Raw genomic sequence first — 72,089 nt, 5'->3', positions numbered from 1 at the left:
CGCCAAATCACAACAACAGTCGCCTCAAGACTATGATTATGGTGCTATAATTACAGTGGAGTGTTGAATGCTGCACACTTTGATTACAGAGACTCAAAAAATAAAGATTGACTCTATGTCAGATATTGGATTATTTGAACACATACTGGGAGACATTAAGCTGGAAAAAAAAAACCCCCAAAAAAACAAATCAGGATTCCACAGACCTGCTGAGATATGTGAGCCCAACAGCTCTTTGCTTTTCACAAGACAACGGAAAGGTTTGAAATGGCTGGTTTAATCTACAGCATTATAAAATGTTGTATTGTTCACTGTGTAAAAACTTCCTATGATTACCACAAGCTGTAAAAACGCAGTGTAGTAAAAAGAACAATGTTACACTCTGAAATAATTTGGAAGTATAATTCAAGAAAAGTGTACTCAAGCACTGTAACCTCCTAAATGTTCTTAATTACTGTCAGGAAAAACATTTGAAATCTCTCACAGTAGTCCATCCCAGACTGTACACATAAACTCCAAAGTAATCAAGAGTTTATTGAGAAATAGGTCCCCTGCCAATATTGGCAGTTATGTACAAATCACTGATAAAAATAAAGATTCAAAGATCCTGAGGAAACACTAAAACAGAATTCCTATGGAATAAAATCACCTTCAGATATAAAGTAAGTGAGGTGCATGGGGATGTAGACGGAGTATGACAGCTACTAACCTTGTGCCTTCCTCTGATCTTGTGCTTCCCCAACTTCCCATCGGCGTAGGTGACCAGTTTGTCCATCTTCGACAGCAGGTAGCCGATGTTCTCGCAGCCTGGCTCGTTTCCTTCCACCCAAACGATCTGGTCTCCACGAATACTCCTAGTGTTGTCCAGGCCTCTGCTGGCCAGCTTGCCGTCCTGCATCTTCCCGGAGTGGTGCAGCTCTTGGACCTCTTGCAGAACCCGGTCTCCAATTTTGCTCCCGAGGAAGTTGTCAATGATGCACATGCCATAGGAGTTCATGCTGGGGATGATGTAGTGGAGCACCAGTCTGTGACTGCTGCGGTACCTCCGGTCTTTGGATCTGGGATGGGCGCTCCAGGGAAGAGCATAGGGTACGATCCCGGCCCTATTTTTCCCAGCCCCAGCCCTGGCTATATCTCTGACTGTTTTCCCGACTTCACTCACAGCTTCAATTCCAGCTTCAACCCCAGTCCCATTTTCTTGGATCTGACCTTTCATGTCTGCAACTGTAACACTGTTGCTGCTGGTCCCAAATGTAACGCCATCTCCAGTATCGAACCCTGTATCAAATCCAGCTTTGACACCAGTCCCAACTTGGGGCTCTACCTTGGCCCCCACAAAAGTGTCTCCAGGTCCAGTGTCAGCACTGCTAAACCTCCAGGGGAGCAGCTGATCTGCATGTCTGTGGTCATTATCATCATCATTGACAAGTTTGTGGGAGTCAGTTTTAATTTCTTCCTTATTCACAACCTTGGATAGAGGACTCATGTCTGCATGCGTTCCCATCCGACTTGTTTAGCTGCTCTACACTCTGCTGACTGTTTTATAGGAAAGCACAAAGCCCCCAGGAAAGAACAGGAAGACAGAAAATGAGCAAGCTGGTTTCCAAAATAAGAGTGAGAGTAAAGGCCACCTTAATAGCTACACAAACAGCCATTACAAAAATATATCAAAAAGTTGAAAAAAAAAAGTATCACAAGAATATATGCTGGAAAGGACTTTCCTTCACTATCCAAAAACCATCCAAAATCATTTGTCGACAATGCTTTTATTTTGAAAGTTTTGGTCAGAAGTTTTTGTTGCATTGTACTTTAATGGGTTAGGATAGTTTTTGAAAGTCTAATAATAATAATAATAATAATAATAATAATAATAATAATAATAATAATAATAATAATGTTTTAGGTTGTTCCACCGTCTACCGTGACCTTTTTGGCAGGATAGCCTGTCTATCGAAGTTGTACTTTTAAACTTATTCAGTAAAATATAGGCGGACTGTTCCTCCAAAACATACACAGAATGTCTTAAAACAGCTATCTGACGCGCATTTCTGCCAGCACCGCGCTGTTTGGCCGACTCCAGACCGTTTGTATCTGCCAAACTGAGAGTAAAGTCGTATTTTTTACGTTGTCATTAAAAAAATAAAAACAACATTTTCTCGGAAACAGCTGTCGGGGTAGTGTGCCTGCTGGTTTTTCCCCCAGTCAAAAAGCCGTGTGAATCCCGTTACTGCTCCCAAAAAAGTCGCAGTGGAATAATCTGCTGTCACCTCGGAACGTACGTGACTTGCGGCAGATTCTAGTACAGAGGCTGCCTCGGATGACCGAAGCACGCACTGAGAGTCGAGCGAAGCGTGCACGTTAGCTGAGACATCCCGAGAGTGCAGGAAGGGGCTGAAACATCACTGCTGCTATATAAAGACGCAGAGCTAAACTTTAAAGAAGTGACCATCAGATTAATAATATCGGTTTGCTAATAAAAGCAACACGTATGCCGATTTTCTGGTGACTGTATCTTACAGCCGTCGAACTGTACAATACCCCTATTTAAACGTGCATTGGTTAAGTTAGTTATCTTTTTAAGCACATTTAAGTAGAGAGAACCAAGAGATTTTGAGTAATTATCAAAAAGGAAGAAGAAACCTCTAGGTTCATTTATTTAATGATAAATAAATGATTAATGATAATTTAATCCTCTTTCTCAGAGGAAGGCGTATAGATACGTAAACACGGCATAATACTATTTAGCTCTAGAAGGATCTAAACTTTAGAGATCGCTATAAGTAGACATTAAGGTCAGGGGAGAAGATAAGGTGTGGTCAGGGGTGGCCAAGGTCACCACAGCAACTCTATTCAACCCACATATAAAATGTAAAAGTTTACCTTCATGAAATGAATGTTTTTGTTTGTTTGTTTAAAATTACAGACATTGATTTTTTTTAACAAAAGGATGTTAGAAAATTATGTTGTCAGTAAAGGTTCTAGAAGAAGAATGTAAGTCAAAATGAGGTTTCATATGCTACACTCATCTTTATGGTGGAATAACCATGGAAATTTGAGCCAAAATGCACTTTTTGAATAATCCAGGGCATCAGCGTTTGTTTCTGCTCCTCTTCAACATGATCATTGAATTGGTGCCATTTTGCTATTGAAACTATGTAATGATACTGATGCTCAGAGTATGTTTTAGAAGAAAATTATGTTGAACGACAAGATTCCGGCCTTGGGTTGTGACATGTGGAGATGGTGTAAAAATGATTTTTCTGCAGTTTTTAACAGAGCTTAAGATCTGTTTTTCAACCATGAAAATATAAGACACGAGTGACCCGTAAGAATCTGCATGGCAGGCATAACAACAGCTCTTCAAATTCCCTAAATAAGTGAAGGTGCTGTAGTGCTTCCCATATTATGTCCTTTAGGCTACACTGGATGATTCTTTATGAAAGGAAAGGAGGTAATGCTCTCCTAATAAACCGTCAGACAATAAAATTTCATGCCATAAATTGCTGATTTGGTCTAAACCAAACTTTCAGATACAGGCTGTATTAAACCCTTCACTGGACTCTGAACGTCACACTTTTGTGATCCAATCTACATTTTGTCAAGTTATTGCTTTATATGAATATTTATAGTAAATTAAATTAAACATAAATAAATAAAATCTATAAATTAACATTTTAATAGTAACATGATTTCTTTGCAAGTGGTTATATGACCCTCATGAGAAAACATGGTGAGAATTTGTGGAGGGAATCATCTAAGACGTTCTTTTTGTAGTCCCTTTTAAGGACATTGTAGTTTCACCTTAAGAGACCCACATTAAAGATCAAGGAGCCAGTGTAAGGGCAATTGGAATCTCTTCACATAAATCCTTATAAATGCTCCTTAACATATGTTCTTGATCACATGATGTTAATCATGGCAATTGCTTTGGACTATTCCATTACAGCCATTTCATTGATAATGATAACTGTGTGTACATATGTTGGGTTTAAAACTTTAAATTACATTTTTTTAAAAAACCTAAGACCAAATTAACTGAACAAAACCTGAACAGACAAACTATCAAATTCTTAGCTCCTGGAGACACAGGGTGTTTGGTTTGTTGTGGTTCATCATGGTTCTGGTCACACAGTAACATGTGTTAACAAGCATCTGCAGAATGCAAATCTACAGTACTGGACAAAATGACTAGTTTCACCTCATTTCTTTATTTTTTGCTAGGAAAATGGAAGAAGTCAAAGATGGAAATACAGCAGCATATAAGCAAAAATAGAATTGTTACAGTTCTAATGAGCTTGAATGTTAATTTTTGGTATTGCCACCTCTACTCTTTAATAAAGCAATATTTCTTTTAGGCAAGCTTTCTTGTAATTTCCTTAGGTAGTTTCAAGAATAGTTCTCCAGATTTTTTTAAGGACTATCCAAAGTTCTTCTTTGGGTGCTGGCTGCCTTTTATTTCTTGCTCTTTCAACCCCACGCTATTTTAATAATGTTTGGGCTCTGGGGAGGCCAATCCATGACTGACAGTCAGTGATGGGAATAACGGCGTTACTTTTTTCAGTAGCGCGTAATCTAACTAATTACTATTTCTATTGTTACAACGCTGTTACCGTTACTAACAAGAAAATGCGGTGCGTTCACGTTACTATTTTTCAACAAACAGTGTTGAAGCTGTCTTCAGCTTATCCCTTCTTATATCAGTTGCACGGAAGTAGCTGTAAGTAATCTGGGCGCTACAGCTTTAATCAGAATCAGAATCAGAAAGGGTTTTATTGTCAAATGTTGAGCAGGTTTACAACATTAGGAAATTGCTGCGGTGCTTCAGTGCAAACATACTGTCATAAATTACGCTTAAATAGACATGAAAAAATAAGAATAAGAATTAAAAGTGCTACGTAGAAAGATATATACATGAGTGCAGGTGGTGATCAGTGCCAAACATGGAATGATGCAGTGAACACAGCGTAGGGTCATGTGTTAGTGGTGGGAACAGTCATACAGTTATTGTTCATGTGTCCAACAGCAGAGGGGAAGAAACTGTTCTTATGGCGAGAGGTTCTGGTGCGAATGGACCGGAGCCTCCTGCCTGAGGGGAGCAGGTCAAACAGACTGTGTCCAGGGTGAGAAGGGTCAGCTGAGATCCGAGCTGCACGCCGCAATGTCCTGGAGGTGTACAGGTCCTGCAGAGATGGGAGTCTACAGCCAATCACCTTCTCAGCAGAGTGCACAACACGCTGCAGTCTCTGTTTGTCCCTGATAGTGGCTCCAGCGTACCACACGGTGATGGAGGGGGTGAGGATGGACTCGATGATTGCAGTGTAGAATTGCATCATCGTCCGTGTTGGCAGGTTGAATTTCTTCAGCTGCCTCAGGAAGTACATCCTCTGCTGGGCTTTCTTAATGACGGAGGTGATGGTGGGCTCCCACTTCAGGTCCTGGGTGATGGTGGTACCCAGGAAGCGGAATGAGTCCACAGAGGTGATGGGGGTGTCAGACAGGATGATGGGGGGGAGTGGGGCTGTGTGCTTCCTGAAGTCCACAATAATCTCCACTGTCTTCTGGGCATTCAGCACCAGGTTGTTGTGGCTGCACCAGGACACCAGACGTTCAACCTCCCTCCTGTAGGCAGACTCATCCCCGTCCGAGATGAGTCCAATAACGGTGGTGTCGTCTGCAAACTTGATTAGCTTGACAGACTGGTGGGTGGAGGTGCAGCAGTTAGTATACAGGGAGAAGAGCAGAGGAGAAAGAACACAGCCCTGATGGTCCGGGAGTCCGAGACATTCTTTCCCAGCCTCACATGCTGCTTCCTGTCCGACAGGAAGTCAGTGATCCACCGGCAGATGGGATCAGGCACATTCATCTGGGAAAGCTTGTCTCGGAGATGGTCTGGAAGGATGGTGTTGAATGCAGAGCTGAAGTCCACAAACAGGATCCTGGCGTAGGTTCCTGGGGAGTCCAGATGCTGCAGGATGAAGTGTAGGGCCATGTTGATTGCGTCATCTACAGACCTGTTGGCTCTGTATGCAAACTGCAGGGGGTCCAGGAGGGGGGCCGTGAGGGTCTTGAAGATAGGAGAGAACCAGGCGCTCAAAAGACTTCATGACCACAGATGTCAGAGCCACGGGTCGGTAGTCATTTAGTCCAGTGATCCTAGGTTTCTTGGGGACAGGGATTATGGTAGAGGATTTGAAGCAGGCAGGCACATGACATGCCTGCAGTGAGGAGTTGAAAATGCCAGAAAACACTGGGGCCAGCTCGTTTGCACAGTGTCTGAGGGTGGCAGGAGACACACCGTCTGGGCCGGGAGCTTTTCGAGCATTCAGACTCTTAAACTGCTTCCTCACACCTGCTTCATGAATATGAAGAGTTGTGGTGGGAGGAGGTGGTGTGAAATCCTCCTTTGTGTGGGGTGAGGAGGGGGGTGTTGTAGGTGAAGTGTTTGAAGGTGGTGATGGCTCTGTGGAGGGGGGAGAGGTGGGGGAATGAGTGTCCAAAGTGCCTCTATTGTTGGGGCCGTTGGAGGTGTGAAGGCTGCCTGATGGCTGTCAAAACGGCAGTAAAAGTCGTTAAGGGTGTTGGCCAAGAGCAAGTCATCAGTGGAGTGGGGGGTTTTAGGCTTGTAGTTGGTGATATTCCTAAAACTTTTCCACACAGAGGCCGAGTCATTCTCTGAGATCTGCTGCTGCATCTTCTCAGAGTGCTGATGTTTAGCAATGTCCACTTCTTTAGTGAACCTGTACTTGGCCTCTCTGTAGCAGTCCCTGTCTCCGCTTCTGAACGCCTTTCTCTTTTCCAGCCACAGCTTCTTGAGTTTAGGAGTAAACCAGGGTTTGTCGTTGTTATAACTCACCCTGGTGCGTGATGGCACAATGCTGTCCTCACAGAAGTGGAGGTGACAGTGTCCGTAAACTCATCCAAGCTGTTAGAAGCAGCCTTCATTGTGTCCCCGTCTGTAGACTCCAAACACGTGCGAAGCTCCTCCACAGCCTCGTTGCTCCACAGTTTTTTGGTCCTCACGACAGGTTTGGAGAGCTTCAGCCTCTGTCTGTACGCGGGGATTAGGTGGATCATGACGTGGTCAGAAAGTCCGAGTGAAGCGCGGGGCACCGCGCGATAGGCCCCGCTGATCGTGCTGTAACAGTGGTCTAATGTCCTCTCCTCTCTGGTCGGGCATTTAATATACTGCTTGTATTTGGGAAGCTCATGGCTCAGATTGGCTTTATTAAAGTCCCCAAGAGCAATAATGAGAGAGTCCGGGAATGTCCGCTCCATGTGCAGTATCTGCTAAGCAGCTGCGCGCACTCCCGCGGACGGCAATCACTTTCTGGTAGGTGATCACTTTTTGGCACAACACCTGGAGCTGGGGGGGCAAAACAATGACATGAGTGCTGCTGTTTGGCTGAGGAAGAATATAGTAGTCATGGTAAATGACTACTATATTCTTCCTCAGCCAAACAGCAGCACTCATGTCATTGTTTTGCCAATCACATGACCACTTCAAGATGACAAAGCAACAAGGTGACATATACCAGTTTTTAAATTGTGTTGATAGGCCACGTGAAACCAGAGTCATGATAAACAATACATACGTGTGTTTTTTCCTGAATAGTTTTGTCACGTTTACTGTCTAAGGACAGCGCAGCGAGCACTCTCTGCTTATGACCAAAAAACCCCCAAAACCCCGCCCTTTCGTGTTGGTGGAAAAATGCACCGTGTCGACCAATCAAAAAATGATATGGCAACATGATATTTGGTTGTTTAGGAAGACGGGGAAGTTATAGGAGTGACGGCGAGAGAGAGAGAGAGCGAGTTTTGAGATGTGAGAGATTTGTGACGTGTTTGGAGTATGTAGTTAATGTGTTGTCTTGTGTAGTTAGTGTGTAGTGTTGTGGATAGTTTTGTTTTGTGTGTCAGAACAATGAGCTGACTGCTGTCTCCAGGTAGAAACAGGAGTGATACACCTGCTGCTGTCAGACCTGCAGGTATCAGGCTGTGATGTTCTCCTTTATAGTGGACAGAAATTTTTGGAGTGGCACAAATAATTTGTGTGGCATCTTATTGAATGCAGAACAGCTGATTGTTACCTAGTTTGAAATGGTTATTAAAAAAGGGTAAAAGGTAAATGGCTGCAAATAACTTGCAACATAGGATTTTAAAATTGACAACTTATATTTGCATTTAAAGTTATGAAATATAAGTAAAAAATATAACTTTTTCTACTCAGATATTATGTTTTTTGTCTGATTTTAGATCAATTGTGTTAATACAGTATGTCAAAATGAAAACATAACTGTAAATTCAGACATATGAGGTTGACCTCATTGGGTCGCAAAGTAACACAATAGTTACTTTTCAATTAATTACTTTTAGAATCTTGTAACTCAGTTACTAACTCAGTTACTTTTTTGAAGAAGTAACTAGTAACTATAATTAATTACTTTTTCAAAGTAACTTGCCCAACACTACTGTGTATTTGCTTTTATCCAGATAGATGCATTGGCAACTGTATTTGTTGCTTTTTTCATGTTGAAAAAAGACATAAGTGACAGCAACAAATACAGTAACAAATACAGATGTTATTGCTTGATAAATCAAAATCTGACACTAAATTGCAAACTGACTGTTTTTTATGGAGCATCTTTATACTAAATTGACCACTCAAAGCACTTGCCCAATCACATACACATTCATTTAGCACTTCTGTGTTCATAGTTCCATCAGTTTTGATCTCAAATACCACTGGCTGAATTGCAGCCCCATGCAATGACAGAGCCTCTACCGTGTTTTACAGATGGCTTTAGACTCTCACTGTTGTATGTCTCGCTTGGCTTCAGTAAACAGTAGATGGATCAACTCAAGGAAAAATGATGAATCTGTCCATTTTTGTGTCAGGTCTGTGCTGGATTTTTTTCTAATTTCTTAGTGACATGACTTGAAGATACTGTTCATAGTTTTAAGGGCTGCCACAGTCTTTCACTTGTCCAGTTTCCTCTGTTTTTTTAAGGACACATGGCACACCATGCTGAGCTATAGATAAGATTTCAGCCAATAACTCTTTGGGAATCACCTTATTGTACCTCATAGTACAAAAATACTATTTTATGCCTTTAAAACTGTATTATTGGGACTTTTCGTGCTGATTCAGTGAAAGAAATGATAACAAACATATGTTTTTGTAATGGGCTGCTAGTAAAGAAAGTGAGGTGCCTGTTATACAAAAGTTGAAATACTTTCTAAATAAAACAGACTGCTGGCAATACTAAAAACAATTGGACTAGACTGCCCCTTTGAGTTATTTTAGTTGCTTCTATTTCAAACATTTTTATTTGTTTTAAATATTATTAGCTGACTATAAATATCAATAGCATTAAAAGTCTTTCAGTATCACTATGTTGTGTTGGCAGCGCTCTACAGCAGACACTCAGTGACCCTGCAGGGTGGATTCAAGGTTGAAGAAAATAACCCGTGTATCTGATAACCAAGTACTTAATAAGGAATCAGAGGGTGCAGACGTGTCACGTCGTGCCTCGCTGTCGCTGCTCGCTCCCCGGAGCTCCATTTCTGAGGAATGTCTGCATACGTGATTCTCCACACAGCAGTCAGCTTCCTGTTGCCAGATGAAACAGGGACGGTGTTAAAGAAGCTGTGCCAGCTCTACCAAAGGCTTGCCCTTAATCAGCACAGTGACGCCCATTAATGACCACACCCCCTATGAGTCAGTGTTTGCTGCAAACTGGTTGTAGTGTAAATATTTTTTTCTCTCTTCAGACAAACACAAAAGTCAGAAATAACAGTGACTCTTGAGAGCAGAGGGTCAAAGGTCACCTGAAGGGGAATGTCATTTTGGTAAGTTCAGCTTGTTTCCATTACATGTAATCAGCTTGGATGATGGCCCTGCAACTTATAGTGTCAGTAGAGAGGGCGTAAACGTTTTAATATAATTTAACATCATCAACATTCAATTCAATTCAATTTTATTTATATAGCGCCAAATCACAACAAAAGTCGCCTCAAGGCGCTTCATAGGTACAGAGAAAAACCCAACAATCATATGACCCCCTATGAGCAAGCACTTTGGCGACAGTGGGAAGGAAAAACTCCCTTTCAACAGGAAGAAACCTCCAGCAGAACCAGGCTCAGGGAGGGGCGGCCATCTGCTGCGACCGGTTGGGGTGAGAGAACATATCACCAACATAATGTCTTTGAAAAAAGAACTACAAATTCTATTCAGCACAATATGTTATTTGCTCTCCAACAGTTTCCACAAAACACACGAATGTTTTTATGCATTTTTATATTTTTTATTTAAACTGTATTGTGAAAGGGCTTCCGTTAGGTCTAATAAACATGTAAAGGTTCTTTTAGCACCTAGTTTGGGTTTTACGCAAAATTTATTTGAACCTATATCCAAACTGATAAATCAGCCTTGCCTGCTGGTATCTTAAATGAGCTTAAATTCAGTTTTATTTATATTGCACCAAATGACAACAATACTCGCCTCAGGATGCTTTATACTGTAAGGCAAAGACCCTACCATAGTACAGAGAAAATCCCAACAATCAAATGACCCCTTATGAGCAAGCACTTGGCAACAGTGAAAAGAAAAAACTCCCTCTTAACAGGAAGAAAACTCTTGTAGCATCAAGCTCAGGGAGGGGCAGCCATCTGCCGTGTGCCATTTGGGGTGAGGGGCTGGAGACAGGACAAAAGACACACCATGGAAGAGAGCCAGAGAAATGTTTCAAATGGTTTTTATATTGGAAAAAAAACTAACTAATAATTGATCTTCTTGAAATGAATAATCCCCCTAGTAGAATATAATATGTTCCTACCTCTGAAGATGGCAGTATATAAAGAAATTGTTTAGACCACCGCCATTTAATCACACAACTACAAAGAAGAAAGTGTTGCCAACAACCACAGACAGTATAAAAGATGGACAGAGATACTGTAATGTCACCACATTATTTCTGAAGTCCTGCTTTGAAGTGTTTCCGCCATCTTGGTTGCAAAAACTGGATGTGACAAGAAGGTCTTACTGTGTGACTGCATGCTCATTGGCTAACAGCTTTTCCAATCACAAGTCACTACCCAATGGATGATGCCCCTTTTGGCCCAAGAATGATTGACAGTGACTATAAGTCAGTAAGGTTTGTACAGAGGTCAACAGAGACATGCTGGTTTTCCTTAGACTTCTATAGGACTGGAAATCCTTTTGCAACTACAACTAAACACAACAAATCACTCTAAGAGTTTAAACTGCCACAACCATCACCATCATCAGGTTAGTGCCATTATTCTTGGTTAAGCAAAGTATACTCTTTATAATTGGAAGATTTGACCATTCAGGGCTCAAAAAGGGCGTACAACACAGTCAAGCTTTGTTTAGGTTTGCACGTGTGGGGGGAAAAAAAGCACTGTGTTGCTTCTTGTTCATTATTTAGCATAAAAATGAACATCTATTAAGAGCACTAAAACACAAAGCAAATTAAAGTAGGTGTAGCCTTTAAAAGTTAACATCTGATGACATATAAGAGACAATAAAGGTATATTTGTGGGCAAATCAGATTGTTTTTGTGTTTCATATAACGGCGGTTCAAACTCCAGTGAGCACCCTCTTGTGCGTACGTGAGAATAGCTTCATCGTCTGAGTTAACCAGTAACCAGACCTCTGTTTCCTTTCTGATCTGCAGCCAGAGAGCAAAGGAAGGAATGATTCCTTGGCAGAGTGCGTACATGTTGTAATTTGAGAGTGTTTTTGAAGCCTGGCAGCGACACAGAGGAGATTTCGACTGAAGCTCCTGATGGCTGATAATCAGGAGATATCAATTTGTGATGATTTTCAAGACCACAAAAATCCACTCTAATTCATCTGTTTTTCCTGGAGGCTTCTGAAACTGAGGTTAGAATGTCATGGGACATGACAGGCTTTTTCTTTTTTTTACTGAGGTTTATACAAGTTCCTGGTTACAGGGCAAGGCTAAAATAACGCCTGACAGTCTACTGCAAGCCATTACATTATGATGCTTCATAACAAATCCTACAACATTGTACTGTCTGACAGGATTAGATTCAGATATATGCAGAAAATATGCAGTTTAATCCACAAAGGAGTGACTGAAGGAGTTTCACAACCTTTATCCACAAGGCTTCTCCAGTTGCGACTGACTGATAGGAATTTCTGTAGATTAGCAGAGCTCCTATACTTTCTATTAGAAATTGGCTGCCATTCAGGAAGGGGGCAACAGATGGTACCTTCTATGAATAGGAGACAATGGTAGAAAAGCCGAAAAAAGTTTTTACTTTTTGTGTCTGTAGCTATAATATGTACAAACAAACAAAACAGAATTTCTGTCCTTTTGGCTTTTCTTACAGAAAAGCTGGTATAGCCATAAAATGCTAGCTGATGTATGCTGACGGGTTTACATTAAGCAACAGCACATGCATAGTTGTGGTGGTTGTAGGTGTGACTGTACATGAAGTCCCCATGTCACAGCAGAAGTCCAGAGTGGTGCATATTAACAGTATATTAGACACGAATGTTAAATGTGTCGTGGAAAGCATGAATTAAACTGTCTTGACTGTAGACAACATTAATATTAAGTGTGTTCCAAGACACAACATGTTGTACCATAATTTCCGCAAAGCGCACACATGTGTCTCAACATACATTTTGAAACTATTCTTGCAAGTTTTACAGCTCAACCTCCGCCATGGCCATTCACAATACACCAAAGTGTATCAAAATGATAGATTTTTGTTATTTTACACATTTACTTCTTACAATTTAAGCCCAGTTGTGCCGACAGATTTATTTCATTTACTACAGCAGTATTTCTTTATGATGTAGAAAAACAGACGTACTGTTGAAATTGTGCTTCTTTGTCTTATATTAGGAAATCTTAGTGATTAAATGTGTAGTTAAGTTTCTTTATACCGACAGGTTTCACAGGTCCGGCCCACATAAGATCAAAGTGAGCTGTATATGGCCTGCCATGTAAAATGAGTTTGGCATCCTTGCACTACGCAACAAGCATCAAAGTTGGGTTTGAGTTAAATAACCTTGTGTTTGTATCGTTCTGTTCTGTCTGGTGTTGTACTGTTACTTGCAGTTTTATTTGGAATGTTGCACTTTATGTAGTCCTGTGTTGATTGTCTATGTAGCACCATGGTCTTGGATCAACACTGTTTCCTTTCACTTTGTACTGTACCACTGCAGATGGTTAAAATGACGATAAAGCCAGCTGACTTGACTTGAATTGAAATAAAGAGAAAACCAGCAAGCCAAGCGAGCTAAATGAAGCAGTCAGATGATGGACATCCTCCAGTAGCTAAACAAAGAGATGGGAATGACAAAGGTGAAGGTGAACAATGTATTGGTAAAAAACCAACAGCAGGCTGGGAGCTGGAAAGATGAAAAGCTCATTAATTTGTTCAATTCAATTCAATTTCTTTATTGTCCCACAAGGGGAAATTAATTTAGCAGCAGGATAAAAGTAAACAGAAGAATACTTTAAAATAATAATGACAATAATAGTGATAGAAAGTCCAAGGACAGTTATTTGCCATTGAGGAGACAAGATGCAGTGAGGATAAAAGAGACCTGGGCCCGTATCCCTAAAGAATCTTTGTGCAAAAAGTGGCTCCTAGCAGCCAAATTCTAAGAAAATTCTCAGAGTCATGACGTTTTCTTAGAATTTCCCCTAAAAGTGACACGACAATCCCAGTTAATATAAAAGCTATTCCTCAAGATTCCTAACGCTTAAAAGGGCTCCTAAGGCGAGATCTGCTAAGAGCAGGGAAGAGGACTTTTAGTGGCTTAGGAGTTCCCCTAAGCAGCTGCACAAAATGGCCAACAGAAGAGGCAGGAGAGATGTCCTGCAAACACTGGATGACAGGGAATTATTGAGATGCTACAGATTGGATCGTGCAGGAATCATGTTTGTGGTGGATCTCCTTAGAGATGCAATTACTTCACCAACTCGACGCCACAACACTATTACACCGGAGACGAAAGTAATCACAACCCTGAGGTATTTGGCATCCGGGAAAATGCAACAATGCAGCAGTGATGACTTGGGTCTGCAATCACAGACATTGCTAAAAGCTGAGCCGTGTTACCCTCGTTAAGACCACACTGGACTTGTAACGTTGTGATTTCTACTTCATTAAGGACAGCCCCTTGAGATAGGCCATCTTGTTTTCAACAGGGTCCATATGGGAGTGAAAGTACAAAATATGTCAGCTAGGATATTAATATGAGCAAATAAGACACAAATCATTATTTGAACAGGGTGTAATGAGTTTAAGTTTTCACATATTTTAGATTCTAATGTTAGGCTATAACCCCTACAGCTTACTATTCATTTTCCAGATATTTTCTTGAATGTGAAATATTATTTACAATTACAGTCAGCATAAGATTAGTGTATAATTATGTTTATTGATTTGAGGGTACATCCTTTCTCATTATCACCAAAAGCTCATTTCCATCAAACTTGTAGGATCAACCAATCACGGCTTTTGAAATGATGACTCATACCTAGTAACGGGGTCAACCACACCTCCTCACTAAGATAGGATTTTTCATCCATTCCTTGCTCAGAGTTCACTGAAAATGTTCTGGAATCACTTCTAAGCTAAAACTCCTGGCAAGGAATTTTTAGGTTAAGTTAGGAGCTCTCTGAGAGGATTCTCAGAATCTTTAGGGATACGGGCCCTGGAGTCTGGAGAATAGAAATTCCACAGTGGTATTCGCTACATTACATCTCTGTCAGTCAATTATTTTTTACTGCTTCCAATTCAATTTAGTGTCAGTTAGTTTACTAAAAAACAGAACAAAAAAAAACCCAAACAAAAACAAATGAAGAGAGAAGAACAGAAACGGACTCAGCATGGGGGAAAAGTATTCTTCCACTTATCCAAAATCTAGTGAAGTCAAAATTTACAGTTATACTGAAGTAACAGAAGTATCCAAAAATGAGGCCGTGATGATTCACCTGGCTGAGTGTGCTCTCAACGGCTTCCCTCACAAACTTCTCTATAACAGAGTCCTGGTGCTTGTGTTTGTCAAATGAATGACAGTAAAATTAACACATTTTGGCTAACTTACCATTAAAAAGGGGAAATTGTGGGGAAAAAATACTGAATTGAAACATAATTAGAATTACATTTAAATTCCATTTCACTTTCACCACAACAACAATCCCCTCAAGCTGTTTTATATTTTATATTTATTTTACATTTATATAAAACACAGAGAAAGCCCCAGCAATCAGATGACCCCCCTCCCCCCATGATATTAATTACAAGTTTTAAAAATCTACATACAGCTCTTTTAAACCTTTAATATTTGCTGCTGTATAAAGCTACAATTATTGACATTGTAAATACTTTTTATAATTTTTTTTATTGCATAAGTAAATGAAAAAAAATACTTTTGTTCATTTGTGCAAAATTTTACTATGATGGCTAAAAATGTAATAACTGTGGACAGGGTTGTTCTTTAACTGCTACACATGCATGCAGAGACTTTTAAACACAAGTATGTCCCAAACATACACTGGAAACAATGGATATAATCATCTGTTAGCTTGTGCACACCCACTTAAAACCTTTAGTTGAATATGTTGGTTGGTTACCAGTTACAAAGTAGCCTGTTTTAATGTCTATTTTAATCAACTTTACACAACGGAAATCATAATTTATCAGACAAGACCTCATAGTAGTGATGAGTATTTGTCAAAAATGGTGAAACTTCAGATTTGCTGTAATTCAAGACCAAAAAAGAAGCAAAATTTCAGCTTTTATAAGTTCTTTCTTTTTTGGGGGGTCTTTTAAATGAACCATAAATTATTTAGTATTTTATATTACAAATTTACTTTAAAAAGTAACTCTATAGCCCATGGGGCAGTTGACTCATTAACAATCAGGCCAATGGTCATCAAAAAAATCATAGTAAAAAACTTTTAAACAAAGAATAATAATACTCAGGTGCGGTAATCTTACCTTAAATTTGTACTTCAGTTTATGTAACTCCCAGAAGGTTGATTCTGTTCATCTGGATTTGGCGCTTTCAGTAGGAGAAATGTTTTATCACTCATCCAAGTGACTTCAGTCTCAGCTGACTGCAGGTTTCCCCAATCTTATAAACAGTACCTTTGTGCAATGACTGAAACTAGCTCACTGAATGAATAATGGGCTGTGAGGTCAGTTTCTTGATAATTAATTAATAATTAATGTGCAAATGCACGGTTTATAAGGTTGGGGATGATTGAGCATGCATCAAGACCTTCAGTTTATGTAAATACTCATAAACATGTTTACAAAACTTTGATGATGAAATCCACAAGATCCACTTTAAGGCTGTCTTTTTTTTATTGACGAAAGTCTTGAATGGACTGTTTACAATAAGTTACATTCACTGATAACAACGCACCTGCGTTCATTCTTGTTTGGATTGCAGGAGCAAGAGAAAAAGAAAAACCATAGAAACCCTGCCATCTAGTGGCCTACACTGACAAGTGCACAGGAAGGATTGAGACCAATTGGAACAACGTTAGTTTAACATCCCTTTAATGAGTTCAGTCATGTAGAAGAAGAAATAGCTCACAAAAACAAATGATTAATTCCATTTACTAATATATTTGACTATAAAACTTTACAAATATGTATTTAAGGTTATATATACATAATTGAGAAAAATACATCATTTTGCAAGGAAAGGGGATCGTAATTCTTACAGGAGTAACATTGGCAGTACAAATACACAAAATATTTTCACATTAAAATGTATTTTCGCTAACATTTCTGTGCTGAAGAAACTCTTAATGACGACCACAGTAACATTAACTTTGGATAATTGAGCACTCTCAAGCATAAAAGGGGACAATGCTGGCTTTTCAGAGCAATGCATATGTACAAGCACATAAAACCACACGTTACCATCTCACAGCCTCATAAAGGGAAGAAATCGCTGTAGTTTCTCAGTAGATCAAAGTGAATTTACTAATATTGACTGTATAGTTGTTCTTGGTGTGCTCTAGTCGCTGCAGTTCCATTGGTCTAAATTAGACTTGGCAGCAGATTAAAATCAAGCTTAACAACATCTCTACATTTTCTGCATCAACAAATTAATACTTGCACCATTCTCATGACAATGAAACTTCATTCAGTAGTTTGGAGGTGTATTCTGCAGTAGTACTTAGTGCAGGCAGAACTGCTGTGCCCAAAATCAGACCGTGTTAATTTGGCTTACAGCAATAAGGGCTGGAGTGTAAAGTTAAAAAAAAAAGGAGGATGTGTCAAACCCAGCTTTGTTGCAGCAAGTTCACACTGTCATGACTATTTATTTGATCCCTGGAATTTTAAGTGATTACAGTGCCACTTAAAAATGACAATGTGTGTGGAAGGGAAAAGAGACAACTGAAGAATATTGAAATAATTTATGGGGACTAACCACATTTGGAAGACGGCAAATTGAGTCAACTCATGTCCACTCAAGACCTTCAGGTGGGCAACAAATCCTTTAAAATGGGCGGGTGTTTTAGACCAAGATTCTCTAAAATGCCCAGACTGCTTCATCACACTCACATTCTGACCCAGCTTGGACTAATGGGATAAGGATGAAGGTCCTTATTGTAGTGGTGGAAGTAGAAACAAAAGCATTTTTTACAGATGTGCGCCTCCAACGTGGAGAATAAATCACTCATTTAACTGACTGCAAGTGCATTTGATTTGAGAGGAAGTCACTGAAAGTTACTCAGCAGTTTAAGTCATGCCTTTGACCTTTATATTGTAAAAGGATTAACCTTTTGACTGAACCGTCTGATGATGCACACGATCAACAGTTTACAGTGCCCGTATGTACAAACCATAGCATAAAAGTGATGGGAAATAGTTACGGTGGAAAAGAGTTTATCAGTTCCTAAGAGCAACAACTTGACAGCCTGGATTGAGAATCAGGTGCCCTCCGGATCCAGTCCTGCTCAAAAAATGGTGTATTTTTTATTCTATGTATTCTGTTCATCGTCCAGTGTGTCCCATCTCTGAATGTAACTAAGACAACAACTGTTTTAGTGTATCAATGAAATTAACAAAATAGTCCTCTTAACGTACACACATTAAGGCATAATTGATCCAGAAGAGAGAGGGGGAAAAAAAGAAGAAGAAAAAGCACAGCACAAAGAACAACCTAATGTGAATCAACACCAAGCACACCCCTTTTCAAGGCTTTGCCTCCAAGCCCAGCACTGCTCACAATCTGAACGTCAGTAGCAAAGAAACAGTCGTGAGGACTGTTTCTTTGCCTACAGTGTCCAACAAAGTATCTGGCATGACCCTCCCAGCCAGATACTTGACCGTTGATACTGGATCAGTCTTGGAAAGGAGAAAATTTCCGCTGCAGAACCCCAGAGGACAGCAGAAAGACAGGTGAATGGGGAGTAGGCAGATGGACTGACAGGAAGCCACAGACATACACGACGATCCGGATCCCTGGATCACTGGATGACTTCAAAGTAGTGCAAGATGGCCATGATGTGCTGTGGCATGAACACATAGCCGGTGTATATGGCCATACCAGCCACAGAGATCAGCAGGGAGTCTGAAGGAGAGACGTTAAGGAGGAATTTCTGAAGACATTCAAGTTTTACTGCAGGGAACCACAAACAAACTCTAACTGATGTGCCTTCAACAATCAGTAGCTGGTAATGTGATTTACATCCAACAAACACTGCCTGCTAATGGATACAGGCTGGCAGCCAGTTACACCTGCATGCAAATGTTTGGCCACCAAACAGTCAGTGACCTCTTTTCCTGGTTTGTGAATAGAAAAGATATCAATACAAGCCCTGCAAAATGTTAACTGGCTTATATAACAGCTGTGGCTAAAGTGTAGACACAAAGTCTCATAATTTCAGTAAGGCAAGTCAAACTTTAGTGGTAAATCTTCTAGCAACTGGAAAGAATTTCAAACTCGTTCGGCAGGATTTACATTCCAGAAAGCAGGGAGGAAAAAATATTTGAAATAACTTTAAAACTATGTACAGAGATAGCCACAATAATGCTCTCAAAATCACACTATTGAGCGTAAAGCATGTTTACACACTTTATAATTACCTTGCTAATGTAAACAGGAAAGCAGACTGTTGCCATCATTTTGCTCAAAGCATGGTCCAATAGACATTTTCATTGTTGAATGTCCTTGCTGATAGCTATCATATAAGATCACCACTACACAAAAAGGCAAGTTGCAGAAGGCTCTGCAGCTCTTATACTTGCTGCTTTCCACAGGCAGCATCTTCCAGTGGGAATATGTGACACTGTTGTCTTGCCTGACAAAATTACTGTGCTTACAAGAAAATTAGCAACCGCATCACACACACATCTGAAAGCTCCTGGTTCTTCAAGGACAGAAACTGCTGCTTTTTATCATCTTACATTTTTAACTTATGACTCAAAAAGATCATTTACAGTACCAGGAAACTTTAGGTGGAGGAACTTCAGTGTTTATTTTTGCTCCATTTAGCTGTAAATGTTGTACAAAACAGATTTTAAACTTGTGACAGGATGTTTTGCAATGAAAATAACCTTGGAGGTCACAGCTCTCTACAGAGCTGTACACCTTCTATCAAGTGACCAGATATTTCCTAACAGATTTGTCAACCAAGAAATTTTGTCAGTCACTGACATTTTCTAACGCTCATTCACTTGCTATTCCCGATAGGAAAAGAAACAGGAAAAAACCCAAACCCTTAAATACTTACAAAACCTACAAAAGTCTCATCAGCCACTGGAAGTTAAGTTCATCGTAGCCATAATCTGCTTCCTGTAGATCAACAATAAAATAACCAGTGTGATCCCTGAGCGACTGCGTCAAGTTATTTGATGAGATGCAGGCCGATAACGATCAGGAAGACACAGTAACACACCTGACCCTCGGAGGGAGACGAGATACACCCCGACAGTGACGCCATCATGCACAGAACGTGATACTGATGACTTCCTGCACTGCCACAGATCAAAGTACAGTCATAAAACCATCAACAAGGGGTACACTCTAATTATTAACTTCGTTCAGTTAACATTGTTTGCGTTTTTTTAAAAGCATAAAATTAAAATAAAGGTCATACGTAACGTGTATGTACTTCACGCGACAATCACCTGACCGACTCTCTTACAGTAGCTGAAGCTAGCTTAGCTTTGATGCCGCCCAAAGAGTAAACTAACCGCACACACGCTGGACTTGAAAGGCAAAGTACACAGCACGACAACAAAGTGTGAAACATTCTTTAATGTATCAATGAAAGGAATTTGACGCTTTACTCAAGTCTGTCACTACAAACACGTTTCTTTATGTCAACTAGGTTATGAACTAGGAAGCGGTTTACGCACACATCGCTCCAGTTTTCATCCGTTTATACACAAACCAATTACAGATTAAAACACATAACTTGTAGAATAACATTTAGAGCAGTCTCTACAATGTGGCGGATGAGTGTTCAATTCAGAATTGACTAAGCTGTGAACTCTTTAGCTTTCAACGATAACAAGGGCCGACTCGGTCTATATGCCGCATTTGCCATAAATCACCGCTCATGTGTTAAAATGCTGTAAATGGTTTATACAAACAACTGAAGCTATGTTTACTTTTACCCAAAGTTAGCGCTATCAGTGAAAGATCTAGGCCAGTCAGGCTAGCGTTCGGCTAAAGGTAGCAAATTAGCTCGGTAGTACATCCCTTCAGAAGCCACTTCAATACGGAAAAAGGATACTGAACACCGTCCTCTCCCAGGGCTCCAGCATGTACAAGGCTGTCACCAGAAGATACTGGTAGTAAAACCAGGATAACTGCTTCCAACACTCTCCAAGTGCCATGGTCCAACTTTTAAAATCAACTTTGCTCCTTCCTCGCGGCTCTTATCCTCTTTATGTTTCGTGGTGAGGTGTTTTGTGCTCACGTAAGGTTTAATCGCGAGGCGCTGGTTTCCGGCAAATCACAACTCCGCGTTCAACCGTATGATTGTGACGCAGACCAGGGTGTTCCACCTTCCTAATTTCAAAATAAGAGTCAAAAGTAACTTTCAACACCACATCAAAGTTGGATTTATACTCTATGTTTCAGAACAGCAGCTCTATTTTTATTTGCTTGTTTATCTTGCTTTGCCTTAACCGAGTGCCCATCTTAGTGTATTTTCTTTCCATTAAGCATCAAATATCTTGGTTCTTTAAAACAGATTTTGAGTCACCCCCCAAACCAAAGCACTCTACTGGCCCAAACACTCACTAAAGCACTAAATGTGGATCATTCCATGGCTGAATAGATTCCCCAACAAAATGCTATACTCCCCAGTTTGAAACACATTTCCTTAAGAAGTACAGATATTTATGAAATCAGTTAACTACCAATTAAATGTCAGGAAACTATATTATGATCATACCAACTGTGTACAAGTGAGGCAGACAAAGCACTGTCTCTATTCCTACAATTCTGATAGACATCAGAACATTTACTTACCGAAGCCATAACTGTGGCAGCATGCATATGCTGAAAATTACCCGTCTCAGGCGAGATTATTTGTCAAGGAAAAATGATGTAGCCTTTCAAAAGTTTCAGAAAACTGTATTTTTTTGCATTTTAAAAAATAAAAACAGCAGCAAATGTAAAACTTTTAGAAGTTTTTCAGTGTCAGTGTGATTTAGTCTATATTATTTATGGCCAATTACACAGGCCACATTAGCATGATGGCAAAATTGCAAAAATACACTGATAGTCGTAGAAAGTTCTGTGGCTGCTCTACTAACAATGCACAATAATGACCAGCATTCAAACTACAGCGGTGCAAATTGGTCGAAAACAAGCAGACACTATGAGTGTCGAAGTATTCTGCTAATAAAATAACAAAAAATCAAATAAAACAAGGCACAGGTTTGATGATGCTCTTGTTAATATAAACAGCATTGTAATTCAGATTAATGAGGGGAAGCTAAAGGAAAATCAATATGTTTTAATATAGGGGCAAACTGTCCTGTCAGAAATTGATGAGGAATTTGTGTAATCAAGTGGGAGGAGGTGAAGTATAGGATTCAACCAGAGGAGAGCTGCATTATGCTGACCTGTACCTTAATAAATCAGATTTGTGTGACCGATTTAAATTTTCTACTCCCAACATTTTTGCTCTCCAAATTACAAGACACAAGAACACCGGAGTCAACGGCAAAAGGTTGTGTTCAGGCGCAGCACTTAAAGTTTTACAGACATGAGGTGGTACATTTTTTCTAATGCTGAAAAGGATTTCATTTTTGTTACCTGTTGAACAATGTGTTCAAAATGTGTATGACAAACATGATCAGGCGACTGATCACAGACTGATTTGCCATCTCAGCCGTGACGCTGAAGCAAAAAAAGCTGTCAAAACTGTTGTAACTCCTGTAAACACAACACTGACAAGTTATCACTGGCGCCATGATCTTATTTGCAGAAAAAGAAAAAAGAAGATGGACATTTACACATCCTGCAAATACAGAACAATAACAGCGTTAACTTAAAGTGATGAGCACACGTCCAGCGTTCACTCCCCTTTAGCTTTGCTTTGGTGAGCATTTTGGATATAAAGACAAAGATCTGAGCCACGAGGTGTGAAGTTAGAGACAAAGTCCAGCTCAGACCTCGTTCAGTCCTTGTCAGCAGTGGCTGGCCAGGATGTTGAAGAAGTGGTAAACCTCATCTTTATCGAACACGGCCACCTCAGTGGAGCACTCAGAGCACTGCACCGGGTGGTACACCTCATCAGCATCCATCCCCATCGCTGCTGGAGTCTCATCCGCAGGCGTCTCTGTCTGCTGTCCCCTCCTCCTCTTCCTGTTCCTCCGGTTCTTCTCCTGCTGGTTTTTGTAACGCAGCACCTCCTCTCTCTTGACTGTGCAGTTCATCACAAACATTGCTCGATACTGCGTGCGGTACTTCTCGTGCCTGAACGGACACAAGAGTGATGTGTCGTTACATTTTAAAATGACAAAATCTCTACAAACTAATGAACGTTTCTCTTACAATCACTTCAAATCTTTCTTTAAAAAACAAACAAACAACAAAAAACTGATGTAGAGTATGAAGTGACTCACATGCCTTGTGTTGTCAAAACAGCTTTGACTGTGATACTATGATCCCTAATCAACCAGGCTAATCAGAGACATGTAATGGGAGTTGGGCAATGGCCCATTGGCTCTCCTTAGTCAGTTTTTATTCATATTTTCATCACATATTTAATCACTCCAGCTTGTCAAACATGGGAACTAGTCCTGTGCATATATGAAAACATGGGTGTAGCTTTGGTGTCAGTGAAGTAAAGCTTAAGTGGAAGTGGATTAACCTGCATTCTTTGTAATGGCCAGCAGGGGGGCAGCAGGGGGCGAGTCCTAGCTTTGCGAAAAGGTTTCCAGTTGTTTGAAGTATATGGCTAAACGGCCCTCAGCTCCTGTTATCTGTGCCCTCAGCAAGGACATTCTGGATAAGTTAAATCACCAAATTAAAGTCATAAGGCTCCAGTACACCCTCTGCTTTGGTCGCTTCACACGCTGCAGCAAGCTTATCACGCAGTCACTTCTATTTATGCCCATTAGGGCATAAAGGAAGTCAATGCATTATTTGCCTGAATGATGGGTGTCGCCACTCAAAGAATACCGCCAACATCAGCACTAATATATGAGGAGAAGAAGTCAAAACCCCAAAGTCTCAAGTTTTCAAAATGTTTCAAAATCTCCCTCTGTATATGTGTATGTCTCTGAGCTTCTGTCCTGGAATATCATTAAAATGGTGATGAAAACCTGACACAATCGTACACTTGTGTTCAACCCAGCTGCGACAGCTGCAGTGGAACGCTCCAGGTTACAAAATCAAGAGTTGCACCACAGGTGGAAGATAAATCAAAACAGCAGTGTGTGCGAACTGATGCAAGGTTATTTTCAGTGCACACTGCCGTGCTTTGGGGCACACGGTGAGCATATTGAATACAACATGATGTTGTTCTCAATCACAACAAGTGACCTGAGCTCTCCTAAAATATATTGCATGTGATACTTTGGCACGCTGTGCATAAACAAGGATTAATACAAACACTTTTCAAAGACTTTTCTTAAAATGTCAGTATTATTACGTTCTAGCAATTTTCCCTCTGCTGGACTGAAACTCCACTGTGTAGGACATGAAGCACGTTTTAGTGTAGTAAAAAAGAAACTTGGCCACTATCAGAGATGGTATATGTAACACTACTCCATCATCAGTCAGATTTTGTGGATGTCAAACTTCTGTAGAGGCGAGCAGCTCTGTGATCTCAGTTAACATTAGGCTGACACCTTAATCTGCTGCTGGGTAAAGATAGGGATCTGCACTGTTTTGAAACCTGCTGTGGAGCCTCACCTCTGACAGTCCAGGCAGAGCGTCGTCATGCAGGCGGGACAGTTAAGCACAGCGTCGCTGTGAGGCAAAGCTTGAGGGTGGCGAAGCTTTGAGTGAAAAGCTGCAGCAGGTCGTTTTCTTCTGCTGTACCTACACAGGAAGGTAAGAGGTGGAATGAGTCTCTGGAGGGAAATTTAAAAAAAAGAAAAAAAAAAGAAGCAAAAACATCTGGTGGCATGTGTTTTAGAAATTGTAAGAGAATCTGTGTTACTCTCTCCTCCTGGCGTCAACCCAGGCCTGGTCTCTGTCGTCCTCGTCGGGGTCGTACAGCAGCTCGTCATTGGTCGGAATGGTCCGCTGTCTCCGCCTCTGGCTTGTTGAGCTGCCTACAGAAGAAATTTTAAATACTGTTAGTGGCAGGTTGTACATGTATTCTGTCATCATGATTCAGTTAAAAGGACTGGATGTTACAGTCCCTGATAATGCATTGCTTTAGATGAAGAGACTCTCGAAGGATGGCTGTTATGAGGAAAAGGCAGCCTAGAAACTTTGCCAGCAGCACACATCGTTGTGTGCCTCAACTTTCGGTCTTTTACCCAGGCTAATCTGCCATTTTCCTTCCTTGGTTAGGTTTAGGGATTAGAGATCGATCTAGATTATCATTTTAAATTTGGGACACATCATCAGTAGTGGACCTTGGATTCATCAGGTGTTTCGGCCATTATCACTAGACACCCTCATCCAAGGAGGCCCTGCCAGGGTCGATCAGGCCCTGGAGTGTGTCACTGGTTTATGTTAAATTGTTACTTCTCTCCTTTTTTCTTCTGTTCAGTTTCCTACAGTTTATTTTCTATCTATTCACTGCAACTGAGAAATAATACTTACCTCTTTAGCATTTATGGAGCCTAACTTCTTCAAAGGGATAGAAAAGGTGATAGCGAGAAGTAAGACAATGACATCTTAATGACTGTTAGTAACCACAGCAGGAAAACCAGTTCTCTTACTCGGTGTGCCGTCCTCCTCTGAGTCCGAGTCAAAATAAACCTCATCATACATCTGTGGGTTAGAAAGTCCAGGACCACCAACAGCACTTCCTTCCCCTTCTGCTCCTCCTCCTCCTGGTCGTTTTGAGGTCTCTACCAGAGAACAAACACACAAATGCTAAGCACAAACTGTATTTACAGAGACGGTCTGTCAGACACAGCAGGATAAGTTAGTTAACCTTGGGATTAAACTTGGCTTCCTCCTATACCACTAGTGACACAACATAATACTTGTTTTGTGCTTAAACATACGCTGCAGCACATTATTTAGTGAGTCAGAAATTAATGCTGGGCTTACACTGTGCGATTTGTGGCTCATTTTGAGCCGATTTTTCAGTCGTGCGACTGTTTTGGGGATCGGCCCGAATTTCGCCTTCATCGTGTTTCGTGCATCGTGTAGTATACGTAGGGTATCGAGAAGCGATTAACACCTCACGACCAGCTCCCGATCATCAATCGCTCGGTCGTAAGAAAACCAAACCTGCTTGAAATCCTGTCGGCCGTCGTGAGGGTGTCACAGCAGCCTCTCACACTGCGCACGCGCAAACACAGAAATGAAAGTGAAAAAACGGGGCACACGACACAAGCGATGGAAGCACAACTTGTAGAACTTTGGCAAGCTCATCTGAGCCTTTCCCATGTGGCCTAACAAAATTATCATGACCACAACAACCGTGAAAATAATTGGATGGACATTGCTGCTCAATCACAGCTGCCTGATCAATGTTTTTCATTAGCAATTTAGCAAAGTTGATGGTGGCAGTGTGCGTGTCTGTGTGAGTGAAAGACAGAGAGGGAGAGCGAGCGACAGATTTTCCGTTATAATGAATAGCCTTTATTGTCATTGTACAAGGTACAACGAAATTGGAGTACCACTCCCTTGGTGCAAAATGCAATAATAAATATAAAATATAAAAAGTACAATAAAACAACCGAAGTACTCAAACAATAATAAGTACGATATATACAGAATAGCAACATTCATATAATGATAGTATGAATAGCAGCATAATATAGTGACAGTGGTAAGTATGGTATAGTTAAGCAGGTTCAATTGTTTTGTGCCTTTTTACTACGGTGATAGCTCTGGGAAAGAAGCTATCCCTGAATCTGTTTGTCCTGGTTTTATGTGACCTGTACCGTCAGCCTGATGGTAATAGTTCAAACAGTTGATTACTGGGGTGAGAGTGGTCCTTAATGATATTGCCAGCTCTGCTGAGGTACCGAGAGTTTGCAATGGCCTCCAGGCTGGGCAGAGAGCAGCCAGTGATCTTCTGGGCTGCGCTGATGACCCTCTGCAGTACTTTCCTGTCTGCAACTGAGCACCCTGCATACCATGTTGTTATGCTGTACGTTAGGATGCTCTCTATGGTGGCTCTATAGAATGTCACCAGCAGCCTCTCCTCCAGGTTGTTCCTCCTGAGCACTCTCAAAAAATGGAGACGCTGCTGGCCCTTTTTTACCACCACTGTGGTATTTGCAGTCCAGGACAGATCATCAGAGATCTGCACGCCCTTCATGTTATGGACGCACAGTGTGAGCACTGAAGTCGCATCAGAGCATTGGGGCGTATAATGTGAGCATCGTGACCTGCGAACTTCTAACCCCTGCGAGTCAATCGTGCAGTTTGAGCAGAAGCTGAATAACGTGACTGAAAAACAAACAAACAAAAAAAAAAACGCACAGTATCTGCCCAGCTTAACAACAGTAGCAACGCCGGTTGTTTTGGAGCCAGAAGTGGCCATAATTGGACAAGATGATGGAGTGCTAAGTTTTACTCAGCAAATAAATGAACCACACAGCTGATTATTTGTAAGATATTTTCATTAAAAATGCTCAAAACGACAACATCACAAACACTGAATTAGCTAAGATGAAGCTTTGCACACAGCTTTTGGCTATAGCTGCCATCTAATCAGTTAATAGAAAAGTAAATCCAGACATATCACTAAGAAAATACAAATACTAGCAGCTGGGTGTTACCTGCTGCTGGTCCCCAGGTTCCCTGCATGGTCTTGATGGTGGAGCTGAGCTCTGCCTCCATCTCTTTTTCAAAATCATCCTCGCTGGATGACTCGCTCTCCCCAGTTAGATACTCTCTGATCAGCTTCTTTTTCTGGTCCGGAGTCCCGTTCAGGAGCACGTCCAGCTCATCCTCCGAACTGAAACAGAGAAAAAGTTTTCAGGAAAAAACCCCAAAAAAACCCACAGACTCCCAAACCCAGAAGATTAAGAAATTGAAGTAACCATTCATATGTTATTCTGCACACGTAACATTATATCATCTGGTGGTATCGTATAGTATTTAAAAGACCAAATAATTAAGCACTTAATTTGAAAACCAAGAATCCACGTCGAAACTGTCGCTTTAAGCTTAACTCAAAACCAAAATAAGTTGCCTGTACTCACTGCATCCATCGGTACATACATATTTGCTGCTTTAATAATGAATAAACTTCAGATCTTCAGGTAGACAAGTTCTTTTGAAGTTTTGGACACATCAAGACATCGCAAGACATCACTTATAACTATTAATAATTATGACGTCTTGCTTAATTTTCTCCAATTTAGCGCCATAATATTAAATCCAGAATATTCTTGGCTAATTAGGGCAATAATAAGCATCTACACTCGTGTATTTTATTTTCTTCTCTCCCGCTTTCCTGCAACATTTAGACTTGTAAAAATCTGCCGCCTTTCTATAAACATAATTAAGCAGTAACATCCATGTCACGTTAAAATAAATTCACCGTAAAGAGGGGCTCAGCGCAGTCTCCCTGCTATTCTAGTTTGTTTACATGTTAGCTCCCAGCTAGCTAACTGCACTTTAGCCTCCCAAAGCCAAAGCTGCGCTGGCCCCTAAAAATAAACACCCGTGTTATCCTCGCACCTGCTGGCGGCCCGCTCTTCGTCGCTCGGCTCTTCGATCTCATATGACTCAAAGTCTTGTGCTTGACCTAGCTTATTCATGTTAAATGTTAGAGGAGCGTTAATTACAATAGCATGAGGTGCTGATAAGTTAGCTACAACACGCCAAATTGCTTCTTCCGCTTCCGCTTCTTCTTCGTTTGTGTTTAATAAGGGTTGGTAAGCGTATACTAAAGTCTATTACCGCCCTCAACTGGGCTGGAGTGTGGGACAGGCGCTTAAGGAGGAATATAACAAAAGGATGAAAAAAAAACTGCTTTATGTTATAAAGTTGTATATATCCCCAACAGTGTCACCAGCAAAGCACCTCCACACTATCACACCTCCTCCTCCATGCTTGTAGAGACCATCCGTTCACCTTTTCTGCGTCGCACAAAGACGCATCTCAAATTTGGACTCATCAGACAAAAGCACAAATTTCCACTGGTCTAATGCCAATTCCTTGTTTTTCCTAGCTCCAAACAAATCTCTGTTTGTTGCTTTTCCTTAGTAGTGATTTCTTAGCAGCTATTTGACCATAAAGGACTGATTAGCACAGATGTGTCTGCTTTGGAACCCTCTTTTCCGGACTGACTGAACTTAAGTAATAATGGACTGTGATTTCTCTTTACTTAGGTGACTGCTTCTTGTAATAATATGGAACAAGGTTGTCAGCTGTGTGCCAACCTGACTTCTGCACGACGCAACTGATGGTTTCAACCCCATTAAGCAGGCATAGTTGGTGCTGTGGGAAACATTAAAATCTCACACTCCAAGCCCCGCATAATCACAAAAAGAAATTTAAAGAGTTTTCAGTGAGCAAGCTTTTCTTTATAACTTCTTCAGTTTTACCCATATGGAAAAGATATATATAAATCTTATAAAGTTTGTATCTGTCTTGTGTGAAACTTGTATGAAAAGCATATAAGAATGAAAACAGATATAAGATCCCTTGAAAAATTATATAATGAAACTTGTATGTTTTGGATACTTACTAAAACAATGTATGAAAGTAATGCGAAAGTGGCCACTTTCATGAGTAAATCATGTAAGCCTTATATGATTTACTCATGAAAGTGACCACTTTCATGAGTAATCACATATAAGTTTTTACTATTTCTTTTCCGTATGGGTAACTGGTGTCGTATTACATTGATTGACAATGTCGATTTAGCTTGGAAATATTTCCAGAGAGTTTTATCTGCTTTGTGGACAAACATGCACCCTTTTGTCAGGTCAGAGTTAAAGGTCGGGTGGGCCCCTGGTTCAGTTCTGAACTGGCTGGTCTCCTATATGAGAGAAACCAGGCCTGGGCAGCTGTGAGATCAGATTCTGATGGTGATTGGCCACTTTTTCATCAGCTGCAGAAAGGCCAACTGTGACTACTTATTGACTTTAACCACTGACACTCGAAATGACCCTAGCTGGTGAGGTTTTGGCAAGCTATAAAGTCTCTCTGTCAGCTCTCATTCCACAGAGCTACCTCCTCACTTAATTATTAACTCCACTCCTGTGTCAGACAAAACCAAAACTCTCAATTGTTGTAACAAACACTTTGTTGCTTCTTATTCTGTGTAGCACATACATATACAACTCTGCTGGCAGTTCCTCAGTTACTAATACTTTTTCCTTTACACCCTTTATGGTAGAGGAGGTATGTATCTGCTCAAGGCATTTCCATTGAAACTGAGGCGTCATACAAATATCTAGGCATTGTGATTGATGACAATCTTTCCTTTAAGCTATGCATTGACCACCTAATAAAGAAACTGAGGGTGAAGCTGGGGTTCTTTTTCAGAAACAGATCATGTTTCTCTTTCACGGCAGGGAAAGGACTTGTTGCTGCCACTTTTTTACCCCTCCTGGATTACGGTGATATACTTTACATGAATGCCTGTGCTCATCTGTTGGATTCTGTCTATCATGGGGCATTAAGATTTATAACTGGCCATAAACCTTTAACACACCACTGTACTTTATATTCTCTTGTTGACTGGTCCTCATTGCTTTAAGCAGGACGGTTCATTGGTATCACTTTATGTATAACTCTATTTCTGGTTTGCTGCCCTCTTATTTATCAGAGTGCATGTTACACAAACAGTTTAGTCATAGACTGCGGTCTCAGGACATCATTACGTTCACTGTTCCACCAGTTCATACAGAGCATGGAAATAAGGTGTTCTCCTTTTCTGCCCTGTCTTCACATTATTGCAGGATTTGAAGCTCTCTCAACTGATTCCACTTGCAGACTTTAAAAGACGAACACATGTTTTTGTGAAATCATCACTGGGAACTTGTTCTTGCCTTTGATATGACTGTGTACATTAGACGAGTTTAGCTATTTTATTGTTTCTGTTGTTGTTGTAAGTTTAATATGTTTGTCTGGAACAGGTCTTGCTTGTAAATGACACATTGAGTCTCAGTGGGTCTACCTGTATAATAAAGGTTTAATAAAAATAAAAATGTAAACACAATATTGAGTTTTTAAATGATTTCATTCATTCAGAAAAAACAAAAAGCCACCCTAATGTACCCAGCCCTGTATCAAAAAGTAATTGGTGTGAGGCTGCTTTGATGTTTGACGACCTGGACAATTTGTCGTAATTCATGGAACCATGAATTTTGCTCTCTGCCACAAAATCCTGAAGGAAAATAGCTAGCCACTAGCTTGTACCTTGAAGCTCAAGAACACTCAGGTTATGTAGGAGCACAATGATCTGAAACACACCATCAACTTCACCTCTGAAAAAAAGGTTGTCGAATGGCCTCGTCAAAGTCAGAGCAGTTTTAGACGCATGACCTTAAACAGAAAACCCTTCAATGTGGCTGAAGTAGAACAATTCTGGAAAAAAGAGTGGGCCAAAATTCCTCTACAGCTTTGTGAAAGACTCATTGCCAGCTATTACAAATGTCTGATTGCAGTTCTCGCTGCCAAGGGTGGCACAACCAGTTATTCTGTTTAGGTGGTAATTACTTTTTCACACAGGCTTGGATATGTTTTTTTCCTTAGTAACTGAAATCATCATTTCAAAACTGCAGTTTGCATCAACTGCGTTTTATCTTTGTCTAATATTACAATTTATTGGATGATCAGAAACATTTAAGGTGTGACAAATACACAAAAACTAAAAACTTCTTCACAGCACTGTATATTACCTTATAACATTTGTGCACTCAAACAATTTTTTTCCCCAGGTGATGAAATAAATTAACAGTTTGTTTCATTGGTTGAAATGGTCATTTCAAGAGTATTTCATGTAAGAAAGCCATGAAAGCTGACTGCATCACTGATACTGGAGGTGATTCTCAGGAGTCAGGTTTTGATGGTGATGCTGGCATGTAGGCCGCACATCCACAGTAAAGCACTGGCTTCATTAATGCAGTTTGTGCACCATCTTTAGTCGTCAGAGGACATACTGGAGGATCTCTCGACACCTGTCTCTTCTCTGTTTTGATATTGTCCGTTAAAGCTTTGGTAAGCATTGGTGAAATATGCTGTGATAACATTTCAGCAGAGTTTTATGCCGTATTTATGGATGGCATGGTGAACTGTGTCCACAGACAGTGATTTCTGTGATTTCAGTGACAGAATCATGCCTGTTTTTAATGCATGTGAAATCCCCAAAATCATCACCCAGTGTTGATTGTTGACCTTGCACACAGATTTCTACAGATCTAGTGATGATATAATACACTTTATGAGATATTCTTTTGAGATAAGTCTTTTTTTGTTGGAGAGCATTATTCTGAAGTTGTTCTATTTTTGGGGATGCTTTTTTTTTTTGCAGATGAGTGAAGCTCTGCCAATCTTTACTTCTGAGAAACCCTGCCTCTCTGAGATCCTTCTTTTATACCCAACCACATTACTGACCTGTTGTCATTTAACATAAATGGCAGCAAAACGTTCCTCGAGCTGTTTCTTTGTAGTACTACTTACTTTTCCAATCTATTCTTGCTCTTTCCTAACATTTTTGTTTCAGCTGAAAATGAATAGATTTTTTTTTCTAAATAGTTAAATGTGAATTGTCAATAAAATGTGGATTTTTAGGATTTACAGATCATTCTGTCTTTCTTTATATTTTACACAGTGTGCTAGTGTTTTTGGAAGTGGGGATGTATTTTCTTAGGTGATTAGAGATCGTCCACTATTGCTGAAGGAGAGCCCGACCCAACAAGACACTACAAAGTGGTTGATATTTACAAGATACACGTAGACGTGGTCGTGTTTTTTGTCTTGCCAGATGAAAGATGCTTATAAAAGACAGAAGAGAACTGCAGGAGCAAGAGCCTTGCATGCAGAGACCATAGATTTAAAGAATGTGAGATAGAGATGGAGCCGCCACTAGATGGAGCCAAAAGATCAGACATGTTGTTTCAGATGCTCAGGACAGATGCGCTGATGAAGGCCGACACCATGAGGTGCTATTAGGAAGGCGGATTTAATACACAAATTCATCCATCCATCTATCCTCTTGCGCTTGTCCTGGTCCCTACTCCTTTAGTTTTTCCCATTTTTGAATTACTGATGAAACTGTGTGCAGGGTGATGCTGCTTAAATAGTATGCTGTGTGAGATTTAGTAGTTTGATAGCCTGAGTTGATCTACTGAGACTGCAGCTTAATTTTGTGGCCTGTTTGGACTAATGTTTAATTTTCCACAGTACTCAGTAATTCTAAAATGAGTGTAAATTAAATATCTAAAATCAGTGGTTAATTAATTTCAATAATTTAACCATTATGAAAATATGCTTGGCTTATACAGAATATATATCAATTAGTTACATTTAATCCAACAAGATTAAATAAATTTTAACATTTTACATGATTTTATGTAACAAAACATGTAATCAAATGATCTAAAGTCAAGGTTTTGGGCATAAATATTTTTTTTTTCTGTTTTCATGCATCTGACTGAGCATGAAGACATATGGCCAACCTGAAATCTGATCACATCACTACCAAATCAGTACATCAATTTCAATTCTTTTTTATTTATTATCCATCCATTATTTTTAACCACTCATCATGCGTCACCAGTCCTGCACAGGGCTAACACAGAGAAACAGACAACCGTTCACTCTGGCATCCAAAACAACAAAACAAAAACAAAACCAAATGAACCCATAACACACTGTTTTTGTGTCTAACTGTATTGTTATCTCATCATCTGGTTAAGTCAGTCTGAGCACAGATGTTTGAGCCATCTTTGGGCCAAAACGGCTCAAATATGCTTGATTTGTAAGAAGGCTGTCTTAGATATGCCAGGTTCCATAAATGAACAACTCGACATCTGGGTAAAGGAATGCACTTTCTAAATTGTGGTAGCATTGCCTGTGACATTAAACTTTAACAAGACTGACAGGTTTACTTTAAATTGCTATTTGCTACTCGAACTGAATTGAATGCCTTGAAAGCACAACTACTCGATTTCATTTCAGTTTTATTCATATAGCACCAAATTACAGCAACAGTCAACTTGAGGTGCTTTATGTTGTGAGATGAAGACGCTACAATAATACAGACAAAAACCCAACTATCACACAACCCCCAGTAAGCACTTGGTGACAGTGGTTAGGAAGAAATCCATTTTAATAGGAAGTAACCTCCAGCTTAATTAACAAGACTCAGAGAGGGACAGCCTACTGATGTGAGCAGTAGGGGGTGACAACAAAACTGATTTTGGTTTGCAGGCACCAGCCAGAAAACACTCCAAATGCCATTATGCAAATATCATGCATTGTTTTGCTGTGTATTCAAATGGTTTCTCAACAGATGAAATCATGTTAAGGCAAGAGATTATTTTTTGCCAGAGTTATACTGTCAAGTTATAATAAATAGAACTGTAATCTGTAGCAATTACTGAAAAACATGCTATTTAATTACAGATTTTGAAAAAAAAATCTAGGAACCATCCATGTGTACTGGCCTAATAATCTCTGAGAGTGCCAAACAGGCAGGCAGTTGACACCAGCAAGACAGGAAGCCATGTTGTCAGACATGACTGACTATTAGTGCTGTTCTAATGAGCTGTTTTCTTTATCCAATCGGTAAAAGGCTCTGTTACTGTACAGAGTAATGCTTGTTCACCAGCATGTTAAACGTGAGGTAACATCCAGAGAATGGCTGAACACTAATTCTCCCTTCCAAAAAACAGCACTTTAACAAACATATTGAGGTAATAATGTAATAATGTGTGTGGCTCATTTATTGAATTCGCTGTAGTTACATGTACATTACAGTGCACAGACTGTAGTGCTTTGGTGGAAGTAAGCAACAACTTTTTCACACAACTTTTTTAGATCTAAGATATTTTGAACTACGAGACATTTTCACTGTTACTCAAGGTGATAACAACAGAGCAGCAATAGCTGTATTTTTTATGAGTACTCAGTGACAATATTTCACTTTGCAAAAAAGCAAAGGCTTCTGAACTGAACCCTTTCAGCCTCTGGCATGACTGACACTTCGAATCTAAAGGCCATAGAAGAAGCTTTATGTGCAGATTTCATGCCTTATTTATTTCTTGGTTGTCCCTTTCTGAGCCTGGGTGCTTGCTCAAAATAAAGCACTGCTCTAATTTTGTAGATTATATGTTGTAATCGCTAATCAAATATTTTCAGTCAAACTACACTGATGAAAATAGTTCCATCATTATTATATTTTTGAGAGGGTAACAAGCAAAGTCAGATTTCTCTCATTTGTGACCATCACAAAACGACTGAGACTCATGCATCTATGACTCCACTTGCTTGTCTTGAGTCATTATGGAATATGGTCATCATATTCAAAATTTGTCATGATCGGCCATGACAGAGCATGACCAGTAGCTGTTATGATGACTTTGCTGTTTGACAGCAGACACTTTTTTTCAGTGTCTGCTGCTGTGTTTATCTTTATTAAAAACAGTCAGCAACAGCAACAGAAGCATAAAAGACAGGAAGTCCATGCAGATCTTCACAGTTACTTTGCTGGATTTAGGAGAGGGCACGGGGAACCAGTACAGCAGCGAATTCTGTAGAAATGCAATACACCAACCCAAAAGTTATAGAGCGCCGCTAACTAAAGCAGATTGTCACAATACAAGAATCAATAGAATACCATACAGAAAATGCACTGAGAATGTAAAAGATAAGCCAATAAACTTTGTTTTCAGAAGGGGAAAAGAAGCAAACCTGAGATCTCCCACAAAGCTCTGCATCCAGGCTCTGACTGCAGACAGGACTGGAAGATATCAGGCTGCACTCAGATGAAAACAATGCAAACCTATGTCTCTGCTCAGATCCCAAGTGTTTAGAAAAGAAGGGAGACCAAACGCAGTTTTTCAATAAAACACAGTAAAGAAAACAAGCAATATTATAAGACTGTGTGGAAGTCATTGTATTGATATCTGTGCGCTTGCTAGATGAATGAATGTGAAACAAAATAAAGACAACAAACTGTAATTCAGACAGCCAGGGAAAGAGACCTGCCAGTTCCTCTGGGAGAGGACCAGCCAGGCCTGCTTTATAGTCAGGTGTTCTGCAGCCCTAAGAAAGAAAGTTATAGGCAAATAGAAGAAGCACGAGTAATCAGTGATATTCCCACCCACAAGACATGATTCCTTCAACAAAACAACAAAGTACCCTGAACTCTTCATGTTACGAGCGCTAGACCATTTAATACTTTAGGTGGCTTAGAGGTTTTAGACGTGCCAGTCTTAACTACACCCCCAGTGCCAAACGCCTCCCCAGACCATCGAACCTTAGCAGCCATGGCACCTAAGTGCAGTTTAAAAACAATAAAACACTGTTGTCATTTCCTTTAATATAGCAGATGGTTAAATTGTCAGGCTGCAGAAACAGAACATTAAAAAAAGGTGAGTTATGGCTAGAAAATGTGAGCGCACTTTATATCTTATCAACAAAACACCCGATGTGACGGCTTTGTATGTTACGTTTATGTATCACAACCTTTGGGCTGCTGTTTTAATGTGGTCACACATCACTGATTCAAACCCACCTGGAGTCAGAGCTACGATAAATGACCAGATCATCAGTTTGGTTCCAGACACTTTGTGCCTCAATCTCATCTGGACAGATTTTAGATCCATTCACAGTCTTATTTTGTTGTTACATAGTCTGTAATTGCAACAAATTGCAATTCTACATTCATTAAACACTTGGAAAGCTACTCTGATGTTTAGTTAAATTCACCATGACTGACCCCTTACTATTAAGAGTCACTCAGTTTATATTCAATCACATTCTAAATGGTCACACTGTAGAACATTAAACAATAACTGATAACACTTTATAATACGGCCCATGATTGATGCCATAGTTCTGCTGTAATTAAATGGAATTTCAATGTACTGTATCTGAAATTACAGTGTAATTATATTTAGATGCAAATACTTAAAAGTAGGTACTAGAACAAGGGCGTAACAAGTCATGGTGTTACAGGAAATAAAGAATTAATTATGCCATAAGTAAATTGAAGTGACTAATTTTAAGTACTACATAATTTCAGTACTGTGTAATTTAGCAGAAAAACAAACATTTTCATCATAACTATACTTTTTAGGGTGCAGAATGTATTGTGGAGTAACTAAACCTTGCCTAACTTCTGGGTATTTCAGAGGAAAGGAGACACACATTCTACTGGAAGTAATTTTGAAAAAATGAAAAACCATCATGTATAGATGTCAACATAATGAATATAAAATAAAGAAAAACTAGGCAAGACTAATCTCCTCTGAAAAAGTAAAGCATATTTATAATGTAAGATGTAGAAATACTGTCTGTTTTACCAAAAAATGATTTATGGGATACTTAAAATGAGTGAAAGCATAATTTGTGTCTCTTTTCCTGTAAATTGGCTGGAAGTTAGATCAGGTTAAGTCACTCCATAATCCCACCTGCTCCCCAAAAAGCACAGCGTACCAAGTAAATTAAAATTGCTGTTTTCTCCTCCTCCTGCTTTTTAAGATAAACATCTTGGTCTGTATTGATAAATATTTGTCTTTCCACTGGATTAAAATGGAGGTGCTGCTCTTTATTTACCCGTTGCCATGGTGAATCGTGGTATCGATGGCTTCCTTTCTCTGCTCATGCACGGGTTCACCTCAGGTTGAACATACTCAGAGTTGATTGAACCAACCGAAGACTCCGATCACAGAGTTGATTAACTCAGATTTTCGTTTTTAAACTCGGGCTTTGTTGAACCCGTTTGAGGGGAATAGGCCCCTGGTGCATTTGTGAAACACGTCCTCTGCATGCATTAACACGATCTTTTCCTTTTCCCCATATTTTTCTAGACTACAATAAGAGATTTGCAGGAGAAAAACTGTGTGTGTGAGTGTGTTTAAACCTATGTATCTGGCCTCCTTTGCCTCTGCTCACTGTTTGTGTGTTTATATCTTCCTCTGTTTTTGTTTGTCTGCCTGTGTGTGCTGTTTGTTTTGTGTCTTTTTCCCCGAGTTTGTCCTTTAATGTGTCTTTCTGTTGCGTGACTGTGTATCAGAGTGTATGTGTGTGTGCGCGGAGCTGCTGGGTGACATTTTCCATTGCAGGTGTGACATCTCTGCTCCCCTGACAGCCTCTTCTCCGACACACACTAAACAACTCCTCGCTGATTTTACCTGCCTCCCCCCCTCCAGCCCCTCCACACACACACACACCTTATCGTCCACCTCTGTCTCAGCACTGCTGCTCGACAAGCTAATTTAGCCAATTACACACAGGTGTGATGCTAATTTCCCCGAGCTGGCAGCCAGCTCCTGGAGGAGGTAAAAAATAACATAATTACACCCATCTGTCCCCCTGCAGGCAGGCAGGCTCTCCCACTGGGTGTCGGCTCCACCGCCATTACAAAACACACACAGGAGAGGGAAAAAAAAGCCACACTGTTGGCTTTGATAATAGGGGAGAAGACAATGGACAATGTGTGTGTGTGTGGAGGAATCCAGGCTGCAGCCACAGTTGCTTTTCCTCCTCTTTGTCTGAAGCTTTCAATGGATTTTCAGCGATACACAGCAATTTCCCACAAGAAAAGAAAACAGACTTTTGGTGCGGCGGGATAATTATGTGAAACTGTTTTCGAAGGCGATGGGGTTGGATGTGCCACTGTTAGGTTTTGTGTATGTGAGAGGAGAGGAGATGAGGAGGGTATTTCAAAACTGAAACACACAACAAAACGAGGTCAGAATAGACGGAGGTCTGCAGACGGTGGAGGAAACAGAGGAATCAACAAGCTGCAGAGTTTCTCTGGGCCTTAAATGAACTAGGCAACATGGAGTCTTAAAAGAAGACTCTGCAGACGCCACTATGGTTATAGCTGGTGGAGGGGCATGTATAGTAATCAAAAGGCCAACGTATCGATGCCTGGCTTCTCCTGTTTGCATACTGATTTGTCCTTGGGTAAGATTTCAAACACCAATGGATGCACTGGCGTGTGACAGGTAAAGATAAAGTGTGACATGAATGGCTGGATGTGGCCTGAGGTGCAACAGTGTGTGAGTACTTAGTAAACCAGAAAAGTGGATGTCACTAATAAATTCAATTGATGCTTATAAAGTCTTCAAGATTTGTTTCTTTACCTTACTGATATATTGTTGATGAATTATTACGCCTTTAAAATACCAGAAAGCTAGAAAATATGATTTTAATGCAACTCAGTAATCCTTCTATACACTTTAGGTGGGGCTCAAAATAATGAGATTTTAAATAAATACATCAATTTCCAATGAGACGATTGGAGTATGCATTTAAATAATTCAAATAATCTACAGATGTTTCCCAATCAATATAAACATCCAGTGGTTGAATCTGTAGCCCACAGTGTGTAGTAATATATCAAGTCCTGTTGGTGAGGTCACTGTGAAATACTAGCAGGACCCCCTTTTTGTTATCTCATGATCTTTTCACTATACTTTCTATATAGTTGATATATTTATAAGGTTTTCATATATTTAACATTTTTTATTTACAGTGTGAATGACTATGTTTGTTCTTTGTTTCTCTTTGTGCCTGAAGGTGTAGCGGCTCTGTAATAATAGTGATAAAAGGCTTCTAAATCTTGGTTTATAACAGTCTATGTCCTAACAGTTTTAGGCTGAAATAGCACATTGATGACTTCAGAGTATACAGTGGGATGCAAAAGTTTGGGCAACCTTGTTAATAGTCATTATTTGCCTGTATGAATCGTCGGTTGTTACAATAAAAAATGTGAGTTAAATATATCATAGACACACACAGTGATATTTGAGAAGTGAAATGAAGTTTAGTGGATTTACAGAAAGTGTGCAATAATTGTTTAAACAAAATCAGGCAGGTGCATAAAAGCACCACAAAAAAAGACATGAAATCAATATTTTGCAGAAATTACAGCCTCTAAACGCTTCCTGTAAGTTCCAGTTAGAGTCTGGATTGTGGTTGAAGGTATTTTGGACCATTCCTCTTTACAAAACATCTCTAGTTCATTCAGGTTTGATGGCTTCCGAGCATGGACAGCTCTCTTTAACTCACAGCACAGATTTTCAATAATATTCAGGTCTGGGCTGAGATGGCCGTTCCAGAACGTTGTACTTGTTCCTCTGCATGAAAGCCTTAGTGGATTTTGAGCAGTGTTTCGGGTCGTTGTTTTGTTGAAAGATCCAGCCCCGCGCAGATTCAGCTTTGTCACTGATTCCTGGACATTGGTCTCCACAATCTGCTGATACTGAGTGGAATCCATGTGTCCCTCAACTTTGACAAGATTCCCAGTCCCTGCACTGGCCACACAGCCCCACAGCATGATGGAACCACCACCATATTTTACTGTAAGTAGCAGGTGTTTTTCTTGGAATGCTGTGTTCTTTTTCCTCCATGCATAATGCCCCTTGTTATGCCCAGATAACCCAATTTTTGTTTCATCAGTCCACAGCACCTTATTCCAGAATGAAGCTGGCTTGTCCAAATGTGCTTTAGCAAACCTCAAGCAGCTCTGTTTGTGCTGTGGGCGGAGAAAAGGCTTCTTCTGCATCACTCTCGCATACAGCATCTCCTTGTGTAAAGTGCGCCAAATGGTTGCACGATGCACAGTGACTCCATCTGCTGCAAGATGATGTTGTAGGTCTTTGGTGCTGGTCTCTGACTGTTCTCAACATTCGTCGCTAGGGATGGGTACCGGTATTCGGTGCCACGATGATGACCACGTTATTAAATTAATGCACGTAAGGTGAACTAGCAAACACCGTCGTAGTTACATGCGGCTGTCTTCTTGTTTGATGGCAGGTACTCCCTTCACCCTGGCCAAAAAGGCTAAAATGACCAAAGAAAAAGCGGAAAACAGCTAAACATGAGAGGTTTTTGGACAAAGTTGTTTTTTTTTTTTTCCCATTGATTAAGCACTGCTTCCAGCCAAGAGTGATACCATAAATCCCCTATAGCTGCAGAAAAGGCTAACATTGTTATCTTTTTACAAAAAACAGCTGAACATGAGAGGTTTTTGGACAAAGTTTGTGTTCTTCATTCTTTAAGCACCGGTTCGAGCACCGTTTAAGCACTGGCACCGTTTCAAAAGTACCAGTTTGGTACTGGTATCGGATAAAACCTAAACGATACCCATCCCTATTCGTCGCTTCTGTCTATCCGAGATTTTTCTTGGTCTGCCACTTCGAGCCTTAACTTGAACTGAGCGTGTGGTCTTCTATTTTCTCAATATGTTCCTAACTGTGGAAACAGACAGCTGAAATCTCCGAGACAACTTTCTGTGTCCTTCCCCTAAACCATGATGGTGAACAATCTTTGTCTTCAGGTCATTTGAGAGTTGCGTTGAGACCCTCATGTTGCTACTCTTCAGAGAAAATTAAAAGAGGAGGAAAACTTACAGTTGACCCCCTTAAATACTCTTTCTCATTATTGGATTCACCTGTGTATGTAGGTCAGGGGTCACTGAGCTTACCAAGCCAATTTGAGTTCCAATAATTAGTGCTAAAGGTTTTGGAATCAATAAAATGACAACAGTGCCCAAATTTATGCACCTGCCTGATTTTGTTTAAACAATTATTGCACATTTTCTGTAAATCCAATAAACTTCATTTCACTTCTGAAATATCACAGTGTGTGTCTATGATATATTTAACTGACATTTTTTATTGTAACAACCAACGATTTATACAGGGAAATAATGACTATTAACAAGGTTGCCCAAACGTATGTTGTACTGGGTTCCACATTGACCTATGTGTTGTTTACATGTTTCCATCATATTAGAAAATATATATACTCCTCAGTTTTTACACAAGTGCTGATAAAATGCAGACATTGGAAGAATGTACTTTCAAATTTGCACATTTGGCTGCAGACAAGACTTAAATGACAAAAACGTATAGTTTGGTGGAAGAACACAAGGCTGTTTTAGCTGTAACTATTATAGGTCTGATAAATCCTGTCCAAATAGGACTTACACCCTTTTAGGTAGCATTAAGCATCTCCTTCCGTCCAACAATGCACCTTTGACTTATCCATACAGTGAACAAGTGGCACAGCAGCCTTTGGTTCCTGCAAAAGACTTAAGTGAGAACTACCATGCCTGTTTTATGCAACACCTACTTACCATCTTCATTCTGCTATGCAGAGAACATGGAGAAAACAAGCCCAGGTGTGTGCTTTTCACATGCCTTATGAGAAACAAATTTGAGGTGAAGATGCAAAGACACTGATGGGGCTTGTGATCATCTAGGCAGCCTAGAGATTATTCTATATGTCACCTTATTGGACCTGAGTGTCTTCAGATATAAATACAGTTTGAGAAGATTTCATTATTGAGACTTCTGCTGTCACGCAGACATGTGAAACATGTCTCAGAGGCCTTCCCACCCTGCCAAGAAAAATAAATTGGTCCTCACACATAACCTCTTTATCTACATTCTTGCCGTTTCCTATGGTGCGTTTGTGATGGCTCTGTCCATACAGATTGCATTATTCTACATTCTCACTTAGATGGATCTGTCAGTCTATCTGTCTCACGGTGATGTGCCCCGGAGCCCCACTGACACCTGCCACACTCTGAAAAATAAAGGTTCAGAAAGACCACAGATGGTCTACTTAAAAAGGTTCAGTGAATCACAATTTGAACAAGGAAACAGAATCACACACTGTAACAGACATGCTTATTTTTATTTGCTATTGTAGACACCAGGTTTGCTTTATTATACTGCACATGAAATTCCATTGATCTGCAAAGATGCCGGTAAATAGCAAAGTCACTAAGAAATAAGGAAAAACAGCAAATCTAAAGCACTGGGTTCATGTGTGTGAGTTGTGAACACAGTGGGCATTCTATGGTGTCCAACATCTTCTAACACAAGCCTAGACATGACAAACCCACGGCTCGTGCAGCTGGTACAAGCTGGGATAGCTGGGAAAGCCTGGAGGCAGCTGTGACCCCTGCTGAGGATGACCTGGCAGTGTATCCTTGTGGCCCACCATCAGGGTGCGGCAAGTTGGTCGCTGGCCAGTGCTGGAATCAAGGAAAAAGCACCTCCCCTCATGTGACACAACAGTTTGGCCACCAAAAGGGGCTAAGTCTCTCTTAGTCACTCTTAGAAGTGTGACCAGCCCAGGCACTTCTCCAAGGACTACCCATTCCTTGTAGATGAATGGTTAGTCCTTGGCAGGTGAGCCAATCCAGGGGGAATTTACAGCATTCCAGTAAGGTGTCCAAATATTCTCCGGATAATGGTAGACTGAGGTTGAACATGGGCCCTCTTTCACCAAAACGTGGATCACCATGGTCAACGTGGTCAAGGTATATGACAGAGTACTATATGAGAAATTCAAGAGTGGTAGAGAAGTATGTGAGGGTGGTGCAGGGCATGAATAAGGACAGCCCTGAACCCCTTCTTGTTTGTAATCGTGATGATGAATGGGTCAGAGAATCTCCAAAATTATAGCTCCTGTGGGCTGTTGCTGGTCTGCAGTTGGTCAGTATGTATCAAAAGTGGTCCAAAAAATGAACAGTGGTAAATGAACAGTAAAGACTGGCTTGTGTGATCTGATCCAACTGACGAGCTACTGTTCCTCAGATTGCAGAAATGTTAATGCTGGCCTGATGAATCATATTTTCTTTGCATTACATGAATGTCTGGAATGTGTGTGCTTAACTTACATGGAGAAGACCTGGCACCAGGGTGCACAATGGGAAGAAGACAAGCTAATGAAGGCTGTGTGATGCTTTGGGTGATGTTTTGTTGGGAAACCTTGGGTCCTGCAATCCATGTGGGTGTTACTTTGACACATACCACCTACTTAAGCAGGCCATGCACCTTTCATAGAAAAAGTGTTCCCTGATGGCTGTAGCCTCTTTCTGCTTGATAATGATCCCTGCCACAAAGCAAAAATGCTTCAGGAATGGTTTGAGGAGCACAATAGCAAGTATGAGGTGTTGTCTTGGCCTCAAAGTTCCCCAGATCTCAATCTGAATGAGCATCTGTGGGATGTGCTGGGCAAACAAGTCCGATCCAAGGATACCCCACCTCACAACTTAAAGGACTTAAAGAAGCGGTCCCCAACCTTTTTTGCACCACGGACCAGTTTATGCCTGACAATATTTTCACGGACCGGCTTTTAAGGTGTCGCGGATAAATACAACAAAATAAAACTAGTACCGGTACAGAAAAAAAAAAGATTTATTCATAACACACGTGAAAAGACCCAGGAAAACCGAGTTAACGATAAAAACGATAACAAAATAACGCTAAAAACCAATAAAAACCCTGAAAACCATACATTTCACACCTGAGCCTCAACTGTCGCGGCCTGGTACCAAACGACGTGGCCCGGCGGTTAGAGACCGCTGACTTAAAGGATCGGTTGGGGTTTTTACCTTACTCTATAAAGCATTGTGTTTTGGCGCTATGTAAATAAAATCAGATTTAATTGAATTGAACTGAATTTAATCTGTTGATATAATTTTGGTTTGCGGCACCACAGCAACCCATGTTCATAAGGTCTAGTGGAGTCCATGCCTCAATGGGTCAGGGGTGTGTTGGCAGCAAAAAGCGGACCATCACGGTATTACACAGGTGGTCATAATGTTATTCCTGTATTTGTAAAAGACAAGGAGACAGGTGTAACAGTGAAGATGCAAAAAACAGAGGTAGTGAGGTTGGATGAGTTCAAATACCTGGGATAAACCATCCAAAACAATGGACAGTGTACCAGAGAGATGAAGGACAGAGTGCAGACAGGGTGGAGAAATAGGCATCATACAACAACGCCAAGTGTCTGGTGATCCTAAGAGCAGCTCTAAGGTCAATGGGCAAGTGACCATCAGTGAGGCCACTAGGATTTCTCATTTGACTGGATAAGCGTGGCTGGATAACTGCAAATAAAGGGAAAGTAATCTGCATGAAGATACGGAATTCCCAGAAGTCAAAACAGTGGGCATACAAGTATAGTTACAAGTTCCTGGGTACCCCACTAGGATTGTAGAGTACAGGGCTGTTCATGAACTCCAATAAAAATGATGACCAATATTTTCTATGCTGCATGTAATTCTGTTCAGATATCATTATTCCCCATGCCTCTCCATTTTAAAAAAGTTCTGATAATACCATATTTGATTTTAATATCTTGTTTTCGAAAGCATTTCCCTTATGTCTCTCTCCTCTAAGTTAGATACTGTGAGATCCATGCAATGATTTTTCTCTTGCTTTATTTTTGTAACATTGTAGATTTTCCTGAGAAACTTGGATAGCTCCAGCGCCCCCCGCGTCCCTGGAAAGGATAAGCGGAAGCGAATGGATGGATGGAACTTGGATAGCAGTTTATTAAAAATAAGATAAGATAAGATAAGATAACCTTTATTAGTCCCACACGTGGGAAATTTGTTTTGTCACAGCAGGAAGTGGACAGTGCAAAAGTTATGACGCAAAAATTAGAATACAATAAGAATAAATACAGTACACAGCTGTACAGAATAGAATAAAATAATATACTATATACAGTAGAATAAAATAGAATAAAAATATACAATAAGATAAAAATAGAATACGAATGCTATATACAACTGAGTAAAAATACAACGATGCCAGAAAAGATTATTGCACTTAGTGTTATTGCATATGTATGGATGTGTGTGTTTGTTCAGTTAAAGTCTTTGTTGTGGAGTCTGACAGCAGTGGGGAGGAAAGACCTGCGAAATCTCTCCGTCCCACACCGTGGGTGCCGCAGTCTCCCACTGAAGGAGCTGCTCAGTGCTGTCACAGTCTGCTGCATGGGGTGGGAGATGTTGTCCAACAGGGATGACAGCTTAGCCGCCGTTCTCCTGTCACTCACCACCTCCACTGGGTCCAGAGGGCATCCTAGAACAGAGCTGGCCCTTCGGATCACCCTGTTCAGTCTCTTCCTGTCCCCAGCAGAGATGCTGCCGCCCCAGCAGACCACACCATAAAAGATAGCAGAAGCCACCACAGAGTCATAGAAGGTCTTCAGGAGTGGGCCCTCCACCCCAAACGACCTGAGTCTCCGCAGCAGGTACAACCTGCTCTGCCCTTTCCTGTAGAGGGCGTCTGAGTTATGAGTCCAGTCCAGTCTGTTGTTCAGATGAACACCAAGGTACCTGTAGCTGTCCACAGCCTCAATGTCCATACCCTGGATGTTCAGTGGTTGCAGTGGAGAATGCTTGTGCCTGCGGAAGTCTACCACCAGCTCCTTGGTTTTACTGGCGTTGATCTGGAGGTAGTTCAGCTGGCACCAGTCCACAAAGTCTTGAGTCAGTCCTCTGTACTCCTTGTCGTCCCCATCAGTGATGAGGCCGACTATTGCAGAGTCATCAGAGAACTTCTGCAGGAAGCACTGGGTGGAATTGTGGGAGAAGTCTGCAGTGTAGATGGTGAAGAGGAACGGAGCCAGAACCGTTCCCTGTGGGGCCCCCGTACTGCAGACAACCCTGTCCGACACACAGCCCTGAGTCCTCACATACTGTGGTCGGTCGGTGAGGTAGTCCAAAATCCAGGTAGTGAGGTGATGGTCCACTCCAGAGTTCTCCAGCTTGTCCTTCAGAACCGAGGGAAGAATGGTGTTGAAGGCACTGGAGAAATCAAAGAACATGATTCTCACAGTGCTTCCAGCGGTCTCCAGGTGAGCGAGGGAACGATGTAGGAGGTGAATGACGGCATCATCCGCTCCAATGCCAGGCTGGTAGGCAAACTGAAGTGGGTCCAGTGATGAGCTTGTTAGGCGCCGAAGCTGAGCCAGGACCAACCGCTCCAGGGTCTTCATCAGGTGGGATGTCAGAGCCACCGGCCTGTAGCTGTTGAGGTCCTTGGGGCGTGAAGTCTTTGGCACTGGTACAACACAGGAGGTTTTCCAGAGCTGTGGGACTCTTCCCAACCTCAGGCTCAGGTTGAAGAGGTGCTCCATCACCCCACACAGTTGGTCCGCGCAGGACCTGACGACCCTCGAGCTGATGCCATCTGGACCCGCTGCCTTCTTGCCATTAATCCTCCTCAGTTCCCTCCTAACCTGGGTGGTTGAGAGAGACAGGCTGGAGCCTTGTGTTGAGTGTGTATTGGATGCTGTTGTTGGGGGTGGGGAGGAGTGAGCAGGGTGAATAGAGGAGGTGTGAAGTGTCTGAGGTGTCAGAGGTGGAACAGCAGCAGTGGGGGTGGGTGAGTCTGCAGCCGATGTTGTAGACTGTCTCATGGTTGAATCAAATCTGTTGAAGAAATGATTCAGTTCATTTGCCCACCTCACATCCCTCCCAGGCAGAGAGTTCTGCTGTTTGTGGCCTGAGATGGTTCTGAGGCCTCTCCAGACTTCACCAACGTTGTTTTGTTGAAGCTGGTTCTCCATCTTCTGCCTGTAGCTGTCCTTCCCATTCCTTATCAGTCCCCTCAACTCTCTCTGCACCCTTTTCAACTCCATTGACAGATATACAGTGGGGCAAAAAAGTATTTAGTCAGCCACCGATTGTGCAAGTTCCCCCACTTAAAATGATGACAGAGGTCAGTAATTTGCACCAGAGGTACACTTCAACTGTGAGAGACAGAATGTGAAAGAAAAATCCATGAATCCACATGGTAGGATTTGTAAAGAATTTATTCGTAAATCAGGGTGGAAAATAAGTATTTGGTCACCTCAAACAAGGAAAATCTCTGGCTCTCACAGACCTGTAACGTCTTCTGTAAGACGCTTTTCTGTCCCCCACTCGTTACCTGTATGAATGGCACCTGTTTGAACTCATCATCTGTATAAAAGACACCTGTCCACAGCCTCAAACAGTCAGACTCCAAACTCCGCCATGGCCAAGACCAAAGAGCTTTCGAAGGACACCAGGAAAAGTATTGTAGACCTGCACCAGACTGGGAAGAGTGAATCTACAATAGGCAAGCAGCTTGGTGTGAAAAAATCAACTGTGGGAGCAATCATCAGAAAATGGAAGACACACAAGACCACTGATAATCTCCCTCGATCTGGGGCTCCACGCAAGATCTCATCCCGTGGGGTCAAAATGATCATGAGAACGGTGAGCAAAGATCCCAGAACCACACGGGGGGACCTGGTGAATGACCTGCAGAGAGCTGGGACCAAAGTAACAAAGGTCACCATCAGTAACACACTACAACGGCAGGGAATCAAATCCCGCAGTGCCAGACGTGTTCCGCTGCTGAAGCCAGTGCATGTCCAGGCCCGTCTGAAGTTTGCCAGAGAGCACATGGATGATACAGCAGAGGATTGGGAGAATGTCATGTGGTCAGATAAAACCAAAGTAGAACTTTTTGGTATAAACTCAACTCGTCGTGTTTGGAGGAAGAAGAATACTGAGTTGCATCCCAAGAACACCATACCTACTGTGAAGCATGGGGGTGGAAACATCATGCTATGGGGCTGTTTTTCTGCCAAGGGGACAGGACGACTGATCCGTGTTAAGGACAGAATGAATGGGGCCATGTATCGTGAGATTTTGAGCCAAAACCTCCTTCCATCAGTGAGAACTTTGAAGATGAAACGAGGCTGGGTCTTCCAACATGACAATGATCCAAAACACACCGCCCGGGCAACAAAGGAGTGGCTCCGTAAGAAGCATTTGAAAGTCCTGGAGTGGCCTAGCCAGTCTCCAGACCTCAACCCCATAGAAAATCTGTGGCGGGAGTTGAAAGTCCGTGTTGCTCGGCGACAGCCCCAAAACATCACTGCTCTCGAGAAGATCTGCATGGAGGAATGGGCCAAAATACCAGCTACTGTGTGTGCAAACCTGGTAAAGACCTATAGTAAACGTTTGACCTCTGTTATTGCCAACAAAGGTTATGTTACAAAGTATTGAGTTGTATTTTTGTTATTGACCAAATACTTATTTTCCACCCTGATTTACGAATAAATTCTTTACAAATCCTACCATGTGGATTCATGGATTTTTCTTTCACATTTTGTCTCTCACAGTTGAAGTGTACCTCTGGTGCAAATTACTGACCTCTGTCATCATTTTACGTGGGGGAACTTGCACAATCGGTGGCTGACTAAATACTTTTTTGCCCCACTGTACAACTGTACTCTACTGGAAAGGTTTTGTTGCTCTCTAGAAGAACCGCAGGCCACACTATAATGTCAGGCTACAAATATCAGCATTCACCATCTAATGTCAAACTTCATGTTCACATAAACCTTTGCAACCTCAGTGGTGTGCACGGAGTTGGTTTGCATACCTCAGCAACTTCTGGATTTGGCTTGCAGTTTTTTCATTTCGGTGGCACGGTGGCACGGTGGTTAGCACTGTTGCCGCACAGCAAGAAGGTCCTGAGTTCAATTCCAACATCAGGCCGGGGTCTTTCTGTGTGGAGTTTGCATGTTCTCCCCGTGTTTGCGTGGGTTCTCTCCGGGTACTCCGGCTTCCTCCCACCGTCCAAAGACATGCAGCTTGTGGGGATAGGTTAATTGATTAATCCAAATTGTCACTAGGTGTGAATGTGAGTGTGAATAGTTGTCTGTCCCTATGTGTTAGCCCTGCGACAGACTGGCGACCTGTCCAGGGTGTACCCCGCCTTTCGCCCTATGACAGCTGGGATAGGCTCCAGCGCCCCCCGCGACCCTGAAAAGGATAAGCGGAAGCGAATGGATGGATGGATGGATGGTTTCATTTCGTTTTTGTTGCCACTATGTACCTCTAGGTAGTCCTGCTGCTCTCAAAGTGTGGGCTCCACCTGTTGGCCTGCACTGCAAACACAAGAGATGACCAAGCTTCATTATCTTCTGTCACCTGAGATGAGCTGCACTCACCCATCACCCCCAAAACTCCCCCTCTCTTTCTCTCCATGTAAAAAGTGTGGGGACTTGATTATCAGTCATGTCGGCGAACTGTGATCCGCTGTAACCCACTGACGAGATTGAAACACACCTGCATGATACACACACACACATACACACACACGCTCTACATGAAGTCAAATTAAATGACTCAACCCCTTGTTATTTCCTGACACTTTCAATGTTCCTCCTACTCTGTATGCATGTGATTGTGTGTGTGTGAGAGTGTGTGTGTGAGAGTGTGTGTGTGTGTGTGTGTGTGTGTGTGTGTGTGTGTATTTCTCCACAGTTTGCAGATGGATCATTTCCATCTTTTTCTGCTTTTATTTCATCCCTCTTTCTCTTTTATGTCTCCACAGACAGATTAGTGTGCTGACATATTGCATCGGTGTGTGGTTCTCCAGCTGCACCACAGCACACAGAAAGGCACTCCAGAGGGTCATCAACATGGCCCAAAAAATCATTGGACATCCTCTTCCCTCCCTGAAGGACCTGTACAGCACTCGCTGTCTCAAGAGGGCACGCAGCATCCTACGGGACTGCACACACCCAGGACACCGGGTGTTTAAGCTGCTGCCGTCTGGCAGGAGGTTCAGGCTGCTGAGGTCCCGAACAAATAGACTCAAGGACAGCTTTTACAACAGGGCAATAGCCCTGATCAATGTAAATAGCTGACCTGACTGGATACCTCCCTGGACTTTTTAGGGGGAGGTAACAATGTTTAAAACGATAACAATAATATTTATATTTATAACAAGGTGCAATAATAATTAATGTGCAATAATAACAGTGTGCAATACACATACACTTATTCTTCTTTTTTATACTAAGTTAATATACTGTGTTGTGTTGTTTGTTACGTTGTGATGTGTCATATCGTGTCGTGTTGTGTTATATGTAGTGCCGACGTAGGACAGTTTTTCCAATTTCATTGTACTACTGTACTATGTATGACTGTGCAATGACAATAAAGAGTTATCTTATCTTATCTTATCTTATCTCTAATCATCCCGGGTGGTACTGTGGGCAATGTGTTTTTGGATCCTTACTAACCTTCATGCCACTTTTCTTATTCCACAGGCTTCCAGAAACCAGACCGTTGTGCAGAGCTGAAATGATTAGGTGGTCATTATCAGCCAGTATAAAATTAGTTAGCAACAATTAAGATTCGTTTTTAAATACTGTTTTAAGAAAAATATATATCTGATATTTCCCCTTTGTCCTTATCAAATGGAAAAGTGGCAAGATAAGAAATTTAAATATCTACATTAATGCTGAAGCATGACTTTGATTACAAAACATCCGTCTAATGTTGATTGAGGGGAAGAGAGACATCATCCCTCAAGCTATAAACCCGTATTCAGTCATGACTTTCTACCTCTGTGGCAACAAAAATAAATTCTTGTAGGTTAAACTGGGCTCGCCAAACACAAGTGTGGACAGACTCTAAAAGAACCCCACAAAATTAAAACTTCAAAAAGCATGTAATGCAAAAACTGTAAAAGACTCTCTTCCCAATACTCTCCAGTCAAAACCAGTATCTGATCTGGTTAATATCTCATTTTCTTGTCCTTGAATATATAATATCTGAAACTTGCCTGAATTCACAGAAATCTGAATAGACTTAAATTAAGGCTAATACAGTAACTCAGTATTTACATAGATTATGTAATATGCTCTCTCTTACTGCAGCATTCTGGATCAACTGATGGCTTTTCAGGGAGGTTTTTGGACTATCTGATAATAATGAATTATAACACTCCAGCCTAGAAGTAATAAATGCATAAAGCATCACTCTGAGACAGGATGTTTCTAATTTTACACCTGCTGCACTAATGCAAGAAAGCATCCTTCATTTTTGTTTAGTAAGTGCATTGAGAAAAATATCCCTGTCAAAAATGACTCCAAAATTAATCACAGTGATAGAATCCAAGGTAACGTTAAGTGTTAGTTTCTGGTTAGTCACCATGTTTCTAAGATTTTTAGGGATAAGTATGGCTGATTATTAATTAAGCGTATTACGCTTAATTGGTTGATTGGTAGCTCTGTAATGTATTGAAATGTCTTATATAATGATTTTTCATACTAATTTTACATTTTCATGGCTACAAATTTTAGGTTTTCCTACATGTGTAATCCCTCAGTGATCGGGCCTTGGACCTATTTTGTTTTCACTATGTCTAACCCAGTTTTTTCTCTGTCCACTGTTCTGCTGATGATACTCTGCTTAAATTCGTTTTTAAACCTAAAAATCTCAACATGATCACTAATATCAGTTTGTTTCACTTCCCTTACTGACAGGCTATCTCGGCATTACTTCTATTGCAACCCTGGCAATACTCTTCCTTCCAGTCGCAATTATTTTAAAAGGGGTGGCTGTAGCTCAGGAGCTAGGGCATGTCACCTACTAACTGGAAGGTTGGTGGTTCCAGTCTGTGTGCCCAAGTTGCTCAGTGATATATCCATAGGTGTGTAAATTTTAAATGAAAAGCATAGAAAAAAAATGCATGGGTGAATGAAGCAAGTTGAATAAAGCACTTTGAATGCTCAGGTAGCCTAAATAACAAAACAACACTAAGTGTTGAAATGCAAAACTCACACCTATACCATTAATCACTGAGTCTTCTTGTTCTAGTAGATACTCTAACCTTTCTCGATCTAGATCACTGCACACTGCTCACTTGCACATCACAGTTTCCTCAAGCTAAGCTAACTTATGCTATGCTGCTAATAAAAACTAGTTGTCGATCTCATATCAGTCCTATTTTTTGGCACCTTCCATTGACTTGCAGTGTAATTTAGAATTCATAAAAAAATCACAAATATAAAGTCCTTCCAGGCACACCCAGTTTGTAGGTGCTTTCCTCAATCCCCTGGCTGGCTAAACCATATATATTGTCACTAGTTTCTGAAATATATATTCTAAGCATTTGAATATAAATAAAGGTTAAAAGAAAGAGTACAAAATATTTTTAAAATCATGTAAAGATTACATATTATATAGAGATATAACAGTTTCTAACAGCAATTCCAGTGTGAGGGTGATCCTTTTACCCAAAATATGTCAGGTTAGCTAGCTAGAGTTCTTCTCTCTCTCTCTCTCTCTCTCTCTCTCTCTCTCTCTATATATATATATATATATATATATATATTTTATACATTTGTATAAACGAAGAAGTTTAGTATTCGTAACATGGGCTTCTTATCCAAGTAACCTACACTTATTTTTCTAGATGTACAAGAACATTATAATTTTGTTATATATCAGTACACCGTTGAATCTGAATTGAATCTGAATCTAACCTTTCATATAAATATACATATTAACATTTAAGGGTCTTTAACATTCGCACTCTCTTCTCTCTCTGTCGTATTCCTATTCAGTAACATCTATAGATTCAACCTTGTGTCGTTTTACGTTTCTCTCCATTTCCTCTATACCAGTTGTTCAGCCCACATTAGCATGTGAGAGACAGCAAGCGGATAAAGAAAATAAACAAAAGACAGAAAAAGAGGAAAGAGGAGGCGATGGAGAAAGACAAAAGTCCAGCTGTGAGATGAACATGGGATGAACGGTGGGAGAATGAAACGGATCTCATCTTCCAGGGAGAGAAACTTCCACAGCATGGCTGGGTTATTACCATGTAAATCTCTCTCTCTCACACACACACACACACACACACACACACACACACACACACACACACACACACACACACACACACACACACACACACACACACACACACATATTCGGGAGGATGTTGCACAAACACAATCCACACCAGTACACATTCCTTTGACACAGTTTGATTGGATGTTTTTGAATGAAGTTGGCTCCTGCCTGGTATTTTGATGAAGTTGGTTATTTATTGGGTGATGAAATTAAGTTAATTGCTTATTGGTATTTTAATTAAGTTTCTTTCTCCCTCAGTGTTTGAGTGATTTTTTGAGTATTTATTGGTATTTTAATGAAGTATTATTTGGCTGCAGACTCAGTGGGAGAGCAGCTGAACAGGCATACACACAGCAGGTGGCCCCAAAACACACATGTACACATACGCACACACACGAACCCACACTTTGAGACATACAGTTCATAACTAACAGAAGTGTACACATGATGACATGTTAACACGCAGCTAAGCAAACAGATTTACGTGTATCTCTTTCATGAAGACATTCAGTTACTAAGCTTAAGTTAGTTATCTGAGGATAATGCTAGCATCATTCTACATGACAAAAGGATAATCCATTAGTGTTTTTCTCCATACTTTGACTCAGTTTGAAGCCCGCTGGTCCTTGCTAAAGACACAACTCTTAAAAACACATCAATAACATTATCTTCAATCATTTTCAAAAGCAGTCCTATAGTTTTGTGACTAAGTGTGAGACTGAGTCAAAGTAAACGTGAATGTGTGTGTGTGATTAAGTTACACAATAACTTGCACCAAATTTCTTTCTTTTTGAGTGCCACATTTAAGGAAGCCTGTTGAAGCCAGTAAAGAAAATACTGTCTGCAGTGATTACCCCCCCCCCCCCCCTCCCCCCCCAAAAAACATTCACTTTAAAAATGTTTTCATATAAATATGACAACTTTGTCAAGAAGAAAAATTTAACAAATTCACGATGTAAAAATTCAATACTGTGAGAACAGTAAAAACTACGAGTTAAAAAGTTAAAAAATTAACATGAAAAAAATATCAAAGGATACAAATTTTTAAAATTAGCTCATCAAATTGGTTGGAAAGATAAAAAAGGTCAAAGAACAAGTATGACTTACTGAAGTAAATAACCTATGAGAAAATTTTAAAAACTGAGGTGAAACAGTCAACACTAAAAGAAAAGTAAGCAAAACAAAGAAAACAGTTGTCATAGCTACCAGACTTAAAAAGATTACTGACTTAAAAGAAAAATTCACGCCTAACTCTTACATGATCTATTTTAGTAGCAGCAGTGGGCTTCAACACATACAGGAATACCTGGAAACACAACACCTTACTTACAATTAAATTCCTGAAGGGAAAGAGAAGTCACTCTTGTATAATTATAGACGTTACAAACATCGATATGAAAAATAAAAAATCCACATAAATAGAGTTCACATAAATATTTCAGCATTCAATTCTAATGCAGGAGATCGCTGCCTTTCTACTTTGTTTAAAGTGAAATCACCATCTACTTTCACTTTTGCATGACACTGTTTGGGAGGACATACAGGCCCAAGAGTTTGTAGTTCATTAGACCACTGAGCTGTAGAGATAACTGAACCCTCCGGTGTGGCACTGCTGAGCAGATGCTTTCTGACAGTCTCTTAGGAAACACATCTGCAGCTGCTAGTTTGTGTCACATGTTGTTCCAGGGTTGTGACAATATGATTTAAGGTGGCATGTTTAGTTTCAACATGCTAATCATTGCTCTTGGCTGCATACTACTGTATGGGCATTAGACTGCAGAGTGTCTGCATGGCTGAACAAGCAGGGCCCTCTGTGAGCGATCAGTCAGAGTTAGAAAGCTCACACTTATGAGAGAGTGCTGGCTCCATCGTGTAGTCATTTACTCATTTGCCTAACAAGTGAAAGTTCTACAGTTTGTTCCCAGGAGAAGACAAAAATCCCTTTGGAGTTTCCTCAAGAAAGGCATCTGGTGTAAAGATAAATCTAATATGTGACATGATGCCCTGTGAATAAGGAAGCTACTGAAAGAAACTTGTGAGGGAGTTACTGCAGCTCTCATAGGAAGACACACTGACGTAAATCACTTTCTAGCACTTTGAAAGGTTTAAGAACAAAAAAAAGGGGGGAAAAAAAGCACCCCCCCCTCACCAAACAAATGACTTGATGCTCAAAACAGAGAGATTAGATGACAAGTTAGACTATATGTATAAACTCAGTTCTAATTTATATAAACACCTTTGGACATAGTCAAACTCATAAACTTTGTCATGGATATTAATTGGATAAGGTTTATTCAAGATATTTCACTCTTCAGTATCTTATAGTATAATACCAGGACGAGCTATTTTTAAAGCAAAAATTAATCTGATGGTCAGAAACATTTGCCTGTTGTGAAGATTCTTTCGTCATGTGTTATATCTCCTCTAGTTGGGTAGGACATGACATGAAAGAAGAATCAACGTTCCCAAGTCCCAGGCAGCCACAGAAACATCATCTCTCTTAAAGAACAAAGGAGCATCAAGCAGATCCACAAACAAACGAGTACAAAATCCTCAGAGTGAGCTAAAGCCAAAACAACAACTAAGTAGAAGATGAAACATGACAGAATCAAACCAAAAAAACCCCACTTGATTTTGTTATCCTAGACATTAATGAACTAGTGTTTAAATTTCCTTGAATTCTGTTTCCTGGATGGGACAGAAAGGAAAAAATTGTAACTTTTAGTCCCTTATTAAAAAAACCCAAATGATTCTTGACCTTAGAGACAAAAAAATTAAGATTTTTTCATTTATGTCCTCATCAAATGTGGTCTACTTTTCTTCTGGGCCATATCTGCCCACGTTTGGTCAGGGCTCTGGAAATGTGCCTGCAGTGTCCAGAACCAGAGGTATCAAAACAGTCCCAAACCAAGATGCCCCCTCCACCGTGCTTCCCAGATGGTGTCCGTGTAGAGAATCCTTTTTATATCGCAGTGTTGTGAATTTTTGGGTAAAAACTGTTTTCTTTTCCTGGCATTATGCTGAGAGGCTGGCTCTATTCTCCCCCAGAAAACAACACATGTATTCATTGTATAATATTTAGATTGTGATTTACTGAGATTCTCACTTAGAATGAGTTTTTACCTTTCAGAGCTATTTGGCTTTGTGATGCTGCACTGATGTTATTGAGTTTCACGTTTTTTTTCACATTTTTGCTGCTGTAACACAATAAATTTCCAGCTTTTAGGATAAATTAAGTGTATCTTAGCTTAAACATTCCTGTCTAGTGAGGCTATGGAATGTCCTCCTAGAAGAGCAAAGACGTGGTCTTTTGTTTTAGAGAATAGTGGCTTACTTCAGCCACTTTTCTTTTCTTTTAACAATTCTAATTTAGTGGACATATTTAAACAAGTGGTAGATGTTTCTTTGGCAACAAACCGGCCAAACAGTGCTGAGAAAAAAATATTTTGTCATTAACCCTGACTTTGTATGGCCTACTTTTATACATTAGCACTAACTCAAAACAACAGTTTATAGTGCAGCATAAAGACGGTACCTGATAAGAAGTAACTTTTTTCTAAATTGAAAGTGAGCACCCAACATATTCAATAAAGATAAAGAAGGTAGAACTGTCATTGCCCTTTATTAGTCTACAACTGTGACTTAAATGAAAATTGGAGTTTTTAGGACCAGAAGTTCTGGTTATTGTGAAGGGGTCACAAACTCACAGACATATTCAATCTGTCCTTGGCCCACGCTGTGGTACCGGCCTGCTTCAAATCCACCTCCATCGTCCCGATACCCAAAAACTCCAACCCATCTTGCCTCAATGATTACCGCCCAGTAGCACTCACCCCCATCATCACTAAGTGCTTAGAGCAGCTGGTCCTAGCACACTTCAAATCCTGTCTCCCCCCCATCCTGGACCCCCACCAATTCGCATACCGCCAGAACAGGAGCACAGAGGATGCAGTCTCCATCGCACTGCACTCTGTCCTCTCACACCTGGACAACAACAACACCTACACCAGAATGCTGTTTATAGACTTCAGTTCAGCGTTCAATACAATCCACCCCTCACAACTCATCAGGAAACTGACAGACCTGGGCATCAGTTCCCTCATCTGCAAATGGTTACTGGACTTCCTGACCAACCGCCCCCAACATGTCCGGCTGGATAACCGCTGCTCATCTACAATCACGATGAACACCGGTGTACCACAAGGCTGTGTGATGAGCCCTTTCCTCTACTCCCTCTTCACCCACGACTGCAGACCTGCTGATGGTTCCAACACCATCATTAAGTTTGCAGATGACACCACGGTGATTGGCCTCATCAGTGACAACGATGAGGCCGCCTACAGGGAGGAGGTGGATCGTCTGGCTGAGTGGTGCGACAGAAACAACCTGCTGCTTAACACCGAGAAGACCAAGGAGCTCATCGTAGACTACAGGAGGAATGCTGACCCACATCCACCCATCCACATTAAGGGGACGGCTGTGGAGCGTGTGAGCAGCTTCAAGTTCCTGGGAGTCCACATCTCCGAGGATCTCACCTGGACGACCAACTGCTCCAAGCTGGTCAAGAAGGCTCACCAGCGCCTCTTCTTCTTGAGGACTCTGAGGAAGAACCACCTGTCCTCAGACATCCTGGTGAACTTCTATCGTTGCACCATCGAGAGCATCCTGACCAACTGTATAACAGTCTGGTACGGGAACTGCTCTGCCTCGGACCGGAAGGCGTTGCAGAGGGTCGTGAAAACTGCCCAGCGCATCGCCGGAGCACCACTTCCTGCCATAAAAGACATCTACAGGAAGCGGTGTCTGAAAAGGGCTGGGAAAATCATCAAAGACCCCAGTCACCCATCACATGGACTCTTCACCCTCCTGCCCTCTGGGAGGCGCCACAGGAGCCTCCGGACTAAGACCACCAGGTACCGCTTCTTCCCCACAGCTGTCAGACTCCTGAACTCTGCCTCCTGACATCTGACCCACGTTAAACTCATGGACTGAACATACACAGACCCACAATGGACAACTGTACCCTCAAACACACAATAATAACATGGACTGAACCACCACTCACAACCACTAGCACTTTATATAGCCTCTGTAGAAACGATCTACACCCTCACTTATCTTAACTGCACTACTGTATAGCTCTGTGTAAATAATCATCCTGTACATTCGATAATCTTTAATCCTACAACTGTTTACAACTTGCATAGTTCCCATTTCTGTATAGCTGTATATCTCAGATTCTGTAAAGTTATTTATTTCATATTCTGTATAGTTTTTCATATTTATATCCTGTTCATAGCCTGTACATAGCTTGTACTCACTACAGCCTGTACATACTTATAGTTATAGAATATTCACAACATACTTCATACCGTGTACATTATAACATACCATAATAGATCCATTTCTGTAATATACTCACATATCTATATTATTGCTAATATATATTGTAATATATCTATATCACTAAAGCACTTCTGGATGGATGCAAACTGCATTTCGTTGCCCTGTACCTGTGCATGTGCAAAGACAATAAAGTTGAATTCTATTCTATTCTATTCTATTCTAACCTTTTTTGGTCTGAGCCCTAAAACCAAATGTAAACAGTCCAACAGTGTTTCGAAGCTCTATCCCATTGAAAGAAATAACCAGATATTCCCCCTTGAGTTTTAAATCTCCAAATTGTTCCTGACACAGACAGATTAATCATTACAGTCAAGGTACTGAACACAAGTCTGTCAGGGTTACGGGTTCATTTCCACAGTGGAGCAGTACTCCAGCCGTTATTCTTTTGGTTGCCTGGAGGGCAGAGGAGGCTTCTGGGTAGTGAGAAGGGACAGGTCTGGCTATCAGTCACGCACACACAGACACACACACAGAACACAACACAAAAAGCTGAGAGCTGTGAGAACATTTTCTTGTGGCCTCAAGGTGTCAGGAGATCCATCAAACCACCAACAACTAATTATTACCTTCCTTTCCTTTCTCACTGCACAAGTGTGTGTGTGTGTGTGTGTGTATTGGCCCCCGGGGTCCGTTGGTGTACATAATGGCTTTTTGAAGAGATTGTCGGTTTGTAAAGACATTTGATTGACATCTCCTGATGTCTCAATCCAATTAGAGAGAGAGAGGTCCTTTGTGCATGTGTGTGTATGTGTGTTTGTGTGTGTGTGTGTGTGCGTGTGCATGCGTGTGTGTGTGTGTGTGTGTGTGTGAGAAAGAGAGATGAGAGAGATGTCTCCGAAATATGTGAGGGTGTAAGTTGATTAATTCAATACTTTTGATATTCAATGAATTGTTTAAATCGTGTGTTGGGTAAAAAAAATAAAATCAAAAACAAAACTTAAAAAGTGAAATGTTGACATGTTTCTAAAAAAATGTTCATTTATTAAACTCTTGACTCCACTGGGCCATATCACGGAAACTAATCAGTTTCCCAAGCAGCAGGACTCACTACGTGATCTTTGAACGTCAGAGGTTGGACAGGAGTGAGTCATTCATTTAAAAAGTACTCAGCTACATCAAAACCCTGAAGAAATTTATTTGATTCATTTTATGCTTCAATTAAACACGCTCTCTTTATTTGCCACATTTGCACAGTTTTAAACAACAGGACTGACCTGTGTGTGAAATTATTCTTATTAAAGGATCACAAGGTATGTAGCAAATTATTATTGTTCGTGCCATATTAATAAAAAAAAAATCGTACGGTATTTAAAGAAAAATAGTTTAAGTTTTCAGGAAAAAATACAGACTTCTTATTTTTTGTTATTTTACTCATTTTATTTATTATTGCTGAACAAAAACCGAGCTTTTAAACACAAGAGGTTGCTAACATCAGCCGTTCTTGGTTATGCAAATAATTTTATATTGACAAATAAATATAAACAATAAAAAACAATAAAAAATTAATTAAATACAGGAACCAGTTATTTCAAAAATGTAACACACATAAAAATGTATATACAAACAGAGTTTTTTTTTTTTAAATGACCAAATGAATAATAATAAATGGAGAACAGAAACGTTGTTTTTGAAACAGTACTGTGGCCACCATGACCTGTCCCAACTTTTTTTTTGCTGATGGCATTAAATTCATGTTGAAACATGCATGAAAAAGGAAAAATGGAAAAGGCGAGAAAACAATGTTATTATTCCTATAATCAGGAAATTTACTTACAATTACAGACAAACATTTCAAAATATAAAGATATGAATAAATGTCAACACAACTATATTACTGAAACAATTTCAGAAGACGTAAATAAATCATTCAATACATATGACTTTAGATCTAACAACAGTAATTTACCAGTTTTCATTATTACCTTGTCGTCCATTTGAGTGCTTTAAATAAATTAGGAATGAATTTTACTGAAACCTTTATTTGCTTTTTCTAATTTTAGTAAGTCATTTTGCTTCCTTTGTTTTCTTGTGTTGCTGTTGTTTTAGGTTTACTCATATTTATATAAATTGTATCTAATTTTTTCAGTGTATTGAGTTTTATTTCAATTTCAATTTGAAATACTGTTTGATTTTAACCCACAGGAGCAGTAAAATAAACACTTGTCCTAATGAAATAAGCTTGTAGCAAAAGTTATAAACCTCAAAGATGTGGTTAAATAAATACTGAGTAAAATATAATCGAGATTTATTTCCTGTGTTTGGTTTATGTAAAAGAAAATTCACTGCCACGGTCTCATCTGTTATAACAACGAACATTTTCAGGTCTAGAAACACACACACACACACACACACACACACACACACACACACACACACACACACACACACACACACACACACACACACACACACGTACAGGCACACACTTAGGCCTCTCAAGGTCTCTATTCAGTCTGAGTAACAAAGCCCAGGACCTCAACCCAGCATGTCTGAAAAAACACTCTGAGTGTGTTTTGTAAGTGTGTGAGTGTGTTTTGTTAGTGAGTGTGTGACCGTTTGTGTGTGTTTTGTACTTGTGTGTGTGTTGTGCTAACAAGGTCCGGGCCTCAGCGTGATGACGATCTTAACGAGCTGTCTGTCACTCTTCAGCTCTCAGCTCAGACCTCTGTGTCATTAATGACTGTGTGCATGTGCATGTGTGTGTCTGTGTCAGGGGTATAAATGGAATAATGTCTCAGCAGGACAGAAAAAACATTTAGTCTCTTTTGGCGCCACAATGTCAAGGTTTCAATGGCTGCTGTCTCCTTCTGTGATTGTGTGTTTCAGTGTGTGTGTGTGTGTGAGAGAGCAGCTGCCCAATCCCAAATATCAGTATTTTTCTGGGTCCATGTTTAGAATAATGCTCCCCTTTTTGTTTAGTGCTTTTCACAATCAATTTCATCACAGATTTTCTTCCCATAATGCACTGTGCAAGTGTATTTTCTCATTTGGGGAGAAAGCATAAAGTTAACTGTATGAAAGACAAGAGTCTGCATATTTTCTTCAAATCTATTCATTTGCAAGGATTGAAAAATGTCAGAAATAGTGCTGAGCAATTTTGGGAACCACGATTATACAGTCTTTTTCCAAAAGGTTTGATAACCCTCACTTTGATTATGTTGGTGAGTATGCTCTTACTTTATATTATTCTCTTTATATGTAATATTGTTATCTTTACATTTCATGGCATGTAATGTGTAAAGAATTTGACATTGCACGTTATGTCATCAACGTTAATATCATCCATCCATCCATTCTCTTTTATTAGCAGCTTATCCAGTTCATGGTCACAGAGGGTCTGGAAAAAAGCCCAGATGATATACCCTGGATCAAATATCAGCTAAAGCTGATTTAATATTTTTAATTTCATGCCATTCAATTTAATTCAATTTTATTTATATAGCGCCAAATCACAACAACAGTCGCCTCAAGGAGAAATACAAGTGTCTGCATATTATTAGAATTTCTTTACATTATGGTTACAAGTCTAAGCGAGGACCAGAACTAATTATCATCAGTTTTTTAATCTGCCAATAATTTGCTGGATTTAAGGTAGTGAAAAAGTCCAGTGATTTAAATGTCTTTAAGGGTCAAAATGTATTGTTTCATGTCATGTACAAGAGAGAAAAGAAGAATTTAGCCAGTTTAGGCATTTGTAAGCAGATAATCATTTTAGTTTAAAAACCATCGCATAATAAATATAATGCAGTGATTTCCAGTGGGTCTGAGCGATCCTGAGCTCTTTAAAGCTAAATACAGGAAACACCGTCCATCAAATTGTCAACACACTGTTCAAAAGTAAGTCTCTGTGATGGTATGGGTGTGTTTAAAATACCTCATAAATACTAAATGAAATATGAAGGTTTTAGAGAAACATGCAGACAACAACCTTTTTGAGTAAGGCCTTGATTATTTCAGCAAGACAATGACAAACCACTTAAAGCAGAAACGTGGCCATGTTGCAAAAGATGTGCTAAACTGGACAGCTTGCAGTCCAGATCTGTCACCTTTTGAGAATATTATCAAATATTATCAAAAGAAACACAGAATGGCTCAAACTGTTGAGCAGTGGAAAATCCTACATTAAGTAAAAAGTTTGCTTTTGAAAATATGGAAATTTAGTCTCAGTAATGTGGCCACCATGCCCTGTCCCATTTCTTTGTCAATGGTATTAAATTCACATGATAATATTTCCAAGAAAGACAAAAGTGTATTAAAATCATTTCAATTTTATTGACAGTAGCAATGAAAATGTATTAATTGTTTTCTAATGATATTGCCTAAAAGACACACGTATGCAGGTGGCCCCAGGTGACCCTGTGGATCAGGCGTAGTGGGAGACTTGGGTTCAGACTCAGACTGAATGGGACCTTTGAACACAGATGCAGGGTCAGGCATGGGCAGGACCCACAGGTGTGTGAGTCACAGGCCTGGGCTCCTACAGGCCTGGGCTCTGGGAGCTCTGCAGGCACAGAATAAACACTTCAAGTCTTTATTTTCCTCACTGGGGTGTTGAGAACTGGTAGCTCACAGTCAGTTGACATGGGTTGAGAAACTGTCCTTGATTGGGACTTGGTTCCAGCAGACACGGGTGAGAAGCTAGCTCTCGCTGCAGTGAGGAGCAATAACAATGAGAGCCCCACTGTGTCCTGGAAGAGGGTGCAGAGCAAAAGCTACTGGCTCCTCAGCATCTGCCCATAGCTCTGTCAATGATGAGGGATGAAGCAGACAGCATTCTCTGGCAGCATCACCTTCAAACTGACAGAATAGTGCAGCCTCTGATGAGCGCAGCAGTGTGGCATCAAGGTTGGGCTGTTGGGCGGTAAAATGTCTGTGATTCCTAAAAAACGCCAGATGACTACTCATCACAGGCAGGTCCTGTCAGGAATGTTCTCACTGTGAGGGAAGAGTGCTAACCACAACACCGCCAGGTGACCCCAAGCATTGCAATTTAAGCAAAAGCATCTGGGCTTTGTCATTGAGTTGAGCTGCCAACTACAATTTGTGTCTCTTTTTCTGTTGTAATGCTTGCATTTTCATAAATTCCAGATGTTCCAGTGACTATCAATGGCTTTACTGATCAATGACTTTATTGACATGATAAAGAAAGCAAATTGGTCAGCAAGAAGTTATTTTTATATTTGCAAACCATTCATTATTTGAAATGGGAATCAGAAATAATGCAGTTCTACTTCATCCAAAAGTCCATTAACTCAGTTTAAAATGAGTATATTATACCTCAGACAGAAATCGCTGCACTAATTGTTTTAACAAATTTGCAGACATGTGGCTCTGTTAGTGTTGCTTCAACAGTGGGTCAAGTTGAGAAGTAATCCAGAATGTGGAAGCTAATTTTATGTTGTTTCTCACCTCATACAAGTTTTGCTTTTCATACAGTGCCTCTCTTAATTAAACTTGTCTGGTCTATAAACAAACATCAGTGGAAACTACCCACTGGGACAAATACCTGGACCAAAGTGGTTTACCAATCAGAAATGACTAACAAATCAACACAGTACAGAGAACAAGAACAAATGATGAGTTTCTTGTACCTTCGTGCTTTTGTGTGTTTGCAGTCAGCAAGCTCCTAGCAGACCTTGAATCATCAGTACTGTTACCATGGTGATGTGCAATTTGGAAACAATAGATGAAATATCAAAATTGGCCCTACTGAACTAAATTATGTTTCAGCAGTTCCCAAACAGGATTTGAATAAACACCTTTCAGATAGTGAAAGACTTTTACTTATTGTGGCTGCAGTTTAACTTGAAACAAGCTTAATTAAGTCAAACCATGGCATCTGTGTGTGTTTCTTACAGCACACGCAGTGTTGTTCGCAACCTCTGAGTGCAAACATCCATCTTCAGCTGTGGCTCAGTGAAGCAGAAACACACGCACAACACACACAAAACACACACTGCTATGGTCACACCTCTGTTTTTGAGAGTTTCTAATGTGGGTCTGTGTACTGCTGTGTGTTTGTGTGTTTTGACAGTGCAGGATTGTATTGGTGTTTGAATCAGTTGCTCCACACTCTCAGCATCAGCAAGCCGCAAAGGAGATACTGGAGTTTGTGCACTAACAGCAAACACACACACACAAAAATAAATCAATTTTACAACCAGAACAACATAAAAACGGTCCAGTCTTTGACACTATAGAGGGAAGTGACATCTTTAAACTTGACTTTGTCTAAAGATCAGAGGATCAAAGGGCCAAAACCCCTGAAAGGAAATCAGGATGCTTTGAATTATATACAGGAGAAAAGAAAGAGTCAGCCAACACAGCCTGTGGGGTGATTAACAAAGCATCAAAATGAATATAATAATAATTATTACTATAATTTTTTACTATAGACTTTACATTTACACCACAGGAATTTACAGCACAACTTCTCTGTCTTAGATTACAATGTGCTTCACACAAAGAAATTTATGGAATATTCTCCTCTGACCTTCACCCCATGCAAATAATGAAAATACAATATATTAAAAGAAGAAAGAAGTTGCCATTCTTTCAAGTAAATGTCTTGGCATATACTGTTAGTAGTTAGCAGTGTTGGTCAAGTTATTTGAAAAAAGTAATCAGTAACTAATTACTGATTACTTCCCCAAAAAAGTAATCCAGTTACTTTACTGATTACTTATTTTCAAAAGTAATTAATTACTTAGTTACTTAGTTACTTTTTAAAAACACGATTTACAACCTGAATAGGTGATAAAGCGATAGATCTTTCAGCCCAATTCTACTTCTAATAATCCATCATACAAAATGTAATCAAATGGAAAAGTCTCCTTTTTTAAAACTTGTTTTATTAGTTTTAATCTTTTAACTTTATGCATCAAGCAAAAATTTAATTATATGCAACGTTCTCTGACTGGAAGAAATTTGTTTAACATCCATCCATCCATCCATCCATCTTCATCCGCTTTATCTGGGGCCGGGTCGCGGGGGCAGCAGCCTAAGCAAAGAGGCCCAGACCTCCCTCTCCCCAGCCACCTCCTCCAGCTTATCCGGGGGAACACCAAGGCGTTCCCAGGCCAGCCGAGAGATATAATCTCTCCAGCGTGTCCTGGGTCTGCCCCGGGGCCTCCTCCCGGTGGGACATGCCTGGAACACCTCACCCAGGAGGCGCCCAGGGGGCATCCTTGTCAGATGCCCGAACCACCTCAGCTGGCTCCTTTCGATGTGGAGCAGCAGCTGCTCTACTCTGAGCCCCTCCCGGATGGCCGAACTTCTCACCCTATCTCTAAGGGAGAGGCCAGCCACCCTTCGGAGGAAGCTCATTTCTGCCGCTTGTATCCGCGATCTCGTTCTTTCGGTCACTACCCACAGCTCGTGGCCATAGGTGAGGGTAGGGACATAGATCGACCGGTAAATTGAGAGCTTCGCTTTTACACTCAGCTCCCTCTTCACCACGACGGACCGGTGCAGCGTCCGCATTACTGCAGCTGCAGCCCCAATCCATTTGTCGATCTCCGGCTCCCTTCTCCCATCACTCGAGAACAAGACCTCGAGATACTTGAACTCCTCCACTTGGGGCAGGAACTCATCCCCGACCCGGAGTGGGCACTCCACCCTTTTCCGGGTGAGAACCATGGCCTCAGATTTGGAGGTGCTGATCCTCATTCCCGCTGCTTCACACTCGGCTGCGAACCGTTCCAGTGCGAGCTGGAGGCCCTCACCCGATGAAGCCAACAGAACCACATCATCTGCAAAAATCAGAGATGAGATTCTGAGGCCACCAAAGCGAAAGCCCTCCGCCACTTGGCTGCGCCTAGAAATCCTGTCCATAAAAATTATGAACAGAACCGGAGACAAAGGGCAGCCCTGGCGGAGCCCATCACCCACCGGGAACGAGTCCGACTTATTGCCGGCAATGTGAACCAAGCTCTTGCAACGGTTGTACAGGGATCGAATGGCCCGTAGCAATGGGCCAGACACCCCATATTCCCGCCATACCTCCCACAGGACACCCCGAGGGACACGGTCGAATGCCTTCTCCAAGTCCACAAAACACATGTAGACTGGTTGGGCAAACTCCCATGCACCCTCAAGTATCCTGGAGAGGATAAAGAGCTGGTCCAGTGTTCCGCGACCAGGACGAAAACCGCATTGTTCCTCCTGTATCCGAGGTTCGACTAGCGGACGAACTCTCCTTTCCAGCACCCTGGCATAGACTTTCCCAGGGAGGCTGAGGAGTGTGATCCCCCTGTAGTTGGAACACACCCTCCAGTCCCCCTTCTTAAAGATGGGGACCACCACCCCGGTCTGCCAGTCCACAGGTACTGCCCCTGATCTCCACGCAACATTGCAGAGGCGTGTCAACCAGGACAGCCCTACAACGTCCAGAGCCTTCACGAACTCGGGGCGGACCTCATCAACACCAGGGGCTCTGCCACCAAGGAGTTGTTTAACTGCCTCAGTGACCTCGCCCCCGGAAATTGGCGGGTCATTCCCCTCATCCCCAGACTCTGCTTCCTCCTCGGAAGACGTGTCAGTGGGATTAAGGAGGTCCTCGAAGTATTCCTTCCACCGCCCGACAATTTTCTCAGTCGACGTCAGCAGCGCTCCGCCAGCACTATACACAGTGCAGGTAGAGCACCGCTTTCCCCTCCTGAGACGTCTGACGGTTTTCCAGAATCTCTTCGAGGCAGTCCGAAAGTCTTTTTCCATGGCCTCTCCGTACTCCTCCCACACCCGAGTTTTTGCTTCAGCCACTGCCCGAGCCGCATTCCGCTTGGCCTGTCAATACCTGTCGGCTGCCTCCGGAGTCCCACAGGCTAACCAAGCCCGATAGGACTCCTTCTTCAGCCTGGTGGCTCCCCTCACCTCTGGTGTCCACCATTTGGTTCGGGGATTACCACCATGGCAGGCACCAACCACCTTGCGGCCGCAGCTCAATGCAGCAGCTTCGGCAATAGAGACGCTGAACATGGTCCATTCGGACTCAATGTCCCCAGTCTCCCTCGGAATGCTGTTGAAGCTCTGCCGGAGGTGTGCGTTGAAGATCTCGCGGACTGGGGCCTCTGCTAGACGTTCCCAGCACACCCTCACTACGCGTTTAGGTGCACCAGGTCTGTCCAGCGTCCTCCCCCGCCACCTGATCCAACTCACCACCAGGTGGTGATCAGTTGACAGCTCAGCCCCTCTCTTTATCCGAGTGTCCAGAACATATGGTCGCAGGTCTGCTGATACGATTACAAAATCGATCATCGACCTACGGCCTAGAGCAGGGGTGGGCAATCTCAGTCCACGAGGGCCGGTGTCCCTGCAGGTTTTAGATCTCACCTTGGGTCAACACACCTGAATCACATGATTAGTTCGTTACCAGGCCTCTGGAGAACTTCAGGACATGTTGAGGAGCTAATTTAGCCATTTAAATCAGCTGTGTTGGTTCGAGGACACATCTAAAACCTGCAGGGACACCGGCCCTCGTGGACTGAGATTGCCCACCCCTGGCCTAGAGCGTCCTGGTGCCACGTGCACTTATGGACACTCTTATGTTTGAACAGGGTGTTCGTTATGGCCAAACTGTGATTAGCACAGAAGTCCAATAACAAAGCACCGCTCGGGTTCAGATCAGGGAGGCTGTTCCTCCCAATCACGCCCCTCCAGGTCTCGCTGTCGTTACCCACGTGAGCATTGAAGTCTCCCAGCAGGACAACAGAGTCTCCAGGTGGAGCACCCTCCAGCACTCCCCCCCCCCCCCCCCCCCCCCCCCCCCCCCCCCCAGGGACTCTAAGAAGGCTGGGTACTCTGAACTGCCACTCGGCGCATAAGCGCAGATGACAGTCAGGACCCGTTCCCCGACCCTAAGGCGCACCCTCCCCGGGCCTGGCTCCAGGGCGGGGCCCCGGTAACCCTATCCCGGGCAGGGTAAACTGTTCCCTCGGTGTCCTTTTCATAAGGGTCTTATGAAAGGACATTTAAACTTATTTTCTGCACATTCCAGCACATAAAATAAAAATATTTTTTGTGTTTACACTCACTCTTTCAAATAGATGCAAGTAAAACACAGCAGAAAATAAATAAAGTCAAAGACTCAGTGGTCCTGTTGCTCTATTTTCACCTGTAAAGCAGGAGTGGGGTAGGCGGAGGTTTACCCTGGTGCAGGTGTGCCGCAGCGGTCAGTGGAAGAATCTGCGAGTTTCTCTGTGAATTTCCCATTACGTCGTAACGCACTCGGTGCTTGCTTGGAAGTTTAGGGTTTTTTTTCGCTGTAAAAAGAAGTTTTCTTCCCACGCACAACGGACGCTAATGTTTTTAGGGAATCAAACTCAAAATAAGGTCAGTACTTCCACGCTTTAAACGCTGCACGCTCATACTCTCTCCTGCACTCGATATATGATCCATTGTTGATCTGCACACAGCTGTTGTCATGAACGTCGCACTCGCTTACGTCATTGTCAGAGACATTCTCACAAAAAAATCACGGTTTTAGTAACACAGTAACGCAGCGTTCATATGGGAAAGTAGCGGTAATCTAATTACCGTTTTTGCAATAGTAATCCCCTACTTTACTCGTTACTTGAAAAAAGTAATCAGATTACAGTAACGCGTTACAAGTAACGCGTTACTGCCCATCTCTGGTAGTTAGTCCTTAATGTACTTTGGAACAAGGCTATGTTGTGCTTTAAAAGTGATTAGAAAGACTTTAAAACTATTACAAAAATTAACATGCATGCCAGTGTGAATTTTCTAGCATTGGAGTAATATGTTTATGTTTCTGAAGACTAACAATCCCGGAAATAGTGCTTTGAATCGTCTTTTTTTTTTTTTTTTTTTTTTAAATGACATCAGAAACAGCAGTATGCGACATTACGTGATGGCAGAGCTTCAGTTCATCCTTTGTCATTTTTTTTTTTTTTTTTTTTTTAATAAATAGGACAGGGGGAATGAATGAGAGAAAGAGGGGGAGAGAAAGAAAGAAAACCAAAGGGGAGAAGAGACGGTGAGAAGGGGGGGGAAGAGAGAGAAAAAAAAAAAAAAAGAACTCCTGGGTCACCTGTATGGAGAAAAAAAAAAAAAAACAAACAAAAAAAACAAACAGAGGAGACAGCAAACAACAAAGAGCAACATAATAATAGAGAAAACAAAGCACCATCACAATAAACTAGCTAGTCATAGATATCAATATTTACTAAATAATAAACGATATTGTGCAGCACGCAAGATAGACAGCGCACAGTGTGCTTTGAGGCAGCAGCCAAGAAAGCTTTAGTCCGCGTCTGTGAATACCCATGTGTGCATACCTGTGTGGATCAGCATGCTTGCATTCCAAAGGTTTCTCCATGTAATGATCTGCTAGGGAGTGTGGGGGGGCCACAGCCCCGTCCTCCAGGGTGTGAAGCGGGTATGGAGGAGATCAAAACTCCAGACATCCAGAGGCCCCCAGAACACAAGAGACCATGGAAGACCAACAGAGGGGCAGCCGCGCCACTGTTCCAGTAAGAGCTGAGGAGAGTCCCAGATGAGGGCTCGCCCAGCAGCCGCGGAGCAGAAGTCAGGGGGAGTTGCAGTGACGCGCCCGTGAGCTCCGCCGGCCCCCAGCTGTGCCTGAGTGACCGAGCCCCAGGCCGAGAGGCCGGGGGCACCCCACCTCCAAAGGGGCCCGAGCGAGCCCCAGGCCCCAGGCCCCGACAAGCGGCCGCCAAGGAGTGAGCCGGTGTGTACCCGGACGCCCACCCCCAGACACAAAGAACCACCAACACACCGACACCTGAGGGAGTCCGCCACCGGCAGGGGAAGTGGTGGTGGGTGGAGATAGGCCTCCAAACCTTGGAGGGCCTGAGGTGTCCCCAGAGAGGTGGCGTCTGATACCCAACCTGACATATAGACACAGACATACAGGCACACACAGACACAAACATCCATTCCCACCCTCATGCTCTCATATGCACTCACTCCACACTCAACCAACGTGGAGACAGACATAAAGAGACGCTGTACACACAATCACACTCCCCAAGCGTACTCTACCAACCGGGTCTAGGTACCCTTGCCCCTGGAGGGGGGAATTGCACCCAGACCCAGGTGGTGTTACCCTTTTCCCTGCGGTGGGGAGAGGCAGACCACCCCGACTCCGCAGCAGCAGGGAGGCCCCACACCCCAGACCGCAGTCGGACGGCCAACTCCTCCTACTAGCCCTCCCGCTCCAGCAGGCCGCTTTGAATCGTCTTAAGTTGGTGACGTGACCAAAAACTGATAGAAGAATAGGTTCCTGTTATTAATCTCTGAGTCTCTTCCACAGCATGTCTTTATCCTGTCTTCCTTCTCTCACCCCAACCGGTCGCAGCAGATGGCCCCGCCCCTCCCTGAGCCTGGTTCTGCCAGATGTTTCTTCGTGATAAAAGGGAGTTTTTCCTTCCCACTGTCGCCAAAGTGCTTGTTCATAGAGGGTCATAGGATTGTTTTTTTTTTCTATGTATGTATTATTGTAGGGTCTACCTTACAATATAAAGCACCTTGAGGCAACTGTTGTTGTGATTAGCGCTCTATAAATAACATTGAATTGAATTGAATTGAATTGAATTGAAAGTGAGAAAAAGTAAAATTCAGCAGGACAATAAACCAAAACACACCAACAAGTCCATCTCTGAAAGGTTTAAACAAAAACAAAAGGAATGTATTGGATATACCTAGAAAACGTCTGGACTTCATGAGCTGCTTTGGAATTAAATTAACAGGTTATTTGTGCTTGAAACTGGTGAAGTATCAGAGTGAAAGTGGAAACAAGAACCTCTCTGAGGCGCATACAAGAGCCGGGACACTATATTTATACTGGGCTTTTAATAAGATGAGAAGCTGTGTAGCTAGAAGTATGAGGTCGGTGGAGGGAAAGTGGATGTCTGTCTTTATACTTCTTTATAAGCATAAAAACAGACATATACTGTCTTTATAATCCTAAAATAAAGAGTCACTATGTGGGACAGGTTTATATTATTAACTGGTAAATATATGATGTGCATTTCAGAACATGTTGCAAGGGGTGAAAAAAGTAATGTAATGAGTAGTGTAACAAGTTTATTTCTCCGGAGAGTAATTAAGTGATGTAATGTGTTGCTTCAAAGAAAAAGGAGTAACAAACCCAACACTGGTAATTGGTAATTGGAAGATTGCCACAACAGAGCATGGTCTCACAATAACACTGGTCTCTGCAAGGAAGTCCAGCCCAGTGATTACTGATTAAATATGCTCTCTGTTTATATATTACTGCTTGCATTCCTCTGATGATCACTGGAATTCAGATCAGAGTTGATTCCTTGTTTCTGTGAAACTGTGCCACTGCAGAGACTGCAACTGTTGTTTAGCATCGATAAAGTGTGGGACAGGATGGAAGCTCCTCATTTCCTC

The 72,089-nt window shown here is 41.4% G+C and overlaps 3 protein-coding genes across 3 annotated transcripts in view; all 3 read right to left on the bottom strand.

Annotated features, from left to right (window-relative positions):
- Window positions 1-1,669, bottom strand: part of egln3 (egl-9 family hypoxia-inducible factor 3) — a 15,544-nt gene extending 13,875 nt beyond the window's left edge. Inside the window, exon 1 of the mRNA XM_085342403.1 lies at window positions 710-1,669. Within this exon, the coding sequence (XP_085198529.1) occupies window positions 710-1,504 (795 nt within the window). The 5' untranslated portion in view covers window positions 1,505-1,669. The remainder of the gene's footprint in view (window positions 1-709) is intronic.
- Window positions 1,670-16,820: 15,151 nt separating this feature from the next.
- Window positions 16,821-20,984, bottom strand: sptssa (serine palmitoyltransferase, small subunit A). Its single transcript, XM_085343291.1, has 2 exons — window positions 20,778-20,984; window positions 16,821-18,607 (listed from the first exon to the last, which is right to left on the bottom strand). Exons 1-2 carry the CDS (start codon window positions 20,878-20,880, stop codon window positions 18,504-18,506), a joined length of 207 nt encoding a protein of 68 aa, XP_085199417.1. The 5' UTR covers window positions 20,881-20,984; the 3' UTR covers window positions 16,821-18,503.
- Window positions 20,985-21,640: 656 nt separating this feature from the next.
- On the bottom strand, window positions 21,641-28,494 carry eapp (e2f-associated phosphoprotein). The gene is made up of 6 exons (XM_085342811.1): window positions 28,331-28,494; window positions 27,424-27,602; window positions 25,402-25,533; window positions 24,669-24,783; window positions 24,419-24,547; window positions 21,641-22,975 (listed from the first exon to the last, which is right to left on the bottom strand). Exons 1-6 carry the CDS (start codon window positions 28,408-28,410, stop codon window positions 22,687-22,689), a joined length of 924 nt encoding a protein of 307 aa, XP_085198937.1. The 5' UTR covers window positions 28,411-28,494; the 3' UTR covers window positions 21,641-22,686.
- Window positions 28,495-72,089: the final 43,595 nt, after the last annotated feature.

The sequence above is a fragment of the Diplotaxodon limnothrissa genome, linkage group LG19, assembly GCF_057381915.1.
Source record: "Diplotaxodon limnothrissa isolate DT_005_m linkage group LG19, D_limnothrissa_male_GT1.1, whole genome shotgun sequence".
Classification (NCBI taxonomy): Eukaryota; Metazoa; Chordata; class Actinopteri; order Cichliformes; family Cichlidae; genus Diplotaxodon; species Diplotaxodon limnothrissa.
This window is presented reverse-complemented; position numbering and strand designations above follow the sequence as displayed.

Coding starts and splice junctions, on each gene's coding strand:
- eapp (XM_085342811.1), bottom strand. CDS start 28,410: ATGAATAAGCTAGGTCAAGCACAAGACTTTGAGTCATATGAGATCGAA. Junction 25,534..27,423: donor AACCTGGGGACCAGCAGCAG/GTAACACCCAGC, acceptor GTTCTCTGGTAG/AGACCTCAAAACGACCAGGA. Junction 24,784..25,401: donor AGAGGAGGACGGCACACCGA/GTAAGAGAACTG, acceptor TTTCTTCTGTAG/GCAGCTCAACAAGCCAGAGG.
- sptssa (XM_085343291.1), bottom strand. CDS start 20,880: ATGGCACTTGGAGAGTGTTGGAAGCAGTTATCCTGGTTTTACTACCAG. Junction 18,608..20,777: donor CTGGGAGAGGACGGTGTTCA/GTATCCTTTTTC, acceptor TCTCTCCTTCAG/ACTCCCTGCTGATCTCTGTG.